Source organism: Apium graveolens, chromosome 9 (assembly GCF_009905375.1).
Source record: "Apium graveolens cultivar Ventura chromosome 9, ASM990537v1, whole genome shotgun sequence".
In the NCBI taxonomy this organism is placed as follows: domain Eukaryota; kingdom Viridiplantae; phylum Streptophyta; class Magnoliopsida; order Apiales; family Apiaceae; genus Apium; species Apium graveolens.
Genome location: NC_133655.1, coordinates 54,222,460 through 54,294,548, shown reverse-complemented (window position 1 = coordinate 54,294,548; position 72,089 = coordinate 54,222,460). Strand labels below are relative to the sequence as shown.

Genomic DNA, 72,089 nt, shown 5'->3' with positions numbered 1-72,089 from the left:
ATCATCGATTCTCGGTAAAGGATACTTGTTCTTAATAGTGAGCTTATTCAACTCCCGATAGTCAATGCACAATCACATGCTGACGTCCTTCTTCTTCATAAATAACACTGGTGCACCCTATGGGGATACACTAGGTCGTATGATGCCTCGGTCTAGAAGATCTTGCAGTTGCGTTGACAATTCCTTCATCTCAACTGGAGCCATTCGATAAGGAGCTTTCGAAATTGGTTCTGTGCCTGGTGCTAGATCAATCGTGAACTCGATTTCTCGATCTGGCGGTAATCCTGGAAGCTCGTCTGGAAAGATGTCTGGAAACCCGCATACCACTAGAATATCTTCTATTCTAGGACTTCCTTTTTCAGTATCTAGCACGTAAGCTATATACGCTTCACAACCTTGGCGTAGCAATCGTTTAGTCTGCATCACGGTGAGAAATTTATTTCACTGTTTTTCGCCCTTGAATATTACCGTTGCATTTTCCGCAGTTCGCAATTTAACTTTCTTATTCGCGCAATCTATCTGAGCCTTATGACATGCTAACCAATCTATTCCCAAAATCACATTGAATTCTCCTAGCTTAAAAGGAATTAAGTCTACAGAGAAATGATGTCCAGCTATTTCTACATCACACGCAGGACATACACGATCTACTGGAACTTGGTCGTCATTCGCTAATTTTATAATTAACGTCTCGCCCAACCATTCGATTTCGCAATGTAACTTATCAAAAAAATTCTTCAGAAATAAAAGAACGGGTAGCTCCAGAATCAATTAATACTTTTGAATCTACGGAGTTCACCAAAAGCGTACCTGCAATCACACTTGGACTATACACTGCTTCTTTCATGGTCATGTTAAAAGTCCTTGCTTTGGGTTGATTCGGCGGCGGTGGCGGAGGTAATGCCAACACTTTCGGAATACTGGCTGTCATTGCTGGTCCTTTACAATTCCTAGCGATATGCATTTTCTTTCCGCATTGGTAGCAAGTGATTTCTGCTATTTTTCCTGTTGGACATTCGTTGGAGTAGTGCCCCTTCTTCTTGCATTTGAAACATGTTACATCTGCTTTAATACATACGCCGGTATGCTTGCGTCCACAAGTTTTGCAATATGGCACTGGAACCTTAATAATTCCCTGTTGTTTGGGGGCTTGGAAATGATTACCTGCTTTTTGTGTACCCTGTCCTATCCTTTTGAAATTCAAATTTGCCCGGGCTTGAAATCCCGGCTTCCTGCTGGAACGGTCTTGGAAACTTCCTTGTCCTCTATCTCATTGAGATCTTTCACTTTCCCCTTCGATGATCAAAGCTTTCTGGACTACAGTGGTATAGGTTGTTAATTCGAAGACTGCAATCTGTCCATGTATCCATGGTCGTAATCCCTCTTGAAATCTCTGAACTCGTTTCTCTTCAGTGTCAACCTGTTCCGGAACAAACCTAGCCAATTCATTAAATTTGGCTTCATATTCTGTTATAGACATACTTCCCTGTTTCAGCTCTAAAAACTTTATCTGCATTTGATTCCTTACGTAGCGAGGAAAATGCTTCTCTAAAAATAACTCTTTAAACCTATCCCAAGCGATAACATCTTCACCCTCTAAAGCCTTTTTAGATTCCCACCAATAATTTCCCTCTCCCTTCAACAAATAACTAGCAAAATCAGTCTTCTGGTCCTCACCTATCTTCACTAGTGCAAACGCTTTTGTTAGGTCACACACACACACTGTAGAGGGGGTGAATACAGTGTATAGTACACTCAAATCGAACTTTAAGAACTTAAGTAACAGAAAACAAACTTTATTGAAACAATAAACTCTGTTACAGTATGGAACTGTTACCTCTCAGTGATGAACAAATATCACGAGAGCTGCTAGGGTTACAATGAATAATCTTCTCTAATGATGATAACACTTATAGTGTAAACCCTATGTCTGTGTTTATATACTACACAGTTACAAGATAATCGCTAATTGATATGGAATATAATTCTGCTTCCTAAAATATATCAATCAAATATCTTTTCTTCCAAGTATTCCATTCTTTACGGAATTCCTTCTTCATGCATATCTCTTCTTATGTTTATCTTGATCTTCTTTCCTTCAATCAGCTACTGTCCTTTCTAGATTGTCCTTCAGCACTTAAGTTCTGATATTTATCTTCTGATGAGTATCTCCTGATAACATACGTACTGATATCCTTAAGTCCTGACTTCCAGTATAAGTACTGATCAACAGTTAAGTACTGATTTATCCTGTTCAAGTAAGATCTGAAAGCTAAACATAAAACATATTAGCCATGACATTATCAAATATATCTAACAATCTCCCCCAACTTGTAAATTAACATAATATACAATTTTAACAGATATTTGATGATGTCAAAAACATTAAGTACAAATGCATGAGAATTAGACTAGATAACTACAACTTACAGTCCTTAAAGCTTTTACCAATTTCAACTTCTGATAACAACTTCAGTCTGTATAAATATCAGTATTTAAGCAGTTGTAGATCTTCGACTTGGCTTCATCATTTTCTGATCTCTCTGATGTCAGGAGTTGTTCTGAGATAGTTCTTCAACATACATTTCTCAGCATATCTTCGTTCATCAATCATTCTCCTTTTGACATCTTTAAGCTCTGCAGTATCTTCACCAGTTTGAAAGATTGCAGCTCTGAGATCATTGATCTTTGCTTTTCTCAACTCCTGATCTAGTCTTATGACATAAGCTTTGTCAGACTCCAGATTGAATTCAAGTCCCTTAATACCAAGATATGTTCTGATCTGTGCAGTATTAGGCTTCATATCAACAATATCACCATTGTGATCTCTGTACTTTGGAACATATATGTTGTCAGACTTAACAGAATAAAGCCTTTTCTGTCTTTGAATCTGTTCTTTTAAGTAGTTTACAGCAGTCTCTGTTATTCTATCATCCACTTGAAGTAAGAAAAGTACATGCTCCAATTCTTTAAAATACTTCAATGGAATGGCATTTTGTCTTATATGATAAACCCTACCATCTGTCATGAAATACAACATGATGTATTCTTTCAAGTAGGTATGGTAAACCATCAGTACAGATTCCAGTTGATTCAATCTCTCAGGAGTTGCTCCAATACCTGGTTCACTCAAGGAAGTTGGATCATTGGTAGTGTTGTGTACTCTTCTTTCATCAGCACTTCCCAATCCAGTTTTATCTCTAGCTTCCTTTCCAGTAACTACTCTTGCTTCAAAACCACTTGCAGTAGTCTTCAAAGATTGAGTCTGTTTTGCTTTAGTGAATCCTGGTAGGAGTGTCTTTGATCTATTTTCTGATATCAAGTTAACTTGAGCTCTGTCAGAGGTTACTTGCTTCTTCTGAATATCAGAACTTACAATTTCTTGACTCTGAACAACTTGAGCCATGTCAGAGGTTGTTTTAAGAACTTTTCTTGAAGTCAGAGCAAGATCATCCTTTTCATCAGTAATTTCTTCATCCTCAGGGGGTATATAAACCTTGATAGGTTCACCAACCTTTTCTTTACCCTTGGATCTTGGATCTGTCTGTGGTTGTGATCTAGCTAACGTTGCTTCAGTATGTGTCCTTTCTTTGATCACAATGCCTTTGAGTTTTGGAAGTGAATTTTTACCAGAAGCTTCAGATTTAGATGTGACTTTCTCTGATTTAAGTCTAGCTTCTTCTTCCTTTAAACTTTCCAAGTCCATTCCTGGACTTTCTTGAAGAAATAACTGTCTTGACATTTCCTCATCAAGATCTAGAAGTTCATCAGAACTTATCCTTTTACCAGCAGCAGAACTTATTCTTTTCCCAGTATCAGAACTTGTCCTGTGACTAGCTTGTCTTGATGTAAACCTTCTACCTTGACTATGACCGCTACCCATTCCAGAGTATCCTTGATTATCATTTTCATCATCCTTTCCTTACAGTGTCTTGTTAGTTTGCAGTGTCTTGTTAGTGTTGCATTTGGACTTAATTACCTTCTCCCCCTTTTTGGCATCAGCAGGTAGTAAAAGAGAGATAAGTAATTCCACTGAGGATTGGATTTCAGTAAGTTGCGATTGCTGAGAAGCTTGATTTGTGAGAATGTCATCAATCTGAGCTTGTTGTTTCTCTTGAGTTTTCTCAATTTAAGCAATCCTGTCAATGGTAGGTTGAAAGAACTTTTTCTTATCAATTTTCCAAACTTGTTCTTGTTTGATAAAGTTCTCCTGAATCTTGTGTAGCTCTGCATGAGTAGTTGAATGAAGACCTTGTAGATGTTTAGTACTCAAAGCAGTGACTCTAAGCTGAGTTTTTAAATCATCAGAATTTAATATTTCATCAGCTTTAGTCAAGTGCTCAGCAAGATGTATTGCAGTTGGAACACATGAAACTGAGTTCCATTCCTTAGTCCACTCCTGACCTGCAGGAGTTTCACTCCAAGGTACTGGTGCATCCCCGGTAACAGGTGTTGTGGAAGGATTATTTGCTGTTGGAGCTTCTAAGAGAAATACTTCAGACACAACCAAGTGTTGAACATCAATATCAGCACTTGTGCCTGGATTAACAAGAGACACAGATGGTGAGTTAGCCTTGTCAGATACAGCTTCCTGAGATGGAGTTGATGGAGAAGAAGTGACTGGAGCAAATTCCTTGTCTTGTGAGATCAGAGATTCCTGATCCCCTTCCTTAGCTGCTTCCTCTTCATCATCTGAAACTGGCCTTTGTGACCTCTGGAGCAAATTCCTTGTCTTGTGAGATCAGAGATTCCTGATCCCCTTCCTTAGCTGCTTCCTCTTCATCATCTGAAACTGGCCTTTGTGACCTCTGTTTCTTGTACTTCCTTGTTGATTTGGATTCCTTGGGAGTTTCAGGAACTGTCATTCGTCTAAGCCTCTTAAAAAGCCTAGAACCCCCAATTTCAGAATCCTTCTGAGAAATCTCTATCTCAGCTTCAGATACAATAGGTTCTCTAGCAGGAACCGGTTCCTCAGAATCAGATTCATCGCTCAATGCAATCCTCCTTCTCTTTTGAGATGTTTGAGGAACATTCTTTGTCCTCTTTGGCTTGGAAGATGAAGATTTCACAGTAGGTGCTGAAGATGAAGGTCGAGCAGTCTGTAAAGTTGAGAGATAGGATTTGAGATATGTTCTGAGGGTAGGTTGAGTAGAATGAGAGGTAGGTACTGAGGTTGATGGATTTTGGGTGTTTGGAGTTTGCTGGACATCAGAGTAAACAGATCTATAAGTATCAGGATCAGCATTTATCAGGACCTGTTTTACAGACTTAGGAATCTGTAATGGTCTAACCACTTTTTTTCTTAGTATCAGCATTTACCAGGTCATTAAAGTATCGTTTTGCAACCTTAAAAGGTGGTGTTTGAGTGCTGACTAAATGAGGTTCATCAGTATAATAAGTGTAAATAAGTTGACAGAATCTAGCAAAATAAACAACATCTCGATCCTCTGTCATCCTATCCCCAATAAAACCAATTATTCCAGTTGCAAAATAAAAATGAGTTTGATGAATAATAGCATACCCTATGTACTGACTCAGAATTGGGATAGCATCAAAATTTGAACATTTGTTCCCAAAAGCTTTGGTGATGCAATCAAAGAAGAAACTCCATTCTCTTCTGATATTAGCCCGTTTCAACTGTCCAAGTTTCGTCAGACTCTTTTCATATCCCAATTCAGCCATTAACTCCCGAAGGGCTGAGTCCTCTGGAATTGAGAAAGTACAATCTTCTGGAAGATGTAAAGCCCTGCATACTGTACCAGGAGTGACTACAAAGGATGAATCACCCACTTGGAAGATAATACTGGGAGTTCCACGTTGACCACCATCATCAAAAAATCCAGTCCTCCAAAACCTCAGAACTTGTTGGCTTGAAAAGAATTCAGGCTGTGTTAATGCATACCCAACCTCACTATGTGCAAGAAGATCTTGCACAAAGTGCAATTCAGATGGAGCTTCAGTGTGATCAAGAACTGCAGCATAGTTGTTGGGGACAAACTTAGCTCCATCAATGATTAAATCCTTTGGTGCCATGTGAAAAAAAATGAGATTCAAGTATGCCTGTTAGGTGTTTGAGATAATGTCTGTATGAAAAACCAACGTGAGAAATAAAGAGAAAGAGAGTAAAAGTAAGGAGAGAGATAAAATATAAAGAAAATAAAAGATTAAAGAAATCTTCTCTCTGTTGTACTTATACTCTGAACAAAAATGTTACCGTTGGACACCTGTCAGACATGCAGTAATAACGGACAGTTACTGGGCTCGAGAATACAGGAATCATTACTTACCCATTTGCCTAGTTTCAAGGAAAAACCATTCCATTTATTAAGAGAAACAGTTTTAATTCAAAATTTAAACCGTTAGCACTGATTGAATTATTTTTCACTGCATCATTAATATTCTGAAAATACATCACATGAAAATGACCAAGATAAATTAGATAAGTAAGTGCTGAAAATGAATCAGAACTTAATATAAAACAAAATTTATATGGTCATCAGAATATCAATCAGGATTTATCAACACAAGATAAAAATAACTCAGAGACAAAATCTTGAAGTAAAAACAACTTTCATTAATATATCAAGACAATACATTTATGAAATGGAAATGACATCAATACTTATACAAGATTTTCCCTAAGCTTCTAAACCTAACATCAACAGCCTTAGTCCTAGCTAAGAAGCCTGACAAAGCTGATGATGAAGAAAAACAGGAAGAAGACGAGATTAAGTCATCTTCTTCTTCCTACTCTCGACAAACAGAATGGCGAGTCTGATGATTCGCTCTTGCTGGCGGAGAGCTTCCAGCCTTTCCTCCTCCAATCGCTCCAGATGGCGATGGTAGTCCATATAGAAGAACAGAAGGTGTGTCAGTACCTCCTGTGGGACAGAGTCCCATATCTCCTCAGGAATGGATGTGACATGCCATTCCTGCTGCCACTCGGCACAGCTTAGCTCCATATTGAAGTTTTGGTAGTTCAAAAACATGTTATATCTGACCATTGTGTTTTTGAAAGAAGAATTATGAAGATAAGTGTGTGAGAAGAATTTGATGGAAAGACTGATGTGAAGTGGCTGCTTATATAGACAAGAGAATGCCAGGAGACGCAAAGAAATTGAATGCTGACAGATAGAATTAATTCTACCTCGTCTCCCTAGACTTTGAAAAAGAATAACATTCATTGGAAAGAGGAATCATGGTTTAAAATGCACAAGAAACAAGAAACAGTGGACTGTTCAAGTACGAATACCATTAATCCTAATCATAGTGACTATTAATCTTCCACTTCAACATATTCTAGTTCGAACTGAGACTGTTATCAAATTTTATTCACAGATAAGCCAAGTAATGGATTAGACTGAGAAATCAGAACTTAGACCTATACCAGAACTTAACAGTCATCAGAACATAATTTCTTAACTCGAAAAAGGAATGCCCATCTTAGTAAATCCTCATACAAGTTCTGAGTTATAGACTTCAGAACTAAATCATCAGAACGTGTAACTAGAACTTGTCCTCAGAATTTGTGCAATAATGACACAATGACTGTTTATCTAAAATAACATAGACCACCACAGAAATTTTCATCATTCAGATGGAGTGATTAGTGTGTACATTAAGCTAAATAACAGACAAAGAGTAAAGTCTGATTCACTTCAGTACATCTTAGAAATAAGGCATAACTAAAATTTTGCTAAAGAGATGAATGAGTTCATGCTTGAGTCCACCTCAACTGTTTTGTGCTAATTTTATGCATCTTTTGAAATTCTATTTTATAGTGGCTTCTCAGTGTAAGTGAGTCACGACTGTTTATCAGAATTTATGCTATTATCAGAGTATTTCTCCAGTAATCATAGAGTGTGAAAAGTCACCAAGAAAATATTTTGCTTTTCTAATGCATATCTACTTAATACCAGCAATGCACTTGGGTCGTCCCTTCCACATTTTTACTCTAGATCTCAAAGGAGTACCTGATTTTATTCTTTGATCTTTTTGCTTTTTCTTTTGATAAGTGAGGTTTATCAGCACTTAGTACATTCAGCAGTTTTACTAATATCAGAACTTAACAGATGAGTAGCATTATTCTAATTTGTGACTTAGTAATAAGATATACAAAGTAAACTTAACTAAGATCAATTATCAGAATTTGCTAGTTTCATAGGGTTTCCACTGAAATAATTACTTCTTACATGGAATCATTTATTTATTGAAGACTACTAGGTCAGTATCTAGCACAGTTATCCTCATAGGATTGAATAGGTACTTGAACAGACATATCACTTATCAGAGTTTAGAAACATATATCAGACAACAGTCAGTACTTAAAGACATTTATCAATTAAGCACAGAATATACAATGAGATTAATTCTGTAAATACTGAGCATAAAGTCTGATAACACAGAACAAGACTAAGCGGATTTAGAGAAAGAACCTGAAACCATTCCAAGTTCATTTACCAATCTTGTAAAAGTAGCTTCACGCAGTGGTTTTGTGAAGATATCTGCTAGTTGTTGATCTGTGGGAACAAAATGCAATTCCACTGTACCTTCATCCACATGTTCCATGATGAAGTGGTACCTGATGCTGATGTGCTTTGTCATTGAGTGTTGAACTGGATTACCTGTTATAGCAATAGCACTTTGATTATCACAGTAAATAGGGATTTTGAAATATGTTAACCCATAATCCAGTAACTGATTCTTCATCCAAAGAATCTGTGCACAACAGCTTCCTGCAGCAATATACTCTGCTTCTGCAGTTGATATGGAAATTGACTTTTGTTTCTTGCTGTACCAAGAAACCAATCTGCCTCCAAGAAATTGGCAGCTTCCACTTGTGCTTTTCCTATCAATTTTGCAACCTGCAAAATCTGCATCTGAGTAACCTATTAGTTTAAAATCTGATTCTCTAGGATACCATAATCCCAGAGCAGCTGTTCCTTTAAGATACTTAAAGATTCTTTTTACAGCTGTTAAGTGAGGTTCTCTTGGATCTGCTTGAAATATTGCACAAAGACAGGTAGCATACATGATATCAGGTCTACTAGCAGTTAGATAGAGTAGAGAGCCAATCATACCTCTGTAGTCAGTAATATCTACTGATTTACCGGTATCCTTATCCAGTTTTGTCGCAGTGGCCATTGGAGTGGATGCACTGGAACAATCTTGCATTCCAAATTTCTTCAGCAAGTTTCTGGTGTACTTGGTTTGACAAATAAAAGTGCCTTCCTCATTCTGCTTGACTTGAAGGCCCAAAAAATAGCTAAGTTCCCCCATCATACTCATCTGATATCTTGACTGCATTAGTTTGGCAAACTTTTTGCAAAGTTTGTCATTTGTAGATCCAAAAATGATATCATCGACATAAATCTGGACCAGAAGTAAGTCATTTCCATGGTTGAGGTAGAACAGTGTTTTGTCTATTGACCCTCTGTTGAATCCACTTTCCAGTAGAAACTGAGCTAAAGTCTCATACCATGCTCTAGGAGCTTACTTAAGTCCATAAAGTGCTTTATCAAGCCTGTAGACATAATCTGGATGTTTGGTATCTACAAAACCTGGAGGTTGTTCAACATATACATCCTCCTCCAATTCTCCATTGAGAAAAGCACTTTTCACATCCATTTGAAAGACAGTAAACTTTTTGTGAGCAGCATAAGCCAAGAATATCCCTATGGCTTCTAACCTAGCAACTGGTGCAAATGTTTCATCATAATCAATTCCCTCCTGTTGAGAATATCCTTTTGCAACCAGCCTTGCCTTATTCCTTGTAATTATGCCATCACTGTCAGTTTTGTTTCTGAATACCCACTTTGTACCAACAACAGATCTATTCTTTGGTCTTGGCACTAGGGTCCAGACTTTATTTCTTTCAAATTCATTCAACTCTTCCTGCATTGCTTGCACCCAATCATCATCTTGAAGAGCTTCTTCCACTTTCTTTGGCTCAGTCTGAGAGAGAAAAAAATTGTAAAGACATTCATTTGAAGTACCTGTTCTAGATCTGCAACTGCATCAGGATTTCCAATTATCAAATCAGGTGTATATGATTTTGTCCACTTCCTTGCAGATGGAAGGTTTTCTCTAGAACTGGATGCTCCCCCATGATCCATGCTATTTTCATTTTCATTTTCTGATGCTCCCCCTGAAACTATGCTCTCTGAGTTGGATTCTTCAGTATTTAGATTTTCAGCACTATCAGAACTTGGCTTATCAGAACTTGACGAATCAGAACTTGAAGAGCCAGATGCTTGTTCTGATGTTTCTTGAGATGTGGTAGGATCTTGAGTATGCTCCCCCTGCATAGGTGCATCTTCCTTTGACGTAGTCTCCACAGTTTCAATAACATCAGAGTTTAATCCATCAGAGTTTACAGTATCAGGACTTAGACTATCAGGATTTTCTGTATCAGAATTTGAGTCTTCATTTTCAAATCTCAGCTGTTGTAATAACCCCAATTTTTGGAAATTTTTGAAACCCTTATGAATAGTGATTTTGCAGATTATGCTGAATGAGAAAACTTTTCATGCCACACTATGTAGGGGTTCTGTTATGGATATTCTGAGATTTTATTAGTACTCTATATGGTATATAAGTGTATGTAAATATCGTCAGAATCCAATTCCGAACACTTTGATTTTTCCCGGAAATCCACTAGATACGGAAAGAATTGAGTATAAGTTAACAGGATAAAAAGGATTTAAATTAAAGGATTATAAGAGAGGATCATAAAAGGATTATAATGTATTGAGAAAGGTTAAGGAAACCCAAGTAATAAGATCCCGAGTATGATCCCTCAAACGATAAATGAAAACGAAAGTTAAGCGAACCGTATAACAGATCAGCGGTCATTAGGCAAACAATTAGGAGGTTAATCAAGGAGGTTAGGGATGATGAGGTCATCCAACCAATGAGAAGAGGGCAAGTAAGAGATGATGACACAATAAGGTGATGCAAGCATGACATAGGGAAGGAGGAGGTGTGGTTGGTTTATAACCACACAAATATAAGGTTATTAAGGTAATTAACCAAAAACAAAACAAAAAACAACCAAGCTAAGCCAAACAAATCAAAAAACACAAAATCATTTCATTCTCATCATCTTGCTCTCGTCTTTTCTTCTTTTTCAAAGGAAGAAAAATCAAAAATCAAGTTCCAAGCATTGTTAAATCACAAGGTAATTATCTAAGGTTCCTTGTACATAGATATGGATATCCTATAAGTTTAAACTTCTAATTCCTTCACAATCTCTTCCAATAAATTAAGGAAGAAGATGGTGAATAGTAACCTTCAAGAAATTACTTTGGTTTTCTTGAGTTTTATGAAAGTTCAAGGTAGCTTAAGCATAGATCAAGGCTTCCATGGGCATTCCAAGGATCTTTCATTGATTAAGAAGCTTCAAGAAGGTATAAACTCCAAACCCTAGCTTTAGTTTTGAGTATTTAGGAATGGTTATGAGTAATATAGTATATGTGAAGCATGAAGCTTGTTTATTTAGAGTTTGGGTTGGAGTGGTAGTGGTATGAATGTTGAATCTTGTTGATTTGTTAAAGGAAATAAGTATAGTTTAAGTTCATGATGAGAATAACATAAATTGGAAGAACTTGAGGTGTTGGGACTGTTGTAGTGTGTTTTGGATGAATGTTGATTGTATGAATGAATTGGGATTGATTGGTGGTTGAATTGGAATGGTATAAAATTGGGAAATCGCGTAAACATAGCCGTCGTAATGTCCGATTTACTTTAGACTGCTTTTGTTCATAACATTAGGACCCGAGAACTCCCTGCTAGGTTTTTACCATTGCCATGTTTAGATAGTTCATGTTACGAGCTTCGTTTTGATATGTGGTTCGTTTGATTCCGATGTACGATTTAGGAGAAACGGCCGTTTTAAGTAACGACATTTCGCGAACAAATCATTACCCCTCGCCTTACTTCGAAATATAGGTTAAAGACCTTAAATGACTAATTGAAGTATGAAACAATTATGTTAAGTGTGTTAGACAGTTGGTAAGACACTCGCGAAAGAATCTCCTTAAAACCCTTAATGGTTAATTTATTAAAAATGGTGGAGCCGAGAGTACTCGAGCGACTTAAGTGAATCGTTAAGCGCGAAAGCGAACGTTAGGACTCTAAATGGTTAAAGTCTAGTTTCTTAAGCGACCGGGGTTTAATTCCGACTTATGTTGTTGTTCATAGGTTATCGGACCCACTCTAAGCTTAAGTCTATCCGGGAGCACTCAGGCAAGTTTTCTATCCGTTATACTGTTGTTGTGATGTATACACTTGTATATGCATTATATTGTGATAGATGCATAATGGTTAAATTAGCAAATTCTTGCGATATATTGTAGCATGTGATATGGTACATATGCATGCCTGTTTCGTATTCTTGCCATATATATCTGTTGGTTCAGTTGATAATACCTATGCTAGAGAATAACGGTAATTTGCATGTACCCTTAGTATAGGGACCCAAAGGTGAAAACATTTTCTAAAACCGGGAGTCGAGGATCCCGAGTAGATCTTATATATATATATATATATATATATTTATATATATATGGTTATAGTTTCAAAACTATTAATCGAATAATATTTATTCGATAACTTTATATTATTTAATGAATATTATTTCGAATATTCATTCGAGGGCTTATGACTCGGCTTATTTATTTATTGAATATTATTTCGAATATTCATTCAAGGGCTTATGACTCGGCTTATTTATTTATTGAATATTATTTCGAATATTCATTCGAGGGCTTATGACTCAGCTTATTTATTTATTGAATTTTATTTCGAATATTCATTCGAGGGCTTATGACTCAACTTATTTTATTTATTGAATATTATTGGAATATTCATTTGAGGATCTATGACTCCGATTATTTGCTGAGATATATTCTTTATTTTATTAAAGAATAAGGTGTCGATAATCAAACTCACTTTTGATTATTCAAATAAAGATAGTACTTTCGTATAGGTATATCTTTGGTTATTTAATATTCATTTCAAGTATAAGTTTTAAAACTTCTACTTCAATTATTTTTATAAAGATTATTCTTTATGGGAATATTATTTAAATAATAATATTCAGATATTTTCTAATATATTGGGACTGATTTATTTTGTTAAATCAGCATCCCTCCAAACATTCTTAAAAATGTTTTGCGAGTCTTCGAAATGATTTTTAAAAGTTAGAGCGGATCCCAAAACTCATTTTTATATTTAAGATCCTCCTTTCGAAGGGGATTTAAATACTCGCTCAAAACTTGAGGGATCCGGCTCTGTGGTGTGTTTTATATTCGCAACAAGGTTGCTGTCTTGATAAAAGAATTTTGATTACTTACCCAACACTCGGGAAGTAAAATTCTTGGAACAAGTTAATCCATTAACAGGCATCGCCTGGGAAATATCGGTGAGTTTTCCTTTCCAACTAGATACGACTTCTTGGTGGAGCCGTATCAACAAGTTTCTACTTGGGGAAAGGGGGGACGAGCTTTACGTTTCAGAGTCATGGATTTCATCTGAACTAGGAGTGGCGTAAGTGGTCGAGTGGCGCCGGCCCAGCCTTATTATATTGGCCCAAAATGGCCTGGAAGTTCCGCTAAGATGGTCCATTCCTTAGGAGTCCAGTGTTCGGTTGACAAGTAAATCCGACAGGTTCTCCACTACATGTAGAAAATGGTGGGGTTGTACTACTACGACTAATCATCGTAAGTGGTCTTCCTGGCACGGCAAACTCCCGTAATGAGTTCATCATCCAATTGGATATTTCTGCAACACTACACAGAGCACTTCGATAGAAAGGCTATGGTTGGGCGATTGTTGAGTGTTGGCAGGGTCAAGTTTTCAAAATGATGTTTGCATCAAATGAAGTATCTCATAACTTCATTTTATTTTGATGATATTTTAAAGATTTAATCTATTCAAATCTTGCCTTGTAGTCTCATCTATGTGATGAACTGTTGAAAGCTCATTATAACTTGAACGGTGGTAGTTCAAGTAGTATTTGGAAAACATATAAGTATATTGGAGTATCTTGTAACTTCATCTTTTAAACTTATATCTAGTAAATGATTATCTGGTGCATGTCAAAGATTTTCAGAAAAACGTTGAGACAAGGTTAGATATATGAGATCACCTTGCAACGATATTTTTATACAGTTATAAACTGGAACTCTATGTATATTATACATGTCAGAGGATTTCAAAGATTGTGAAAAGTATATAGGTATATATACTGAATATTTTGCGACTTCATCGCATTAAGATATCAAACTTGGTTCATTTCTTTTCACCAAGACTTTCATGAGTACTATGAGAAGGCTCGCATATTGTAAATCATTATACATATTATTTTGGTGGGCTTGCTGCTCACCCTTGCTTTCTTCTTTCATCACACAACAACAGATAGAAAAGATGAACAAGACCAAGCTCCCAATTCGCAAGCGGTTAGAAAACGTTCCGCAGTCTTCTGGAAGCGTTGATGCCGCCGTAGCTGAGGTAGGAGCTACCAATAGGCTAGGTTTTCAACTATTGATGAACCAGACTTATGTATAATATGAATTGTAATAATGGCAAGGAATATGTAAATTTATTCAGAAACCCTTTTAAGGTGTATTGGCATATAATTGTGGAATAAAATGACTTGTGATTATTTTTGGATATTCATCTCTGAGACTATAACTTGTGGTGTGTGTGTTTATTGTGGGGTCACATTACAGAGTAGTTGATTGTTTATTAAGATTGGGTGTTATTAAGGGAAATGGAACTCGTGACAACCCGGATCCCCGACCCCGGATTTGGGGGTGTTACAGAAATGGTATCAGAGCTAAGCGTTATAAACCTCAGAGATGATGTGACGTTAATATAATAAGTTCACTAAGATAATAAGAACTCTTGCCAAGTTCATAGTCGGACTACCTAACGTAGTACTGACAGTTAAAACCCTTATGGGAACCCTTATAAATATCGTGATAGTAGCATAGTTCGTTATCGTATATGGTAGCGGGACTCCGAACCCTGAGGTTGAGAAGTGACAACGCGATGATGTTTTATTACTAATTGGAGATCGGATTGTGGATCCGATAGAGCGTCCTAACGCAGGACCGGATGATGTTCATATTGAGGATGTAATGGTTGAGGATGTTGTCCTAGATGGGATTGTTGCTGAGGAGGATCTCGTGGAAGATCCTAACAAGAATGAATAAAGGACCATTGAGGAATTGATGACCATGGTTAGGGAAACTACCAGAGGTAGGATTGGACGATCACTACCGGAGGTTCGTTCAAGTTTGTAAAGATAGTAGCCCCTTTAACGCGGCTTACTCGTAAGACTGAGAAGTTTGAATGGACAGAGAAATACGAGAAAAGCTTTTAACAACTGAAGCAAAGGTTGGTGACGGCCCCTATGTTGGCATTGTCGGATGGAAAAAGGAGATTTTGTGATTTGTATTTACGCTTCGCATAAGGAATTAGGGTGCTTCTTATACAGCACAACAAGGTAATCGCGTACGCGTCAAGACAATTAAGGGAATTTAAAATTCGATATCCCCACCCATGAGCTTGGGCTCATGGCAATAGTTTTGCCCTAAAGATTTGAGGCACTACTTGTATGGAGAGAAATGCGAGATTCATAAACCATAGGAGCTCTAGTACATTTTTACGTAGAAAGGGCTCAACATACGCCAGAGGAGGCGGTTAGAGCTAATCAAGAATTATGATTGGGAGATTCTTTATCATTCGGGGAAAGCCAATGTGGTGGCTGATGCCCTTAGTAAAAAGGAGAGACTCAAGATGATAATGTCATTTGGAGAGTTTATAAGAGATTATGAGAAAATGGAAATAGAAGTGAAGGTAACCGGAGCCGGTACCGAAAAGCTAGTTTGAGGAATAAGATTTAGAGCAAACCCTGAACGTGATAGTCAGGGAGGTCGCCATCAAGATCGAAGGAACCCATAACATGATGAAGTGGAAAATGAGGATTTAAAATATGTAGGAGGACCCCAATTATGGGGAGGAGGAGGGAATATTCAGACTAAGGAAACAGAAGTCGAGTAAGGAAAGGAGACCCGAGACGGTACTCCTATACGAAAATTTATGGACCTTTCTAGACAGAACTAAGACTATTATCCCCAACCACCACCTTGAGGAAACAATGCGGTGATAAATTCTTTCAGGGCCTTTAAGTCGCTAAGCCCTTAGAGTTCCAAGGAACAAGCTGAACCAGTCGAGGCAAGAACCTCGCTAAAGGAAATACAGGAATCATTTGAGATTCTAAATGATTGACGAATCACAAAAGAGTGTTTTTGTCACTTACCCTCCTAAGAGAGAGACCACCCGCTGGTGAAAGTCCAAGGAAGGCACGGAGCCAGTGGTTACAATAAACTGATTAAAATTCAGTCAATTGTTTTCGGGAAAGTAATTCCCAAGGTTATGGAGATAGTGTAAAAGCTTTAGAGTCAGAACAAAGGCGGACGAGTATGATGAAATATGAAGCTAAGTTGTAAAAGTTGTCAAGATTCGTTCTGATGACAAGAATCCCAGAACGATGTGATGCTTGAAGTCAATGATTAGTGGGTTCATGAAATAATGATAAGAGAAAGGAAAATAAAAATAAACTGAAGTGGAAAGGAATATAAAGGCAATAGAGTTTGAGGAATGATAAGGGAGTTGGGTATGAGGAAACCCTAAAGACTCGTAGCAATAGAAATAGAAAAGTATGTAATCGTCAGGATGAGGGTGATTCACCATGAGTTAAAGTTGATGATTGAAGGAATAAGAGATACATATATTTTATCCCTTGTAAGTTGGGAGGATTCGAGGAAACCTTGAAATAGTTCGAAGGATAAATAATGAGACGCGGATAGACTGAGGAGACAAGGAAGTAAGAAATTAGGAAAATTGGATGAAGGAAGTGACCTTCAAGAATGTGAAGTGTAAGACCGATGGTTTGATACCCAGAAAGGGAGACGCCAGGTATGAAAGATATCCCAACATTGAGATGACTGTTGAGATAAACAACAAAAGTAAATAAGGAATTATTAAGAAGAGGTTCACGTTGAACACGACCAATATCTTCCAGAACATCCTTGTTATCGTTACCAAATTAGGCAAGACAAGCGGATAACTGTTGTTATCTTTTGGAGGCCATATTGATTGACCCCATTTTGAATACAGATGTTATTGTGAAATTAGACATATACTATCGAGGTGGGAATGATTGAAAAAGACACCCTTATCAGGGATATATGACTTGTCCCTGGAAGGATGCAGGTACCTTTTAAAGGTGGAATTAAGGATAGAACATCGGTGACTTAAAATGAATCCTAGGGGAATGCATAAAGGTTGGAATTTCACCCTTAATAGGGATAGTATGAGTTTGACAGTATGAATTGGAAAGGATTAAGGTAATAACAACCTTTAAGAATCAGTGGAGAAATTTTTCAGAAGTATATAGACAATGATTCTGGTATTAATAAGTGGTATCTTGATATGCCCTGTATCTAGGGAATATAGGAGGAACGATTCGAGGATAACCTTAGAGGTTTTACAAGGAGAAAGGTAATATTCAAAATTCTCAAGAATAAAAATGTTGATAAAGGAAATATGGCGTAATTATAATGATGCCAAGTGGGGCACGTGTTAAACCACGAGAAAGTATGGATCGAACCAGTAAAGGTTGAATTTGTTCCAGGCAATTAGGACCTAAGATTAAAGATGTTCTAAGTATGATTGAGAGTCAGTCGTGACAGTGATTAATCTCTAAAGACTGAGGCAATAACTTATGGAAAAAAATGGTGATTTTTTTTACTCATCAGATTTTAAGGAAAACATCTTCACATAAGCTGTGATTGAAATGAGGTAGAAAATTTATTTGGAGGTGGTTAAAATGACATTGACTGTAAGGAAATTTTACTATCAGGAAGGGCCAAAGAGGTGGCCGACACTTTAAAGGTAAGAGTATAATTATAGGCACTTGTGCCAAAGGAATACAGTGATGATGGTTAAAGCTGAAGGTTGTATTATGGTTTGGAAGATTGACATTCCTTCTGATGACTGTGCAATACCCAACCGTAATAGTAGTTGGTAAAGGTTTAATTCGTGTAATCACCATGAGCGGGCTATCTATCTTAGAAGGTACTATCTTGAGAATGAGCCTGGACCATGTTTCAAAAGGACTAAACGAACCTTTGAGTTAAGTCTTCTATCGAAGGCATATGATTAAGAATGGTATTAACTTGCTATCGTTGCTTTGATTGAAACTCTTCTGCAATTTTATCTGCTTCATGTCATGTATGTATGGCAGGATCAGGAGTGTTCTTCATGAATCATGAATGGTGATTATGTTACCTCCTTAGAAGGATTTGATACGACATGTATGGACTCCGTATGGTTAGATATTAAGATTTCATGGAAAGTGAATGACGACAGTAGGTCAGTGGTGGACCATAGTAATGCAGCAATGATTCTGCGAGTAATGAGCTGATTACAATCGTGAGAGTTGTATTGGAATGGATGTTGAGATTGAGTACCACTAATCGGGTCGTGGTAATGTATAAGTTATCATTGATAGACTAATTAAGTAGAGTATCTACCTATTGAATATTTAATCCTTCTTATGAAAAGAGAGTCGTATTACTATATGAGGAAGGTTGCGGTGCAAGCATAGAATTCTAGTAACGATGATGTCTAGAATGAGATCCCAGATTCGATTTTCGATATCGAGGGAGTTTCAAAGGTGATTGTGTATAAGCTCGAGGAAGAGCATGGGTCCATAGAATGATGGACGGAATAGCAAAAATATTTAGGCATGTGAAATACGATGCTATAATACTTGATGTTAATATATATACACATATGTTTTGTTCTCCTATGACAAACCTCTATAATTCAGAGGTACGTTCCAAGCCAGATATTTTGTGGCAGTATATTTTTTTTTCATATATACAATTCTCTTCAATTCGTTCTTTTCTCTTCTTTTCATTTCATATAAACTGAGAAGAACAACCCTTCCAGAAGGGGAGGTATTGCCGAATGACTATCTATCTGTGTGATAGAAGCCGATTAGGATACCAGCTATTGTTTAATTGCTTGTCAAGTATTAAAGGCTGGCCACCTTCTGTACTAACTATGCAATGTAACAAGTGTTCATGATCATAGTGATCTCTCAATGAATTCTTTTACTTCTAAATGATGGATCAAGCTTTCAAAAATAGAAACAGCTGAAAAGGGAGTAGTAAAGTTATGGTGGTATTCGGAATGCAAACACATTCGTGATACTAAGGTTGACGTGGTTATTAAAAGGTTATAGAACGCTAACGAGCAGAAGTATAACCAGTATAATATTAGGAACGGAAGGTAGTAGCGATTACGAACTGGAAAAGAATGGGTATTGAGAAGCAAAAGCTCTAATGCTAAAAGCTATAATGAGAGTCTGTGCAATAGACTTGAAAGAAATTGGAATGATCACTTAACACGGATTGAGTTTTCTTACAACAATAGATCATATGTCAGTATTGAGGTATCGCCTTATGAGATCCTTGAGGGAAGATAATGTCGATCTCCCTTATGTTAGGATGAAGTTGTAGAGCGCAAGATGCTCGGACCCGTAGTAGTCCAAAGGACCAAGGATATAATAGGTCTAATCAGAGGACGGCTGGTAGTAGCCCAAGATGGGAACACGAAGTATGTTGATTTGACACGAAAGGACAAGGAATAGGAAGTAGGGGACCTAGTGTTGTTATAGGTATTCCCTTGGAAAGGATGGATGAGGTTCGGAAAGAAAGGAAAGCTAAGCCCATGAATTGTTGGACCCTTTGAGGTATTAAGACATATTGGGAAGTGAGCATATGAGCTAGCCCTACCCCTGAACATGTAGCAAGTCATAACGTGTTCCACGTATCAATATTAAGGAAGTGTAATTTGGATGCCAGATAAATTGGGGCATATGAGCGCATAGACATGCAACCCGACGTAACCTATATGGAGCAACCAGGAAGGGTTACAGAGTGAAAAGGAACAAGTGCTTAGGAGAAGGGTTATCAAACTAGGAAGAGTTTGGTGATAGAACCACAATGTGGGAAAATTTACTCGAGAGTTAGAAAGTGCAATGTTAAGAGAGTATCCCTATTCATTTTCTATCTGATTCCGGGACGGAATCCTTTTAAGGAGGGGAGACTGTAATAACCCCAATTTTTGGAAATTTTTGAAACCCTTATGAATAGTGATTTTGCAGATTATGCTGAATGAGAAAACTTTTCATGCCACACTATGTAGGGGTTCTGTTATGGATATTCTGAGATTTTATTAGTACTCTATATGGTATATAAGTGTATGTAAAGATCGTCAGAATCCAATTCTGAACACTTTGATTTTTCCCGGAAATCCACTAGATACGGAAAGAATTGAGTATAAGTTAACAGGATAAAAAGGATTTAAATTAAAGGATTATAAGAGAGGATCATAAAAGGATTATAATGTATTGAGAAAGGTTAAGGAAACCCAAGTAATAAGATCCCGAGTATGATCCCTCAAACGATAAATGAAAACGAAAGTTAAGCGAACCGTATAACAGATCAGCGGTCATTAGGCAAACAATTAGGAGGTTAATCAAGGAGGTTAGGGATGATGAGGTCATCCAACCAATGAGAAGAGGGCAAGTAAGAGATGATGACACAATAAGGTGATGCAAGCATGACATAGGGAAGGAGGAGGTGTGGTTGGTTTATAACCACACAAATATAAGGTTATTAAGGTAATTAACCAAAAACAAAACAAAAAACAACCAAGCTAAGCCAAACAAATCAAAAAACACAAAATCATTTCATTCTCATCATCTTGCTCTCGTCTTTTCTTCTTTTTCAAAGGAAGAAAAATCAAAAATCAAGTTCCAAGCATTGTTAAATCACAAGGTAATTATCTAAGGTTCCTTGTACATAGATATGGATATCCTATAAGTTTAAACTTCTAATTCCTTCACAATCTCTTCCAATAAATTAAGGAAGAAGATGGTGAATAGTAACCTTCAAGAAATAACTTTGGTTTTCTTGATTTTTATGAAAGTTCAAGGTAGCTTAAGCATAGATCAAGGCTTCCATGGGCATTCCAAGGATCTTTCATTGATTAAGAAGCTTCAAGAAGGTATAAACTCCAAACCCTAGCTTTAGTTTTGAGTATTTAGGAATGGTTATGAGTAATATAGTATATGTGAAGCATGAAGCTTGTTTGTTTAGAGTTTGGGTTGGAGTGGTAGTGGTATGAATGTTGAATCTTGTTGATTTGTTAAAGGAATTAAGTATAGTTTAAGTTCATGATGAGAATAACATAAATTGGAAGAACTTGAGGTGTTGGAACTGTTGTAGTGTGTTTTGGATGAATGTTTATTGTATGAATGAATTGGGATTGATTGGTGGTTGAATTGGAATGGTATAAAATTGGGAAATCGCGTAAACATAGCCGTCGTAATGTCCGATTTACTTTAGATTGCTTTTGTTCATAACATTAGGACCCGAGAACTCCCTGCTAGGTTTTTACCATTGCCATGTTTAGATAGTTCATGTTACGAGCTTCGTTTTGATATGTGGTTCGTTTGTTTCCGATGTACGGTTTAGGAGAAACGGTCGTTTTAAGTAACGACATTTCGCGAACGAATCATTACCCCTCGCCTTACTTCGAAACATAGGTTAAAGACCTTAAATGACTAATTGAAGTATGAAACAATTATGTTAAGTGTGTTAGACAGTTGGTAAGACACTCGCGAAAGAATCTCCTTAAAACCCTTAATGGTTAATTTATTAAAAATGGTGGAGCCGAGAGTACTCGAGCGACTTAAGTGAATCGTTAAGCGCGAAAGCGAACGTTAGGACTCTAAATGGTTAAAGTCTAGTTTCTTAAGCGACCGGGGTTTAATTCCGACTTATGTTGTTGTTCATAGGTTATCGGACCCACTCTAAGCTTAAGTCTATCCGGGAGCACTCAGGCAAGTTTTCTATCCGTTATACTGTTGTTGTGATGTATACACTTGTATATGCATTATATTGTGATAGATGCATAATGGTTAAATTAGCAAATTCTTGCGATATATTGTAGCATGTGATATGGTACATATGCATGCCTGTTTCGTATTCTTGCCATATATATCTGTTGGTTCAGTTGATAATACCTATGCTAGAGAATAACGGTAATTTGCATGTACCCTTAGTATAGGGACCCAAAGGTGAAAACATTTTCTAAAACCGGGAGTCGAGGATCCCGAGTAGATCTTATATATATATATATATATATATATATATATATATATTTATATATATATGGTTATAGTTTCAAAACTATTAATCGAATAATGTTTATTCGATAACTTTATATTATTTAATGAATATTATTTCGAATATTCATTCGAGGGCTTATGACTCGGCTTATTTATTTATTGAATATTATTTCGAATATTCATTCAAGGGCTTATGACTCGGCTTATTTATTTATTGAATATTAATTCGAATATTCATTCGAGGGCTTATGACTCAGCTTATTTATTTATTGAATTTTATTTCAAATATTCATTCGAGGGCTTATGACTCAGCTTATTTTATTTATTGAATATTATTGGAATATTCATTTGAGGATCTATGACTCCGATTATTTGCTGAGATATATTCTTTATTTTATTAAAGAATAAGGTGTCAATAATCAAACTCACTTTTGATTATTCAAATAAAGATAGTACTTTCGTATAGGTATATCTTTGGTTATTTAATATTCATTTTAAGTATAAGTTTTAAAACTTCTACTTCAATTATTTTTATAAAGATTATTCTTTATGGAAATATTATTTAAATAATAATATTCAGATATTTTCTAATATATTGGGACTGATTTATTTTATTAAATCAGCATCCCTCCAAACATTCTTAAAAATGTTTTGCGAGTCTTCAAAATAATTTTTAAAAGTTAGAGCGGATCCCAAAACTCATTTTTATATTTAAGATCCTCCTTTCGAAGGGAATTTAAATACTCGCTCAAAACTTGAGGGATCCGGCTCTGTGGTGTGTTTTATATTGGCAACAAGGTTGCTGTCTTGATAAAAGAATTTTGATTACTTACCCAACACTCGGGAAGTAAAATTCTTGGAACAAGTTAATCCATTAACAGGCATCGCCTGGGAAATATCGGTGAGTTTTCCTTTCCAACTAGATATGACTTCTTGGTGGAGTCGTATCAACAAGTTTCTACTTGGGGAAAGGGGGGACGAGCTTTACGTTTCAGAGTCATGGATTTCATCTGAACTAGGAGTGGCGTAAGTGGTCGAGTGGCGCCGGCCCAGCCTTATTATATTGGCCCAAAATGGCCTGGAAGTTCCGCTAAGACGGTCCATTCCTTAGGAGTCCAGTGTTCGGTTGATAAGTAAATCCGACAGGTTCTCCTCTACATGTAGAAAATGGTAGGGTTGTACTACTACGACTAATCATCGTAAGTGGTCTTCCTGGCGCGGCAAACTCCCGTAATGAATTCATCATCCAATTGGATATTTCTGCAACACTACACAGAGCACTTCGATAGAAAGGCTACGGTTGGGCGATTGTTGAGTGTTGGCAGGGTCAAGTTTTCAAAATGATGTTTGCATCAAATGAAGTATCTCATAACTTCATTTTATTTTGATGATATTTTAAAGATTTAATCTATTCAAATCTTGTCTTGTAGTCTCATCTATGTGATGAACTGTTGAAAGCTCATTATAACTTGAACGGTGGTAGTTCAAGTAGTATTTGGAAAAGATATAAGTATATTGGAGTATCTTGTAACTTCATCTTTTAAACTTATATCTAGTAAATGATTATCTGGTGCATGTCAAAGATTTTCAGAAAAACATTGAGACAAGGTTAGATATATGAGATCACCTTGCAACGATATTTTTATACAGTTATAAACTGGAACTCTATGTATATTATACATGTCAGAGGATTTCAAAGATTGTGAAAAGTATATATGTATATATACTGAATATTTTGCGACTTCATCGCATTAAGATATCAAACTTGGTTCATTTCTTTTCACCAAGACTTTCATGAGTACTATGAGAAGGCTCGCATATTGTAAATCATTATACATATTATTTTGGTGGGCTTGCTGCTCACCCTTGCTTTCTTCTTTCATCACACAACAACAGATAGAAAAGATGAACAGGACCAAGCTCCCAATTCGCAAGCGGTTAGAAAACGTTCCGCAGTCTTCTGGAAGCGTTGATGCCGTCGTAACTGAGGTAGGAGCTACCAATAGGCTAGGTTTTCAACTATTGATGAACCAGACGTATGTATAATATGAATTGTAATAATGGCAAGGAATATGTAAATTTATTCAGAAACCCTTTTAAGGTGTATTGGCATATAATTGTGGAATAAAATGACTTGTGATTATTTTTGGATATTCATCTCTGAGACTATAACTTGTGGTGTGTGTGTTTATTGTGGGGTCACATTACAGAGTAGTTGATTGTTTATTAAGATTGGGTGTTATTAAGGGAAATGGAACTCGTGACAACCCGGATCCCCGACCCCGGATTTGGGGGTGTTACAGCTGATCATGGTCAATGAAATCTTCAAGACCAGTAATCTTTTTGTCATCAAAAGAGACATTGATAGATTCCATGACCACTTTTGTTCTCAAATTATAGACTCTAAAGGCTTTTGTGGAAAGTGGATATCCAACAAAGATTCCTTCATCAGCTTTTAGATCAAACTTTGATAGCTGTTCAGGATGAGTCTTGAGAACAAAACACTTGCATCCAAATACATGAAAATATTTCAGATTTGGCTTCTTTTTCTTCACCATCTTATATGGTGTTTTTCCATGCTTGTTAATGAGTGTTGCATTTTGAGTAAAACAAGCAATCTGCACAGCTGCAGCCCAGAAATAGGTTGGAAGCTTTGCTTCTTCAAGCATTGTACGTGCAGCTTCAATGAGAGTTCTATTCTTCCTTTCAACAACTCCATTTTGCTGTGGATTTCCAGGAGCAGAAAATTCCTGCTTTATTCCATGGTTTTTGCAGAACTCTTCCATTATCAAATTCTTGAACTCAGTGCCATTATCACTCCTTAAAACTTTCACAGAATCTTTGACCATTTTATCCAGATGTTTGATATGATCAATCAAGGTTGATGCAGTTTCACTTTTTGTATGCAAGAAATACACCCATGTGTATCTGGTGAACTCATCCACTATGACCAACGCATACTTCTTCTTTGCAATAGACATGACATTTACTGGACCAAATAGATCAACATGTATTAGATGATAAGGCTCAAGAATTGATGATTCAGTCTTGCTCTTGAATGAAGATTTTCTTTGTTTAGCTTTCTGACATAAATCACAAAGACCATCAGGAGCAAATACTGTGTTTGGCAATCCTCTCACAAGATCTTTCTTGACCAGTTCATTTATATTGTTGAAATTTAAATGAGAGAGTTTTTTATGCCAATTCCAGCTTTCTTCAATTGATGCTCTACTCATCAGACAGATTGCAGAACCATCAGTACTTGTTGAAAGCTTAGCTTCATAAATGTTACCACGCCTGTATCCTTTCAGAACAACTTTGCCTTTAGATTTACTTACAATTTCACAGTGTTCTTCAAAGAAATCAACATGATAACCTCTGTCACAGATTTGACTTATACTCAGTAGGTTGTGTTTAAGTCCTGAGACTAGAGCTACTTGTTTAATTATGACACTTCCAAGATTGATATTGCCATATCCCAATGTTTTTCCAATGTTGCCATCTCCATAAGAAACACTTGAGCCAGCTTTCTCCACAAAGTCTGATAGTAGGGCCTTATTTTCAGTCATATGTCCTGAACATCCACTGTCCAGAACTAGAATATTTTTCCTATTGTCATGCAATCATAAAGACCACTAATTATTAATTTTAAGGACCCAGACTTGCTTGGATCCTTTGGCCTTATTAAGTTTGTTAACATTTGCAGCGGATTTAGCATCAGAGTTTATGTTAACATTTTTCTTATCAGAACTTACACTATCAGACTTTGAATCAGAATTTACACTAGAAGGAACAATGGAAACTTTCTTCAAAGAAGGTTTTATTTGATAATAATCATAGTACAAACTATGATATTCCTTACAAGTATAAATGGAATGCCATAAACTACCACAATGAAAACAAGGATTTTGTGGTTTGTATCTAACAGACTGACTCTTAACTCCTGATTTTGAAGGTAAGGAGTTAATATTCTTATTCTTCATGCAAAAAGAAGCCAGATGGTTAGAACTTCCACAGTTATGACATGTTTTCCTAGGAGCATCAGGAACAGGTTTATAATCATTGCTTTTATTGACACCTTCCTTTCCATTCCTATTTTTTCTAGGTGATTTTACCTTGTTTGCATTCTTGACATCTTTCAGCTTATGCTTAAGCTGCTTCTTTGTCATTAAGCCTATGTTCACTTCAGCTGTCTTTTCCTGTTTTAGTTTATCAGAAGTTAATTTCTTTGTAACTTCTGATTTTTCATTTTCAGACTTTACAGTTACAAACTTAACAGGTTTTAACTTTGGCTTTTGCTTATCAACAGACTTAATTTCTTCAATTCCTTTATCTTTCTTATCTTCTCCATAACCTAAGCCCTCTTTCCAGTTTCCATTACTTAGCAAATTTTGAGTTGTTTTGCCAGAGTTAGTCCAAGTCCTGATAATCTCTCTTTCCTTTTCTAACTCAGTTTTTAGAGATTCATTTAATTTTAGCACTTCATTCCTAACATAAAAAGCATCATCTCTATCCTTCTGAGTTTGATGGAACATGACTAACTCTTTTTCTAAGAAATCATTTCTTTTCTTAAATGCAAGATTTTCATAAGTTAATCTTTCACATGTTAAAGTTTGATCTCTATAACTAACAAACATGGTTTTAAGATATCTTCTCAACTCATTAATATCATCAGTATGAAAGGCATAAGTAGTCTGAGGTACCTTTGTTTCAGCAGCTTCAGAACTGCTCTCAGCACTTTCTTTATCAGCATTTGCCATCAATGCATAGTTTTCCTCACTTTCAGAGTCTGAGGTGTCTGTCCAGCTTTTCTGCTTTATGACAAGAGCCTTGCCTTTTTCACCCTTTACCTTCTTGCAGTCAGGAGATATGTGGCCTTTCTCACCACAGTTATAGCATTTAACATTGGTGTAATCTCCTCTGTCAGACTTTCCTCCTCTGCCTTTAGATCTTCTGAAATTCTTTTTATTAGAACTTATGCCTTTCCTGGAAAACTTCTTTCCCTTCCTAAACTTCCTGTATGCAATCTTTGTGATTCCTTTCACCATAAGAGCACACATCTTCATCATCTCCTCATCAGCATCAGTCTCAGGCAAGCTTTCAGAATCTGAGTCATCATCACTCTCAATACTTGATGACTCAGTATCAGACTTTATGAAAAGAGCTTTACCCTTGTCTTTCTTTGAGGAAGCTGCTTTGGGGAATTCTTCTTCAGCCTTAAGAGCAACTGTCCTTGACTTTCCTCCTTTCCTCTTGCTTCTTTGTTCCATCTCCAGCTCATGAGTCTTGAGCATTCCATAGATTTCGTCAAGAGTTGTTTCATCAAGATTGTAGTTGTCTCTTATTATCATTTCCTTCAAATCCCAGCATTCAGGAAGAGCTAACAGGAACTTAAGGTTTGAATCTTCAAGATAATACTCTTTATCAACCAATGACAAATCATTCAAAAGTTTGACAAATCTATCATATAAATCATTCAATGACTCATTAGTCTTTGAGTCAAAGTGTGCATACTCTTGAGTGAGTATTGTCTTCCTGTTCTTCTTAATTGTGTCAGTTCCCTGACACCTTATTTCCAGAGCATCCCATATCTCCTTAGCAGTCTTGCAGTTGATTACCCTATTTGACATTACATTATCAATGGTGCTATGCAGTAAGTGTCGTACCTTAGCATCCTTAGCAATTGATGTTATGTCTTCAGCAATATAATCACTCTTCTCTTTTGGTACGGTCTTTGCTGCTTCACCTGCAACTGCAACAGCAAGCTTGGTTGGTTTGTGAGGGCCTTCCTTGATTCTATCAAGGTATTCTGGATCTGTTGCTTCCAGGAACATGGTCATCCTTACCTTCCATATGGGATATTCAGATGGTCTCAGTATGGGAACTTTGATGGTCTCATACCGACTCTGAATTTGTGTCTTTGGTGATTTCTCCGTTTTGGTAGGCTTAGTTGGAGTTTCTGTGTCCGACATGATTGTGTTTGGATCTTTAACTTTATGTATGTTAACAGATAGGCTCTGATACCAATTGTTAGGTCACACACACACTGTAGAGGGGGTGAATACAGTGTATAGTACACTCAAATCGAACTTTAAGAACTTAAGTAACAGAAAACAAACTTTATTGAAACAATAAACTCTGTTACAGTATGGAACTGTTACCTCTCAGTGATGAACAAATATCACGAGAGCTGCTAGGGTTACAATGAATAATCTTCTCTAATGATGATAACACTTATAGTGTAAACCCTATGTCTGTGTTTATATACTACACAGTTACAAGACAATCGCTAATTGATATGGAATATAATTTTGCTTCCTAAAATATATCAATCAGATATCTTTTCTTCCAAGTATTCCATTCTTTACGGAATTCCTTCTTCATGCATATCTCTTCTTATGTTTATCTTGATCTTCTTTCCTTTAATCAGCTACTGTCCTTATCTGATTGTCCTTCAGCACTTAAGTTCTGATATCTATCTTCTGATGATTATCTCCTGATAACATACGTACTGATATCCTTAAGTCCTGACTTCCAGTATAAGTACTGATCAACAGTTAAGTACTGATTTATCCTGTTCAAGTAAGATCTGAAAGCTAAACATAAAACATATTAGCCATGACATTATCAAATATATCTAACAGCTTTCTCTATTTCTTTTAACCAAGTGGTAGCTTTAATAGGATCAGTAGACCCATCAAATTCTGGAGGTTTAACGGACTGAAACTGCTTAAAAGTAACAACAGGTAATGCTGGTGGTAATTGAGGCTCAGGACGAGTGGGATGTTGTAACATTTGTTGTTGTATCTGTTGTTGTTGACGCTGCATCTGTTGCTGCATCATTACCATCTGTTGTTGCATCAGATGGAACATTTGGTCCATGGTCTCATTAGTCTGGTCTTCAGAATTGCTGTTAGAGGTCTCAGCCCTAGTCTTTCTTTTTGGTGCCATCTTCTTCTGATAATAAAACAAGTGATATTTATTTAACAGTTTAATAAACAATTGACAATATGTAAGAAAAACAATTTATCATGTATTAATAACATGGTTTATTTAAAGAAAACAGTTACTGAATGTAAAAACTGGAAATGTAAACAGTTAAATAAAATGTTTGTTCTCTTTTTTTTTCAACAGGAATTATAATATGGAAAGCTGTAAAACAATAAAGTAAAAGTAAATGTTGTAAAACTGTAAAGACTGAAATTTAAATAAAAGAAAATTGAAAAGTTCAGTTTATATATATGACACCAGCCTCAGGTGTAAATGCTTGATACAAAAAGTCTCGCTCTGCTGGTAATCACCGCGGCTACAAGTCATACTACCACTACAGGTCAAAATCCTACTACAGGTTAAACTACTAGTACACACATACACATTACTCACTAGGTTATACAATGTTGCCTCTATATACATATGTACTCTGAAGTCACTGTCTCAACTGTCCCTATCTCAGAACCCAGGCGGAATACGCCTAAGCTCCTCTCTAAGTGCCTGGACCAAAGTCTGTGCCAAGCGGAATATCCGATAGAACTCTGCAAAAGAAGAAGGTCCATCATGGGTCAAATCATCAAGCTCCCAAGTAGCGCTCATCAACACTGACTGTAATTGCTGCCTCATATGATAATCTGGCTGTAGGGCCGCTAACGGCCCTCTGTCCCTCTGATCAAACAGATGCATAATCTCTCGATACTGTGCTCGCCAATACTCCATATCATCCCTCATAACTCTATACACATGGTATGATACCATATGCGGCTGAGCAACCTGACCTACTGACTCCTGGGAAGGAACCCTCGGAATACCTGCACCCTGCTGTGGTAATCCTAGCTGTAGATCCACATCATGCTCTCCCATCCCCTCGACTGGAATCATCTGAACTATGTCTGGCTCTGGGGCATGCACTGGTATAGGAGGTAACTATGGTGGTGGTGGTAACTCCTGCTCAATACCCGGTATAAACTGATGCTCAATAGGTAAAGGAACTATCGGCTCGAAGAACTCAAAACGATCAAACATCTCTATGGGGTCATGAACTATCCCCGGAACTGGTGGTACCGGCTCCTGTGGCAATAGTGGTGGAGGTGGTAGAGGAGGAAACATATACTCAAATACTAGAGGTATGACTGGTGCTGCTGGTCCAGTGACTGTCCTCTCGGAAGATGCAGAATAACCAGAAGATGCCATCTGATAATATACCAAAGAAAAGAAAAGGTCACTAACAATCCTAAGATTCATATTTCCCTATTCTAATTTGACCTAAATCTTAATACTATTCTTCCTAATTTGACTATCTTTATCTTATATGATCTCCCTATCCTATCTTAATCCTAATGTGCTTGTTTTCAGGGACCAAACCTACAGCTCTGATGCCAAACTGTAACGCCCTCCAGACCCGGGGTATAAGTCTGGGGGTTACGAGCTAATCACCAAACCTGTACAAGCTTATTAATAAATAATAAAGAAATGAAACTAAACCCCTTTAACACTAACCAGGACCTTTTTAGGTTGAAGTATGAAAATAAGAACCACTAACTACTTTTATTACAAACCAACATTTAAAATCTTACAAACTCTCTTTATTACAAACCATTATCTAATTTATTTTTAAACTAAGTTCAACTTTTATTCAAACACGCATACTATCTATCAACACTCTACCTGCTCGGGCAACTCAAAACTTTCTTCCTGAATTGGGATCAACACCTTGGGTATGAGAGGATCCCGAGGCTTGACCCGCTTCTTTACCACTCGTGTCCTGATGGGTTTCATATTCCTTCTTAACTGAAAACAATAAGGTGAATAACAACAAAAAAGGGTGAGCCAAAAATTGCTCAACAAGTCCATAAAATATAAACAGTGTTAAAGCATTATAATTGGATCCGTAACCCAGGTATATCTGCAAAGATATAACCTCATAAGAACAGAAAGAAGGCCATTACTGGCGAATGCAAACGAACTAAACTGGACTCAAGTTCGCAGCTATACCCTGCTGATGAGCCAGGATACAGTGCAGATCTATATCTCACTATAAAGATCCTGTCGGGCACCCAGGCACTACGGCCCATCTCAAGGATCCGGTTATGTCCCGGTCCTTAGGATTAAGTAGACTTAATCCCAAAAGTAGTATTATCCAGTCCCTGGAATAGCAACCGGAACCAATCGGTATGCTTTGATATATTCTAATCACCAGAATATATCAATAATTATGAGTAACAATTGGAATATGAATAATAAATTCAAATGAAAAGAATAATTCAAGAATTAAACTGAGATATGAATAAAGGAATTAAAATAGTGCAAAAAGAATCTGAAGAGAATATCACTATTCTGGAAAATAGAATAGGGGAGAAACTTGCCTTTTGCGTGACTTACTGCAATTAACTCACTTTCGTCTATCACCTACTCGACCTGCCTTGCTGGCTTAGCTTCTGTTGGCAAAATAGACTGGTTAAGTCATTTTGTACTTCAATTGCATCTTGAATCGACTTCATTTCGTTCCTATTATCTACCCATACACTTATGACCGACTCGTATATTACATATAAGCAAGTAAGACTCGATTAACCACATAATACACATAAGCACATACTCATTTGTATAGCTACAATAATTTTTAGAATCAAAATCGACTCGCTGATTGCTACATTGATCACCTTTTGCTTCATTTCCCATTTTTCCGGAATTTTTCGGATTCGTCTCGGTACGTATTTCGACTGATAATCAAGCAAATACTAGAATCAGCTAATTTCTAGAAGAAATTAGATCTTTATATTATTTTTAATGAAAAGAATTCATTTTTCTGAGTAAAATGACTTTCGTTTCGCTCAAATCGGACTAACGGTTGAATTATTATCAATTAAACACTGCTAATTCAATTTATTATTTAATATAAATAATTATTGCTAATTTTTAAATCCAAAATAATTTTTTAAAATAATTATTTAAGAAAATCAAAGTCAAAAATAATTTTTTTATAATTTTTGGAGTTAAAATGAAGAAGTTACGATTTATTGAAAATTATGTGATCAATTATCGAAATAATTAATCACTTTAAAATATTTAATAAATAAATAACCAATAAATAACTAATAAGTAATTATTTAATAATTTAAAATAATTAATCCCTAATTATTAGGATTAATCACAATTTATTACAAATATTTACAACTTATCATTATTTATTCGATTAGATCGATTATAAATAAATAATCGATACAACTAGTTGTTACATTATTTATCGGATAATCAGTTATTATTTGAATCATAATCCAACTCAACAATCAATTACTCGTATAAATACGAGTTATTCACCTTTCTCGTAGAATTATTGAATTATTACGATTATTATTACAACTTATACGATTTAATCGATTATCGGTATTTAATTATTCGTTACGAATAATATTTATTATAATATTCTTCGAATAATTAACTATCGTTCGAATAATAATAATAATAATATAACTCATCGTTCAATTACTCGTATAGATATGAGTTACACGTAATATTCACTAATTATCGGATTATTAATCGTATTATTTAATCCTTATTTATTAATTAATTACCTAATTATTAATTAATTACATAATTATTAATTAATTAGATAACTAATAAATAATTAGATAAATAATTAACTAATTAAATAAATAATTAAATTCGAATTTCTAAATTAATAAAATAATTCATAAATTATTTACAAAAATATTTTAGATTTTTAAATCTAATTTTTATTTGATTTTTAGAATTATTAAAACCTGATTTTAATATACTAAAATATAATTAATTAATAAAATTTGCAGAAACAGAATTCTGGAAATCAGGTTGGGGATTTTAGGATCAAACCCGGGTCGAAACCGGGTTGCAAACCGGGTCGTACCCGGGTCGCGAAGAACACAGACCCAGCTGCCCAGAATCCGGCAACAATGGCCGGTTCCGGCGAGCCTCGTTTCCCCCTCCAAACAGCACGATTTCGATCAGGAATTTCAGGGTTTCTCTCCCCCGTGACTGCAGAAACATGACCCTGCCCCCAGTTGCCTTCCACCGTCCCTGCTTCGCCTTCTCCGGCCAACACCGCTTCCATCGCCGGCGAGCTCATCGGAAAAACGTTTCTTACTAAATCGTAAACCAAAATTCACAAAACTGGTGCCAAAACAAAGCTACAGAGTTCTAGAATCGAACCCAACAATTAATAGCAATCAAAAACATCTACAATTCATCCAAAAACGAAATCAAATTTACTAAAAACCATGAACTCGGGAAGCACCTTCCAGGGGTTATTCGAACCAATTAATCATGCCAAATCATTCCCAACATCAATATAAAGCTATACCACTCCTCAAAACAAGCAAACGATTCTTAAATCAAATATTCCTAAAATAAACATAAACCCTAGAAAATCGAATTAAAAATCAACGCAATAAAACACAAAATTGATGACAGAATTAGAAAGTAGAGATCAAGAGCTTTGCAACGACTACTTACATGATTGATTTGGAGATCAGAAACACGATGAAATTACTGCTTGAAGTCAAGAACTCAAGAACCCTAATTTCTGAATTTGGGAATAATTTGCAGAATTAATGAATTAATTAATAATAATTAGGGTATTTATAGTGTGAAAAATAATACTCCTAAATAAAATTAAGGGGTTAATTATACATTTAATAAAAATATTTGGCCCTAATTTTTATTATTTTTGGGTATTAAAATTTAATTTATAAATATTTTATATATACAATATATATGCCAAAAATTCCCAAAAATTATGAATAATGTAAAAATACAAAGAAATGGTATAAATAAAAGTCCTATAATTTTATAAAAATAAAAATGTGATTTTTGTGGGGTTTTTAACACCCAATAGGGCCCGGAAATGTCATTTTTCGTAAAACGAGAAAATTTATAAAATATCTAGATGTTCAGAATAATGCGATTGCAAAAGCCGTTTGATAAAAAATAGGGCCCATTATTTTATTTGAAATACTGGCTTTAAAATCATTGTTTGGGTCGTAAAACGTTTGAAATGAAACCTATGAATACGAAATAAAACATCTGAAAAATACAGTAAAAATACAGAAATGACACGGAATACACGTAACACATAACAAACAGGGTTTAACAGATAATCACACATAAATGACATATTAATACACATATTTTATTATAAATATGATATAATACAACGTAAATTTCCCGGTCGTTACAAGAAGCAGCAGTACCTTGGAGTGAAACTCCTAGAGGATAGGAGTGGACTAAGGAATGGAACTCAGTTACCTTTGTTCCATCCGAAAAGATTCTTGCTGAGCATTTGGCAAAAGCTGATGAGATGTTAATTAATGATGATTTCAAGACACAGCTTTGAGTCACTGCATTGAGTACTAGACATCTGCAACTCATACAGAGTTACATAAAATTCAGAAAGAATTGCTCAAGCAAGAAACGGTTAAGAAAATTGACAAGAAAACTTTCTTCCAACCTACCTTTGACAGAGTTGCTTACATTGAGAAGACCCAAGAGAAGCAGCAATCTCAGATTGATGATATTTTGAAAAATCAAGCTTCTCGGCAATCTCAACTCAATGAAATCCAATCCTCAGTGGAATTGCTTGTCTCTCTTCTCTTACCTGCTGATGCCAAAAAAGGGGGAGAAAGTAATTAAGTCCAAATGCAAAACTGATCAGACACTGAAGGGGAAGGATGATGAAAAAGATGACTAGGGAAACTCTGGAATGGGTGGAGGTCATGGTCAAGGTAGAAGTTTCTCATCAAGAAGAGCTGAAATTACAAGTCACAGGACAAGTTCTGATGCTGGAAAAAAAATTACTTCTGCTACTGGTAAAAGGATAAGTTCTGATGAACTTTTGGATCTTGATGAAGAAATATCAAGATAGTTATTTCTTAAAGAAAATCCAGGAATGGACTTTGAGAGTCTGATGGAAGAAGAAGCTAGACTTAAGTCAGAAAAAGTCAAATCTAAATCTGAAGCTTCTGTTGGTAAAGAGAAACTTCCAAAGGCCAAAGGCATTGTGATAAAAGAAAGAATAAATCCTGAAGCAACCAAGGCTAAATCACAATTGCAGATAGATCCAAGGTCCAAGGGCAAAGAGAAAGTTGGTGAACCTATCAAGGTTTATGTGCCTCCTGTGGATGAAGAAATTACTGTTGAAGATGCTAATCTTGCTCTGACTTCAAGAAAAATTTCTAAGACAACCTCTAACATGGCTCAAGTTGTTCAGAGTAAAGATATAGTTAGTTCTGATATCTCAAAGAAGCAAGTAACCTCTGACATAGCTCAAGTTAACTTGATATCAGAAGATAAATCAAAGGAAACCTCTGACATTGCTCATGTTAAACCTTCAAAGATACTCCTACCAGGATTCACCAAAGCCAAATAGACTCAACCTTTGAAGACTGCTGTAAGTGGTTTTGAAGCAAGAGTGGTTACTGGAAAGGAAGCAAGAGATAAATATGGATTGGGTAGTGCTGATGAAAGAAGAATACAGAACACAACCAATGATCCAACTTCCTTAAGTGAACCAGGTATTGGAGCAACTCCTGAAAGATTAAATCAACTAGAATCTGTACAGATGGTTTACCATACCTACTTGAGAGAACACATCTTGTTGTACTTCATGACAGATGGTAGGATTTATCATATAAGGGAAAATGCCATTCCACTGAAGTATTTTGAAGAATTGGAACATGTATTATTCTTACTTCAAGTGAATGACAAAATAACAGAAAGTACTGCAAACTATTTGAAGAGTCAAATTCAAAAACAGAAAAGGCTTTATTCTGTTAAGTCTGACAGCATATATCTTGCAAAGTACAGAGATCACAAGGGTGATATTGTTGAGATGAAGCCTAACTCTGCTAAGATTATAACTACCTTTCTGGGTTACAAGGATGTGGAATTCAATCTTGAGTCTGACAAGGCATATTTGATCAGACTGGATCAGGACATAAGGAAAGCTAAAATTAATGATCTCAGGGCTGCAATCTTTCAAACTGGTGAAGATTCTGCAGAACTTAAAGATGCTAAAAGGAGGATGATTGATGAACTCAGATATGCTGAGAGATGTTTGTTAAAGAATTATCTCAGAACAACTCCTGACATCAGAGAGATCAGAAAGTGAAGCCAAGTCAAGATCTATAACTGCTCAAATTCTGATATGTATACAGTCTGAAGTTGTTATCAGAAGTTAAAGTTGGTAAAGCTTTAAGGACTGTAAGTTGTAGTTATCTAGTCAAATTCTCATGCATTTGTACTTAATGTTTTTGACATCATCAAATATCTGTTAAACTTGTATATTATGCTAATTTACAAGTTGGGGGAGATTATTAGATATATTTGATAATGTCATGTCTAATATGATTTATGTTTAGTTTTCAGATCTTACTTAAACAGGACAAATCAGTACTTAACTGAAATCAGCACTTATACTGAAGTCAGAACTTAAGTCATCAGTACTTAAGGTTCAGGAGATATTTATCAGAAGATAATATCAGGACTTAAAGGAAATATTCAGATAAGCAAGGCAGTTGATTAAAGGAAGAGAAGATCTAGACAAACATAAGAAGAGATATGTATGAAGAAGGAATTTCGTGAAGAATGGAATGCTTAAAAGAAAAGATATCTGATTGATATATTTTAGGAAGCAGAATTATATTCCATATCAATTAGCGATTATCTTGTAACTGTGTAGTATATAAACACAGACATAGGGTTTACACTATAAGTATTATCATTATCGAGAAGATTATTCATTGTAACCCCATCAGCTCTCGTGATATTTGTTCATCACTGAGAGAGGACAGTTCCATACTGTAACAGAGTTTATTGTTTTGAATAAAGTTTGTTTTCTGTTACTTGAGTTATTAGAGTTCGATTTGACTGTGCTATACACTGTATTCACCCCTCTCTACAGTGTGTGTGACCTAACATACCAATATGATCGAAATCAAATTCTCTACAACATGCAAGTATCAAATCACACAAACAACATCAAAATTAAAAATTCATTAAACAAAAATTAATTCAAAATTAATTAAAAATATAGAAAAATACCTATTGATTCTGCAGTGAAATAGGTTGTAGAATCTGATAGTACTCTTCACAAGCTTCAATTCGGTTACTCAAACGCTTGATTTCGAGTTCGATAACGCCTTTGTTTTTAGGTTTGATCTTGAAAAACACTTTTAATATCAGGGTTTTTTCTCTGAAAAATATAATTTTACTATTTTTTATGATTATCTGTATAAAATAAAATACAGTAAGGGCTATTTATATTTTCGGAATATTGGTGCCCCGTTGGATCATATCGGATATAAAATAGAATACTTAATCATTAAGTATTAATAAAACTGATCCAATTCGGTACCGTTTTTGGGATAATTATTAAAACCATGCATTTTGTAAATAGGGTATTGGTCTCAGCGCTTTGCTTACACGAATTAAAAGAAGATAATATAATAGCTTAATCAAAATATCCCATTTCTCAAAATATGAGTTTTACCGATTTATCGAAATGAATATTGTATCGTAAAATTTGCGCTGGGAACCGCACAGGTAAAACCGTACACCGGATTGAAAAAGTTAAAACATGGAAAATGCTCGGAATAATCAAATTAGGTTAGAAAGGAGTTTTCCCAAGACTTTCGGGTTGTAAAAATGTAAAAACGGTTAAAGTTGGACGATTCCCGATTATACAAAATAATTTATAATTACTCAGAAAAATAATTTATTAAATCTATAAATCCTTTAAAAAATCATATAACAACATATAAATTGATAGAAAAATATCAAAATTATCTACACTTTATTTTGGACATATAAAAGTTAAAATACTCAAAATTTACCACATATAAGCATCCAAACACAGATACCAATTAACAGATAATTCACCAAAATTCATATAATAATCACATAATAATTATTTATTGATAAAAAATAATTACACATCATCTCCCGGATATTACACTGTAGACAACACGGTTTATATCAGAAAGTGGTCCAAGCAGCAGTATCCACAAAAGATGTATAGTATACAAGAATCATCTTCTCAATGTGAAGATGCAACTGTTAATACCCCTGCTACATAAGAACCACCTGCTCAACGTGTGGGTGCAAGCACTGTAATTCAACAAACTATTCCTGACATTGCTCAAGTGAGTCATATTTTTGTGGAAGTTGATATTCAGAAGAAAGTACAAGAAGGGAAAGCTCATCAGGAGCACATTGTTACACTGAATGTTGTTATCAATGATCTCATCTTTGAGGGAAGCACACAAGAACCTTCTGTTCAAAGGATTGAAGAAGCTTCTACACATCAAGTCCCACAAGAACCAACAGTTCAAAGTATTGTTGCAGACTTAGTATCAAATCATGATATGGGGTCACTTTCTAACAAGCAGGAAATCTCTGATACAAGGTCAATTCCTGATAAAGATGTTCATGACTCTACACATCCCAATGTACCGATCACTTCTCAAGACGACACTGAAGCTATATTGGTACAACCACTCAAAGCAATATCAATGGCTTCTAGCACTCAAGGTACAATTTGGTCCACATTTACTTCATCTGATAGAATGATTATAAATAGACCTATTAACAGGGATACTTCTATTTATATGACTACATACCACTCCTCTTTGCCACCTCTTATTTCTTCCTTTCCTAGTGAGTTGAGTCTTTCTAGTGAGATTGTGAGAAAAGATCAAGAGAAAAACAGAATTATTAAGAGGTAGTCTCCTGTACTGGAAAAAGAAGAGGTAGATTTGAGTGACAAAAGTGAGCAAAATATTACTAACAAAAGTAATATATGTGTGAGAAGTGATGAGATCACTTAAAAGAACAGAGAGATTTAGGTTTCGGTTCTCTTATTCCAGGTTCATCATAGGTAACTAAGCCTTCTAAGTCAAATCTTGATTTAAAGCTCAAAGGAAAAGTTCCTAATCATATTCCTGATTTAAAGTTTCATAGAAACTGTGGTTATCATAAATAAGTAGCTTGACCTTGGAGGGTAATAATGTATCACAAGCTACTAACTCAATTTCTGACTCTTCTTGAACCACATGTGACAAAATGACAAAAAATTCAAACCATAAAATAGAACCAGTGACTTGAGTGAAACAGGAGTGAAACAGGTGAACATCTCTACTAATTTAGCCAATTGTCAAACCTTGAGTAAAAACACTTCTTGTATCCCAAAAGACAACGGGGAGGGAGAGAGAGAGAGAGAGAGAGAGAGAGAGAGAGAGAGAGAGAGAAAGCACATCACTTGAAACTTCTACTTTCTTGAGAAGTTGACAAAACCCAAAGTCTGAAAGAACTCTTCTGACAAGATTATAAAATTTCTTTGTGATCAAGAAGTTCAACTTGTTCAACTCCTTCTATTAAAATTGGCTATAAATCTCTCTATTGCTAAGCCAATTGATTCATGTAACATAATGCTTACATTATGCTTACCAGCTCGGAACCCTTATTCAGTTTTGGTTAGAAACTACATGATAAGGTAGACCTTGATGATGCTAATTTAAACTCTTGGGATTCATCATTGTTTAGGTGAAGACCAAAGAGATTAATAGCACATATAAGGTGCAAGTAGACCTGCAATGGCTATATGGTTTGAGGATGATACTTCTGAGGGGAAGCCACCCAAATCCACTCCAATTAAACTGGCTAGACTGAATAACATTCCCTCATAACTATTGTCTAAGATGCACTTTCTTGTAAAAGTGTTGAGAAAATAAGGTAAACTGACTTGATTCATCAATGACAGGAAATCCACATATGTGGAGGTCCCTTCTCCAAAGGAATTAGGGTTTGAGAATGTTACCTATGTGGAAAGTACATTCAAATTCCATCTAGTTCACTAGAGCTTCATGAAAGTTAAGAACATATCCACATAACCACAAGAGTGCTTAATCTTTTACAGATCATCCTTCTTGTGAGTTAAACTATTTTTTTAGAATAGGGGGCATCACCCTAAGTTGAAATTATTTTCTCTTACAAGAGAATTGCCAAAATTTCACTTTATGCTTAAACAGTCATACACAACTTCCAATAAACAGTAAGTGATCTTCAACTCCTCTTTCTGTTGATGAGCCAAAAAAAATCAAGTGACTTGGTTCTTGATATCTTGTTCACCACTCAGACATCACACCTTGATGGTTAAGAAATGCATGTTGAGACATTATCTAATGATATCATCACAAAGATAGAGGTTTCACCAGTCTTTACTAGAGACTCTGTGATCGAGGAGATCTTAATCATCCTATTAATCAAGGGTGAAGAATTAAAATGCTTGTTGACCAAGGCAATTAAAATAAACGACACTTGTTCATTTTTGACATTAGCAGATTTCACAAGTCAATTAAGCTCTGAAATCAATCCCTCTACTTATTCATCTTGAAGATATAATCAACATTTGCAATCAAGTCTAAGTACCTCAAAAGCACAAATAACGAGTGAAACCAAGTGGATCAAAGACTTCTGAAATACCTTAATTTAATGAATATTTTGACTTCTCAAATCCTTGAGATGAATATTAGTACTTGTGCAAAGCTTGTCTAAATCTCAAGGAGATATAGGAGTGGTACAACCAACTTTTATAAGTGTCCCACGTCAAAGTGAATACATTGAACTTGAAATTCATACAATTCTCACTTGCATAATCTTTTATGTATGATAGGCTTGTTTGTAGACTTGAAATTGTGCCTAAGCGTCTTACTCATAATTTGGGGAGATTGTTAGGCACGTAACATGTTTATACCATCATAGCAAGTCTACTGAAGTTAAAATGTTACTTGGCATGACCAAATGAGGTCAATCATTTGGATTAGCTATCACTGTACTTGTCTTGTTTGCCTTATAAACGGCTCATAATGCTATAAGAGCCTAGGGATTTCTATCCAATAATTCTGTATATAATAGATATATAATAAATCAATTTGGAAGAAGTTCAATGAAGATTATTCAAACAGCAAATTGAAGGAAGAAGACTTTTGAAGTCAATAAGTTACGGAAATTTCTTTAAGTCAAATATCGTGAGGTCTAGAAGAGTCATGTAGTGAAGTCCATCATAGTTTAGTAGTAAAGTCTGATTCACAGTTATATCGTGAAGTTCAAATTTGGTTTGTGTCGAGAAGTCCAAATTTGTTGCAGATCAAGAAGTCTAACTCTATGTTATACCGTTAAGTCAAGAAACATGATATATCAAGAAATCCAAAGTTATTCAAGATCATGTATTCGAAAGTGAACCATATCGTGAAGTCAAGCAAAACAGAGTTCACAATATCTTAATTCGATCCCTTCAAAAAAAGATAAATGAAGGTACAAATGATCAGAATCAAAGATTCAAAATCACAAAGTATATTGTGCATGGAGGTGATTCATGGACATGTTTTAAGCCTATAGCCAAACTTGGAGAGAAAGAAAAGAAAGCACGCGATAAAAGATCAGGATCGAATAACGGAATAAAGTGGACCTCAGAAAGCTGCTACGTGTCCCGTAGCAGGATAGGATTGCTTACCGTAAATGGGTGTGCACATTATATAGTACATTATTCTATTAATATTGCGTACATCTCAGCTTTAGCTGTGCAAAACAAAGAGTTCTTCCTGTAATATTTTCTCCTTTTGTAAGCCAAACTCAAGAACTTGTTTTTGAGAATAAGCCATTATTTTTCTTGGAAGCTATAGCAACAATGTCTTTATACCTTATATAAAGTAAATTGGCCTAAAAATATCACAGTGTTTTTAAATCCTTTTTAGAGTTGCAGCTTATTTCATTTCATAGCTTTTCAATTTCAAAAATAGTTTGGAATTTTTTTTTTTAACTAGTGATTCACCCCTACCTAGTTTTCGGATCCTTATTTCCTAACAATATACACTCTAACCTTATTTATATTCATCAATTTAAAGGTACTGCATTCTTGAAATTCCAGAAAATAGATTATAGAAAACTTCACAAAGAGAGAGTATTACAAGAATAATTTAAGTAAAATTTTCTTTCACTCTCTCCTATTGGTTAGTTCCCTGTAATGAAAAATAGTCCTTGATTTGTAACTCAACAATGTGTTATGTTACAGAGTTTCCTAAAATGGCCGTCACAGATATGCATATCGGATTGTCCATCGCCGCCACCTTTCGACTCTACAACATGGACCAAAAGGATCTTTAGGAGCTTTTGTCTAGTCATCTTAGCCCTTAATCTTTGAGTATGTTCAAAATTTGTCATTGTAGGCTGGCATGTTATTCAGAAAAAACATCTCTCTGAATATTGTGGAGGTTTGATTTGGCTGTCTCCATAAACTCTGATGAAACTCGGTACTGATTTTGCCGAGTCCTTATTGTCATTGTCCCATTTGTGATAGTCATATTGAGAACTCCTTCTAAGGAAAGTTTATCGTGATCTTCCTTCTCGAATCGTCACAACGAAGAAATCACAACAATTGATAATCTTTTCACTCAAGACTTAGACATTTCGACCATCAAGTTCAGTATGACATCTCGATAATATATTCAACATACGATCAGTAAGATTTTGCCATTGATTTTTTAACTGTGACAATTGTACTGAGTAAGAGATCTCGATAGAGTTTGTGTCATCTCGATAAGCAGGAGAGTGCACAACATGATTGGACCATTTTGGCAATTAGGGATATATAGACAGTGCTTTGGCATCTTAACTTGTATCTGCACTTATCCTACAGTATCAACATTTGTATTTCGAGATGACCTTTTTATCGGTTTTGTTGCAATGAATCTATGACGTCTTGACTCAACACTTGGAATGTGTTTCAGTACACATCCTTTTTAATAGCTGCAAGCTTAATTCTTAATCCTGAGGCATAATCATCTTATGATCTTTCAAATTGTTTTATTACAGCTTGCACGGCTTTGTAAAGGGAAAAATACTCTAGTATAGTTTTTATTCTGTTTTGACAGATATCACTTCAAAATGCAGCAACTAATAAAATTAGAGACAACACTACAATTAGAATGTCAAAGTGTGATGTAGGCTTGTTATCATATTAAGACGTTTTTTTATCAACAATTTTTCATGGCTTTTGTGCCTATGCGAAGAGCGAAGTGGTATCTTTTGATGGCATTTTTCAACATATATATACAATGGGATTCTGATCATAAATGCTTATTTTTTTATCATTGATGACGATATAGTGTGATTTGTGATGACTACTTTTCCGAATAAATGGTTTCATCATAAGTTAGTTGTAAGTCTAACCTTTCTGGTTAAAGACTCTCCCATTAAAATTGTTGTAAACATAATTTTGATTCTTGTTATTAGATTTTGCTATTTCAGGTATATTATCGATCAGGTGGACGGAAATATTGTTTTCAAGGTGAGATGTAGACAAATTTTGAAAAAATTGATGTTTACGTGACCATGCATATTTTGAGTTATGTGAACATTAGATTGGACAAAATTTCAGAGTGATATTCATGCAGTTGTGTTTATCTTGTTTTCAAGATTCCGATTTAGTTTTGCAACTTCTCTTTTCGGACATTAATATTCTATTACTTAATTGTCCGAGTATAAATGAGTATCTTTCTGTTAAATAATTTTTTTTTTTAAAACATATAACCCCTTTAAAATTTAACTTCTTTACAATTCATTTTGAATTATAAAAATGGAACTAAATTTAACACTACATTCAACCTGCTCCTAGCACCTAGTACATACTTGGGGTGGGTGTTTTCGAGTAAAGATGTACGAAAAGCCCATCGGCCGGGTTTTATCCGGACTTTAAAAATTTCGATTTTTTGAAAACGGATCAGGCCGGACTAAGAAATATAAGACCCATTTTAAGCTCGTTTTACGCCCACGGGCTGGGCCGAACCGGGTTTTATCCGAACTTTTATTTATATATTAAAAAAATATATATATTTTATAACTCAAATTATGAGTAATTTAAATACCGGAGAAAATAATATCTTAATATATAATATAGAGTAGTTTAGACACTGAAATAAATAATTATTTTTTAATATAATATATAAATAATCATATATACCTTAATAACTTTAAATATTATAATATAATAATTTAAAAATCATAAAAAGTATTATTTTATCCGGGCCAAAGCGGCCTTTTATCCGGGGTTTTTTAGATCTAAGTTTTTATCCGAGTTTTTTTAATGTGGGATTTTCGGGTTTCGGGCCGGGCCAAATTTTTGAGAGATTTTTGAGGAAAAAATAGGGCCCATTTAAGGCCCTTGGGCCGGGCCGGGCCAGGCTTTTTTCCCGAATCTGGCTTTTCGGATTTTTTTCCCGATCAGATTTCGGACTTCAGATTATTTCAACATCTCTATTTTCGAGAAAGCTATTTCAAAAGTTTTTAGTTGGCACATCTTAGTAAAACGTTCATTTTTTTGTAAGGTAGTTTATTTTTAAAACATCTATAACATCTGCACAAATTCAATTTGAAAATTTTAAGATTTTAACCAAAAAAACAGTCTATGAGATTTTGTTTAAGGCTTTACGAGAAGGTAAGATTACAAATAAAGTTTTCGGAAATTTCAATAAAAGATGAGACTTAATTTAAAATACAACAAAAATAAACCCCACGACAGAGAAGACTAGGCCATAGTGCACCACATTCCACATGTCTAATATTCAAAGTTTCCCAAACTTTTTATATAAAAGTTTAACGCACTAACATTTCTTCACTTCGCTCCTTGTATGACTTGCAAACTACCTACAATGGTTAAATAATCAGGGTAAGTGTAAGCTGGCACTCAGAATTTCAAATATAATATTGATTTCAATCTTTTTAACCGTATATCATAGTCTCGTTATTTTTTTCTTGATTTTCTTGGACTAATTTCTTAATCATTTCATTTTATTCCACATCCATAGGTGTCCATACTCCAATTAAACCATAAATAGATTTTTTATTTTTATTATTAAACTATATCACCAATATCATTAATTAGATTGATAACCTTGTCAAAAGTTGAACATTTATTTTAAGACGATCACATCTAGAACTATTGCAGTTTAAGCTAGTTATACACATACAAAATTGCAAATTTGTTACAATTTTATATTAAAAAGGAAAGAAAATTTCACACTATTTATGAAAATAAATAAATTGATATTAAATTAAAATAATCTTGGTTTTCACCTATCACATTTCTCTTTTCAAACTACATTTAATAAATTTGAACAAATGATACTCGTTATTTCCATTCATATGCAAATATGGGAGTATTTCCCCTTCGCGTTGTATGAAAGAATGGTACTCACATGGGCATGGTCTCGATGGGTGTTAATGTAAAATATGGTTAAACCTCGATTGAATAATAATCAATTCAAATAATAATCTCGTTGAAATAACATTTGTCTCCGATCCCAACATAATGGACACATTACACTCCCGCTACAATAATAAACTTGCTAAAGTAATATATATTTTCTTGGTCTCAATCCTATTTTTTTTAAAAGGTTTAACCGTAAGATGGACGATATCAGATATACAAAATAAAATTTAAGGTTGTTTTCAAAACACTTGACTAACAAAATTTTCTTGGCAAAAAAAAAACTAACAAAATTTAAATACAAGCTACTATTTTGCCCAGAAAATAAGAATAAATTTTGTTGTAGAATTCATTGAACTTATTGAAAACAAACCTAATAAGTATGTATATATTTTTTCAAATTTTGGCATTATCTTGCCAACTTCTTAACATGTCAATACATGTCAATGGGCTTTATAGGTCATATACTTGTTTTGAAAACGATTAAGTTAAATTTTATTTTGATCATAAAAATGTCTTTCTTTTTACAAATATTTATTTTATGGAAATATTGATACATGCAATTTTGATATCATTATTAATCCGTTTTCTAAAAGATAATTTAATTTTTCAAAGATAGTAACCAAATAAAGTAAAGACCACTTTTTTTTCTTTGAACATAATATTGGAGACAACTTCATCAAATTAAATATTTGAAATTTTAGCTTAACTGCATTTTCATATTGAAAAAATTAAAAAAATATTAACAATTGTCTAGAAATAGATATTTGCCAAGGGCAACTAACAGTGAGCAGACAAAATAAATGTATATAAAAACTATTTCTAAATTTAAAATAACATGATATTCATATATATAATAAAATATTTCAAAAGGAAATCTATCAACATAAACATAAAAATATAAGATATAAGATATATTTAAAAATATAATTTCTACTAATTCTGCTCAACAAATTAAAAAATAAAAAATGTAACAATATCCTTAGTCTTTTAAATCCGATATTAATACCATTGTGCATCTAATAAGGAGATACATAAAAAACTAAATTGTAATCTTGACCTAGTAATTTAATTTTGCATTCTTCATATATCACTATAAACTTTAAATTTTACTCAAAGTTACAAATTACACAATATTAAAATATAATACATATACAAATTTATAGAAATTCTACACTAAAAATAATTAATAATTTTTTTCTTTGCTTAGATTTTAACTTGTTAAAATAATTAAAAACAATACAGGAATATCTATTTAAATTAACTTGTTCCTCATTCATATGTATGCTTTAGTTTTCCTTTCTAGCTAAATAACAATTCTGCTATTAACATGCAACTTTCCCACAACCAAGATCCCTTGATCACAACTTTTCATACAGGAAAAAACTATTCAATTATAAAAAGTAATCAAAAACTTCTCAAGGTAAAAAATTTATAACTTGGGAATATGAGAATTCTTATAATGCAAGAACCCCAAAATATAAAAAAAAAATTAAAAAATTCCTCATTTAATTAAATTATGTGTAATTATTTACATACAACTCCGCCATTTTCTTACAAAAAACTTCAATCCATTTTTGTTCAAAAATATAGTTATTTTCTTCCAACAATATTAGTCCCGGCCAATTATTTACATTTGATTTAATCACGGAAGTTAAAAAATATGTATAAAGTAGTGAAAATGATAAAGAAAAGTGAGCGAAATAGTGGGACCCATTAATTTTTAATGAATAAAAAGGAGACAATGGAGAAAAAGTAATGTGAAAAGAGGAAAAAAGTAGAAAAGTGGTGGAACCCATTTAGTACTTTTGGTAAATTTTGAAATGTAAAGAATTGGATTGGATATCACAAAAAGGAAAGTGTAAAGAAATGGTTGGGATAGGAGTATGTATAATATAATGTCAAATCCAAATTATTGTAGGATTAGCTAACATGTGATATTTTTAAACTGTAGCCTCATAAATCTTAAAATCTCTCATCTCATTATATAGTCATATCAGTGTTCCTTGGCCAATTATGCCTTATATTTGTAAACAATTTAGTTTTATTAACGTATCAATAAAGGTGAAGTTTGTAGGATAATTATTCACTAAAACATTTATGTTGCCAAATTAAAAGTGCACTTGATTTGAAGTTTGTAGCATATTCTCACTTTAAATAATAATGTTTTTACCGAATTAAATGTATATTAATGTGTATGGTGGTACTATTTATTAGGGTGTTTAAACAAAATTGTCATTATAAAAAAGGTAGAACATAACATTACAACTCAAGTTTACAGAGTCACCATTGTTTCGCTTTTACTAGCGGCTCATGTAGGCATAGGTGACGTAGCATAAAGCGCAAGTCTATCAAAGTTGGACTCCTTGATGTAGGCACAAGAAATATTAGCATGGAAAAGGCAGTTTATAAACAGTACTGTAAAGTTGCACTTGAGACCATAATTGACAAATTTAGATGACTTACATATCTATAAAGATACGAAAGCATGCAAGAAAATAATAAAATATATATCATGTGAGGCAGAAGAAAGCTCCAAACTTGTGAATGATATATTAACCAGCAGTCTATAATGGCAAAGACATTGAAAAAATATATTACTTTAAGCAATATAATGAAAAGGAGCGGTTAACTTGTAACGACGGGTCTTTTTCTTACTGAAACTCCCACCAACAATCCAGGTCTTAATTTCCCATACTTTAATATTCTAATCCTGGATACAAGTTCGTATGAAGATTGTAATATATGGGTTGCCTGATTCTGCAGTTCTGTGTCACAAAGGGGGACATTTTTTGGCAGCACCTAAAAGACTTTGTTTTTTCTTCTATCATCAGTTAGCAGAAAATTCCTAACCACCATAGATATTCAGGGTAGGATAAAAGCTTAAGAGTTTAGGGGGATGACATGCCACATGGGTTGGGTAAGGCCAAAAAGTATTCGTATGGTATATCGACATGTAAACAACCCACTGAAGGAAGTACACAAGCGAGATTGTCCTACTTTAAATCCAATAATCTAAAAGCTTATTTGCATGTTGGAAAAATTAAAAAAAAAACTGAATTAAAAAAAAAGCACAGTAGACTGATAATTTGCAACAATGTAAATGACTGACATCAACAAACCAAACACTTAAGTAGATTTTATTAAAAAGATGGCACAATAGAGCAGCACAAGTACACAATTCAACTTAGACAGACAAGACATAATCAAAGCTTCATATTGGGTACCATAGTTTATCCGTAAACAGATGCTCCACAGCGTTTAACTTAAAACAGCAACTTAAACCATTTCCCCTGAAAACTAAATACTAAGCATATTATGATTAAAAAATTAACATTTCTGTATGTGTGTAACCTCATATAAGGTACCTTAGTTTTCCTAGAACAGATGCTCCACCCAGTCCCACTAATCTGAGAAGGAAAATTGATATGCTCGCATACTAATTGCTTTACATGCAACAAATGCTGTTGAAACCACTCAACATTATTGCAGAAAATAGTACATCCTCTTATGTTCCTAAACTGACACTTATATTCAACTTATGCATACGCAAATTTAAATGTCTAACTTTAGTTACCGGATGGGCAATTAACTAGCACTCCCGCAAAAAAGTTTCTCTTCTCAGTAACAAACTCAACCTTTCACAACTATTAAGTATGTGCAGGCATGTTATCCCTTGCCTGATATTTTGAAACTACAGATACCGCGTGTGCAAGCCTTCTACAACTCATAAAATAAAATTACAATTTCCCAAACCACATTTTCTAGCCGTATTATAACCTAAACAAAGTGTAAAACTGTAAATCCCAACTCATCTCTGTGACTTAAATAACTAATAATATCAAACTTATTTTATGTTAGATTTTATTAAGTGAAACTGAAGAAAGGGAAGTTGAAGTTTCTTCTATTGTTTTCTACCCATCCCCATACCTACTTTTCAAGTGCTTGATTGGGAGAGACAGACAGTCAACATGCTACAAGTACAAATATAAATGAACTCGGCCACTCCAATAAAAAACTGAACTAACACAGCAATGCATAACTATAATGACTGATAGTAATAACTGTTAAACAAACAAGGTGCTGGGAAAGATTACCTAGGGAAACGAGATCCCATTAGTTATTGCCAGGGCCTTGCCCTGATTCAGAGCCAGGATTCTGCTGTATCTGGAGGAGGAGATTAGCTGCAAATTGCAGAGTTGACCGGTACCGCTCATTCTTATCTGTCTCCTCATTTAACGGTCCTTGTACTGCTCCAGGATAAGATTGAAGGTGTTGGGTTTGTTTCTGGGAGTCCAATCCAAAATTTGCTCCATCCATGGGATTACCAATGTGACGCTTTGAAACTGTGGAATTACTTACCTGGTGTGACGTCAAAGAATTTGTATCTGGTAGAAGAGGTGATGCAGAATAAGACACTGAAGCATCAATTCCCTGTGCATATCCGTGCCTCGTTTCTTGTGAGGTTTCAACTTGATACTGATGGTTGGTTTGTGGTTGAACTAAATACTTTCCACCATGAGAATGGATTACAAAATTTGTTGAAACATCACCATGTCTCATATTGAAAGTTGCATCTTCAATTTGGTTTTTTGCTACAACTCCTTGAGCTGCATAGCTAGGTGCATTCTGGCCAAGTAAATAATGATGGTCCAAGGGGAACTGCCCTTGGGGACTGTAGTGATATCCAGCTTGGTTTATTAGATGACCACTTTGCTCGAAAAATTTTTTTTGCTCATAATCCCATCCATGCTGGTGTCTGCAATCTGTTGCAATGGGAGTTTGTATAGGTCGTGGGTTGGAAGATTCTGACAGTGATTGAGAAGCTAATGTATTCGCTTTAGCAGGCAACAAAGAAGCCAGAGTCGCAATTAGTTCAGGTGTTAAAGTTACTCCAGCATGGGATAGTGAAGTACTGGTTGCAGGAACAGCCTCTCCTGGATTAGAATTTGTTGAAGAGGCTACTAATTTTGATAAAGAATTAGGGTTCTCGTGCATAGATCTGTTATAATCAGTTTGTGTAAATCTCTCCTCCTGGAGCATTACTCTGTTCTCAATTTGAAAAGGCATCATTGGTCGATCAATGTAATTCTGCTGCAAGGTTGTATGCTCAGCTGTGCTTCCAAGGACATGGCTTTGGAACTTTAGAACCACTCCGTACAAACGCTCAGGACCGGCAATATTTAGAGTGTTTTTAAGAAAATCGGATGGAGGCACCAAGAACAAGGTGGTCCCATCATCGAATTTAGCAACCCCAGCACGATTTTTGGCACCTAAGTATCGCAGAAATTCTGTGTACGGAGCAAAATCCTCTACGCTATCAGGCAAGAAGAAAATAATATTAAAACCAACAGCGTCACCATAGTGCTTGGCCAACATATCTAATCCAGTTCGGGCGGAGCAATTTACGACTTCAGGACTGCACATTAAAAAAAATTAAAGAAAAGGATTGCCAAGACTAAATACATATACAAGATCATAACCAAAATGTTACGTCATATAGATTAGCCATAACTTCTGAAGCAAGAACTTTCTACATCAACATTCAACACAAGTATATGCAGACACATAAGCGAATGCATCGATCAAGGAGCAAAAGTAAATGTTACAACCTCTTTTAATCAATCTATACAGAACCAAATTTGCTCGCTAAAGATCAGAGCATACAACAGAAATACCAACTAATATAGAGAGTGTAAAAATTAGCTGTTTATGAAATTTTTAACTTGCACTACAAACGTATGGTTAATATAAACACAAATTTATATAAGCTTTAGTGCAATTCTTTATAAGGGTTTTAATTTTTTGGAGAACTCGGACAACACTTTGTGCTGTAAAAAGAACACTATTAAATTTAATGACTTCCAAAAAAACTGAGGAAGAACTTTTCTTAAAACAAAGATTGATTACAATACCGAACATACAGTTTTCCGGGTAACAAGTTCTCATATGAGCCTTGCATATGATTATAGTAATTCCACATTGTATAGAATTTATATTGAACAGGAGAATGCATGTTATGGGTTAGGAAGATGATATTTTTCACTATCAGCATGCCAAAACATAAGAGGACTTTCAAATTTAGATCAATGAAGTAAAAAAGATAATTGTCAAGTGAATTTGAAGTCCATAAATAAATCAAAATATACAACTTACGTGAAAAAGCATACTTACATCTCAAACTCAAGCTTCTTTTCAAGTGGAACACAACGAGCACGACATACATGTTGACCACCTTTGGCAATAACTCCACGCCAAATGCAGTCATGCTCAGAATGACTTTGGAAAGTTACTCCGGTCGATACTCTTGATCCTGATGGACTTGAGCGATTCATGCTAGTTACCGCAGCACCTCGGATAACTCCAACTTGTTGTCCGTGCCCATGAAACTCATTCAAACCTAAATAGTGGGCATCTATAGTCTCCAAAGAAGGGTCTGACAAAGCTGAAAGTCCACCAACCCTAGACCTCTTCGACTCTCTCTGTGATCGGCTTGCATCATACACATCCCATGTACTAGAAACTGGTCTTATGGATGGTTGAACAGATTGTGAAGGAGAAGAAAGAACCCCAGGCGAAGGAGACAACCTCTTCCGGTTTGAAACACCTACCAAGAGGTTGGTATTAGAATCCTGTAATTTATGATGCTTGGTCAAAGAAAAGTCTGGCCTTTGATGTAAAGGTTCAAAACTTCCTAGAGGCAAGAAAGGCCTCCTAGATATATCAGGTCCATTAACACCATGAGGGGTTGCATTTCCAGCAATGTTAAATGGGACAATTTGGGAGTATCCCTGAACATCATTTGATAACACATCAGTCCTAGGACCTTCTACTTCAGAATAAAAGGAAGATTGACCATTGCTAGGTACAGCCTCACTGTTAGAGTACAAAATTAAGATCCTTGGATCACTGAAGAGGCGACCTTCCAGTCCCTCTTTGGCAAGTTTTGCCTCTTCAACACTTCGGAATTCAACGAGCGAGTAACTTCCCGAAGGAAAGAGCGTTATTCCTTCAATCTCACCAAATAAAATCATAGCATTATGCAACATTTGCTTATCCATAGGGAATGAAGGGGGATAAGATACCCACAGAATTTTACTTGGTTGCCCATCCCCTTTTGGACCAACCGGAGACTGAATATTCTGTCCAAAACGAATAGAAGTTAAAATACAATCAAGATCACTTAAACTAAAGTACTAAAGCTTAAGTGATAGAAACAAAAAAGGTAATATGGTTTACGACAGAGCACCAGTCCTGTATATGAAATCCCGGCCTTAAGACCAAGCTATCTTGGCCCAAATGACCGACAGACTTCCAAAGATATAATAGATTGGCTTTAATAGGGGTATAACACATAGTATAAACATCTGTTCTACTTTTAATGTTAGGTGAAATCTGAGATTTACTTGTGGCCTTGTAGACCCATAAGCTTCAGAGATGTTTCTAAGAGCATGTTGAGGTATCCATGATGGATTAGAGGCCCCTGTGCTTTTGTTATAGAACTGTGCATCCCTTGCATCATGGGAGTCGGGCTGTTCCTGCTCGATAAGAATAGAAACAGCCTCAATCTTTGTATTAAAAAAAAAGTTAATATGCCTGGTTAAACATTAGACAAATAATAACCTCAGAAATAAGATATTCAAAACAGAAACTTAAAATGTTAAGAGGGATGACATATCTTCGCAATTAAATTTAGAAAGGTTGTCCATATGTTTTAACTCTTATCTGTTTTCACATGCATGGTACCTTGTTCAACAAAATAATTGAAGACTAAGCTACCCACCTACTAATCCTAGAAGCTGTTATCTTAGTAGGACCACCTATTACAACCAAACTTTCATTAGAAGACAACTTGAAGATTGAATTATATGTCTAAAAGGCATTCTAGTGCAACACAACCTACCATTACCCACCCATATATCTAACTATACAGCTGTATAATCACCTTGCTTCTGTGTTAAATCACCGAGACACTAATAATTACTCCAACACATCATTAGTGCCAAGAAAAGACCCCTAATCGATAAGATCAAAGATCTTGTGCATAAGAGTCTTCAATTTTGAGCTTCTTTAGAATTAATTAAGCAAACTGCTTGTATTTTAATGCATAAAAAGATATTTCTAATTGCTACTTACTTTTCTAGAAGCCTGAGAACGAAGGTAGTCAACACGTATCAGGTTACCACCAACTTCTAGCCCGTTCAAGGTTTTCAATGCTTCAGTAGCATCTTCTATCGCAAAATAGTCAACATATGCTGTGTTACGTTCCCTGAGGAACTTAAATTCTTGAATTTTTCCAAATCTACAAAACTGTTCCTCCAGCTCTTCTTTTGTGACAGATGGACTGATACCACCAACCCATAAACTCTTACATGGCTTAGCCTGCAGTCAAGTTTAGGTGCCAAGTTATATAGATAGACGAAGATACTGAATTAGCTAAATTTCACCTCATTTGTGTTACAACACGATGATAAAAACCAGCACAACTTTTTAATCATCACTAAAACTATATATGAATATTAAAGTTAGCGGTCAACTATTGTATAGACATTATTTAACCTTTTTAGAATTTCTTCAAATCATTTAGTTTTTCATATGACGCACAACGCTTCTGCTGCTGTATGCAACTAACGTATAGAGGTCAGAGTTGCAAGGAACAGTTTAAAAAATAGTATCATCACAGGTTGTTAAGAGAGGAAGATGTTAAGTAACCAGTCGCACTAAAACCTTAAGGTGGTAGAGGAAGGCCCGAACAGAGGATCTTATACTCTTTAACACTCCCCCTCAATCGTACGATGCGTTTCGCTACGATTGACAACAACAAATACAACCAATTCCAATACTCGTACCAATAACAAATGCTTAAATTAAATAAATGGCTTATACTCTTTGACAGAAGAAAAATCACAGCCAAACATAAAACTATAGGGAAGTGTTAGCATGTTAAAATTTAATATTTAATAAAAATAAACAGGATAGAACTGTAATTCAATATCAGAATTTTATTTTAATAGAAATATCTAGAGTTTTAAAATTCTATCTGCGTGCTAATTGGGGTGTTTAATTTGACTGCAGATCATTTGTTATAAAAAATGCAGAAATTGTAAATAACGTGATTTGATGCCAAGTTTTAATCTTAATTTCAGTTAACATCAAGTTGAGCTTCGTTTATAAATTCAATTTTTGACATATTTGTTAGCACGAAGATAATGAATCTGGGGATGATACATATGATTATCAAAAATCAGTCATAAAAATCATCATATAATTAAATATATATATATATATATATAATAAAAAGAGGAAGAAAGGAGGAGGAAACACAAACCGGTTTGGCAAAATCAATCTTAAGCGGAGAGCCACGAAGAAGGGTGGCATTGAGAGAATCCTTGGCGGATTTGGCATGTTGGGGAAGCTTGAAGTGAACAAAAGCAAAGAACTTGGAAGAATACAAAGTTATCTTAACAATCGCTCCGTATTTTCCGAATAAATTCGTCAAATCTGCTTCCGTCGCATCTCCCGATAAGTTTCCAACCCATAGACTACTACTACTACTGCTGTTCATCGATCGAGATTATTTTCTGATTTACTTTTTTTTATTATTCCCTCCCTTCCTTCCTCTAGGCTAGGGTTTCTCTCTCTCTCTCTCTCAACTTCCAACTGGTTTAATGAATTACAAGGACCCGGCCCCCCACCCCTTATCATTCACTCCCTCCCTCTCTCTGCGTATATATCTCCATAAATCTTAAAATAATTAATTAATAATTTAAAATTAATATATATTTATTATTTATATAAATATTTGAATAATTTTATTTATATCCCATTATTTTTGTCACTTAAATAAATTAAAATAAATAATTTCCAAATATAGTTATCTTAGCTCTTGAATTTTAAATTAGATTAATATTTAAATATACATTTTAAAATTTAAGTTAATAATAAATTGAAACATTAAAATAAGTTGAAAAAAATTATATGTTTAACTAATCAACTTATATCATGTAAATTCGACTTATAAATTGTATGTACAAACACTTCATAGTCGATAAGATATTGCGGACTTATAGTACATAAAATCACTTATAGTTGTATACATTATATACAAACATATAACCACGCCTTTTTATCTTTGACCATGCGCAAGTCTTATTGATATTTTTATGCATATTTACTAAATTAAATTTATCAATAACTAAAATATAATTTTAAACCTAGAGCGATAGTACACGGATTATTTTTAATCTTGTTTTATACATTTCTACCAATTAAATAGTTTGATTTTATATTTCTCTAATTTTGCTTTTCTCACTTAGCAAAAAACGATTTTCTACAAATATATACATAATTTAGTACGAACAAGTACAATTGCGTGTTTAGTTTGTTATTTACATTAGTCCTTATTTAAAATACTAGTAATGTTGATTGTACTTCGCACACGAAATATATTTAATATTTTATATTAATTTTAATATTTTTCATTTTAAATACTATTTTGTAACATTATATACTTATAAATACAACATTTACAAACATGTAACTTGTAATTTAAACTTGTACATGTTACTTTTGGTCTATTAATATACGAAACTATTCTAAGTTAAAATCGTTAACAGATAATCATTTTAATTGTGATTGATTTTATACCAAATTACATTTAAAAGCATTTGTTTTTATATTTATTAGAGGTATTATATGCAATCGAATTATGGCACACGTAAATATTTATTTTCATGATTATTGAAGGATATGTGAAAAACAATATTAACTACTGTTCCCATTATTTTGTTTAAATTAATTGTTTGAATGATAAAATTCATCATAAGTCATCAATAAAATGAAATTCTACCGTATCAAACGAGGATTTCATTAAAAAAAATTAAGAGAACTATTACTACACAATTTTTTAGTTTAAACGATTTCATAAATTTTATTTAAAACTAAAAGATTATAACTATATTTATTGTGGGTGTAAATGTAACACCTTAATTGAATTATATTTTTATATATTCACTTCCAACTCGACCTTATTAGTGATATAATGTACTTCTTAAGTGAAAAGAAAATATATTTCACTTTCGACCCGGCTTATTAATGATATAATGTATAATTTACCTGAAATTAAAATATGTGTTCGGCTCATCAACCAAACCTTACAAAGGTATAATAAACATGAAAACGGGGAGATCCGAAAATTTTGAAAACTGCTTGATACACAAATCGGAGAGTGTGCATGTTTATCTTTAAAACTTACACTTCTATATACGATGTACACTAAAAACATTGTTTATATATTTTTGCATATATTTTAATATTATAATCTTTAAAAAAAATAATATTGAAGGTTCTGAATTTATCATAAAAATAAATAAATAAATTATTTATCAAAATTGGTTGTAAAAAATAACATAAATTTAAAAATACTAATTTCTATTTAGATTATAAAAAAAATAAAATAATTAGTGATACACAGTTGTACTATTTTGTCATCACTAAAACTAGTTTTTTTACAAAAGGAAAAAATAGGGAAGGAACCCAAATCCCTATTTGCATTTCAATAGATTAGGATTCTCGTACATATCTAATATACATCGACTGAATTTAAGTTCAACAAAACTTTCAACTATACCTAATAACTAATTTAAATGGATAATAACTTTATACAACAAGACTCGCTCTATTTTCGAATATTCGGAATCAAATCATCTTCACAAAGAATTATTTTTTTTCTCTAATTGAACTACGCAGCTAAACCTCGGCAATCTACCTCTAGCTGGAAGGTTGTTGTGCAAGACACGCATGTAGTTTAACAAGATTAAGTCAAATTGACAACCCTAAGTAAGTTGTATTATAATCTCAGTTTGCATTTGTACTTATAACATTTAAAGTCTGTAAAAATGTAAAAGAACAGACTGAAGTCTTTTTGTTTAAACAGTATCAAGCCTAAGGATTCTATCTGGAAAAAGATCAAGAAGATCATGCCTCAGAAGAATTTTGAAGAAACTTGGAGTTGAAAAAATTTGTTTAGATAAAAATACTCACTACTAGAAATAGTGCCTACGACGTCACCCCTTTAACATCGGTTAGAAATGTCACCGATGTTAAAAGCAATTTTAACATCGGTTGCTTTAAAACCGATGTTAAAGGTGTTGTAAGACATCAGTATCTAAATCAACCGATGTCTATAATCGTTTTTTAAAAAAAAATAAAAAATGCCCGATTCTTTCTTTCCCCCGTAAATACACCAAAAAATCCCCCCTAACCAATTTTTTTTATTTTCAGTTTCCCCCCATTAAACAAAATAGTTTCCCCCCTTCTCTCTCTCTCAGCTCTCTCATTCTCTCTTCTCTCTCTCTCTCATTCTCTCTTCTCTCTTCTCTTTCACTGTCTTGTCTCTCTTCTCTCTTCTCTTTATACTCTCATCTCTCACTGTCTCTTTAACCTAAAACTTACTTTTCACTCTCTTTAACCTAAAACCCCTAAATTTATATGAATTAAACTCGATTAGTTCATAAATCGAGGTCGATTGGTGCTGAAGAGCCTTGAAGAAAGTGTGGACTACTCGATTAGTGGTGAAAAGTAAGTTTTTTTCGAATTTAATTTCAAATTTTATGTTTTGATTTTAATCGAGTTTGTTTGTACAGGTCGGTCTTTGGAGCTGGGTTTGGTTAAACTTGAAGGGGGTTTGCTCGATTAGGTAAGATTTCACATGCATGTGTATTTTTTGTTACTTTAATAGATGCATGTGTTTAATGCCTATCCTTTTTTATGTGTTTAATGCTTGTTCTTGTTTCATGTGTTAATTTTATGTTTTGTTAATTTAATGCATGTTCTTGTTTAATTTTAATAGATGCATGTGTATGGATCCTGTTTAGTTTATGTTGTGTATGTTCTTGTTCTTGTTTATGTTCTTGTTTAGTTTAGGTGTGGAATTGTATATGTGTAAATATATGTAGTTGTAATAATTAATTTATATGTTTAATTATGCGTGTTACAAGCATTCGTATTACAAACATTCGTATTACAAGCATTCGTATGTTTAATTTATATGCATAATTAATTTATATGTTTATTTATGTTTAATCCTAAATAAGTAAACAACTAAGCGTTACTTCTTAATGTTTGAAATGACAAACAGGTAGGTTGCTAGGTTGTTGTTTGTCTTGAAAATAAATGGACAAGTCGTGGATTTTCAAAGACAGGGATTCTTTAGAATATGAGATAGGTGTTGAAAGTTTCTTAATATTTGCAGAAGAAAACTCAAAGGATCCTAAGAACATCCCTTATCCTTGTGGGCGTTGCGTTAATTTTAGAAAATATAACGTAAAAGTAATACGGGGTCATTTATATGAAAAAGGTTTTAGTTTGGGGTATACTGATTGAATTTGGCATGGAGAAACTAGTTCTAAGAGTGTTGGGTCATCTGCCGGTAGTACATTTCTACCTAAGGAATAAAATGCTCAATCCGAAATTGTTGACGTTTGTGAAGCTGCTTATAATTCGGACGATCATGATTCGTATGACTTCAATAGGTTTGTATATGATGCAGAACAACCTTTGTATAAGGGTAGTGAATGTACGAAGTTAGCGTCAATGTTAAAGCTACATAATTGGAAATCTAGGTTTGGTATTAGCGATAACGCCTTCACTGATCTTCTCACTTCTGTTGGTTTTTTTCTTCCTCAAGATCTTGTGTTACCGGTTAATGCGTATGAGACAAAGAAAACCTTATCTGACTTGGGCCTCGAGTACATTAAATTTCATGCATGTCCAAACAATTGTATACTCTATAGGTGTATAAATCTTAATGCATCTGAGTGTCCTAAATGTCGTTTATCTCGCTGGAAGGTTGCGAAAGATGGTAAACTTAGGGTAAATAGTCCAGCCAAGGTTATGTGATATTTTCCTATCATTCCTAGGTTTAAAAGAATGTTTAAATCTCCTGATACCGCTGAACAGTTGATTTGGCATTCAAAATAACGGTCAAATGATGGTCAGATGCGGCATCCGGCCGACTCTCCTTTATGGAGGAATATTGATTATCGGTGGCCTTCGTTTGCTAGTGATCCAAGAAACCTTCGATTAGCTTTAGGAGCAGATGGTATAAACCCATTTAATAATGGCCTAAGCAATAGGTATAGCTGTTGGCCGGTAGTATTGGTAGTTATAATCTTCCTCCATGGTTATGCATGAAGAGGAAGTTTATAATGTTATCAATATTAATTTCTGGTCCGCACGAGCCGGGAAATGATATTGACGTATACTTAGAGCCGTTGATCGATGATTTGAAGAAGCTTTGGGTAGAAGGTGAACCAAATGTCTGTGATGCTTATAGTAAATCTTATTTTACTTTAAAAGTGGTTTTGATGTGGACCATAAATGACTTTCCTGGATATGCAAATCTGTCCGGTTGTGTTAATAAGGGTTACAAGAGCTGTCCCATATGTGGTGACGACACCGTTGCCAAATATTTAAGTTATAGTAAAAAATGTGTTATCAAGGTCATCGTCGTTATTTGGCTGACCATCACCCCTATAGGAGACAAAAGTTGGCTTTTAACGGCGAACAAGAGCTTCGGCGACCACGTCCACCCCTTTCTGTTGAAGAAGTGTTAGCACAACAGGAACGGATTAAATTTTCTTAAGGCAAGGAAGTAAAGAAATCCAAAAAGGTTGATTGTCCGTGAAGAAAAAGTCTATTTTTTCGAGATAGAATATTGGAAGTTTCACCACGTTCGTCACTGTCTCGATGTTATGCACATCGAGAAGAATGTGTGTGATAATCTGATGGGGTCACTGTTAAATATACGGCACAAGTCAAAAGATAGCGAGGCATCTCGTCGTGATAAGCTTGACATAGGTGTTAGGGCTGATTTAGCTCCACAAGTAGGAGAAAAGAAAACCTACTTGCCTCCTTCTGCTTTTACTTTATCAAAGGCTGAAAAAAGAACAATGTTGTCGTCATTCTTGAATATGAAACTTCCGTATGGACATGCATCGAACATTAAAAATTGCGTGTCCATGGCTGATTTAAAGATTTATGGGCTGAAGTCCCATGACTACCACATCCTCCTCCAACAGTTGCTCCCGGTTGCAATTCGATCCGTTCTTCCGAAACATGTTAGGGTCACAATAATACGATTGTGTTTCTTTTTCAACTCCTTGTGCAACAAAGTAGTTAATGTTTCGAAACTAGATAAACTGCAGTCAGATGTGATATTGACCTTGTGTGAGTTTGAAAAAAAAATTCATGCCTCATTTTTTGATGTTATGATACATCTCATAGTCCATTTGGTTTGGGATTGCGTTTGTATGGATCAGTGTGCTATAGGTGGATGTATGCGTTTGAACGGTTTAATAAAGTGATGAAGAGTTATGTTAGAAACTGTTATCATCCGGAAGGTTGTATCGCCGAAAGTTATCTTGGTGAGGAATCGGTAGAATTTTGCATCGAGTTTCTTAAAGAGAGTTTCAAAACAGATGGTGTTCCCAAAGACCAAGTCAGGCTTTCTGGTCCCTTAACCATTGTAAAGATGAAGGAAGTCGAAGAGAAAGAGCGAGATGAGGCACATTTAACTGTCCTGTTAAACAATTCTGAAGTATTTCCTTATATAATGTAAGTTCAGTTTTCGTTCTTGTAAAACCATATCTTTTCGATAAGTATTCTTGTGAGTGAATATAATAGATGTTTTTTTATCAGAAAGCATAAGGAGTATCTTGAAGAAATTCATCGAGGAAAGAAAACGAGTGTTCATTGGCTCATGGGAGAACATAATCGACTGTTTGCTGATTGGTTCGAAAGAAAAGTTGGTTTCTCTTATTCTGACTTTTATTGTGAGTTTTATTTAATATAATTAATAAGTGGCTTATATGTAGTTAATGACAATGTGTGTAGGTTAGGAGTGAACTTAAGGAAAACCGCGCCACTGTTTCAGAAACGATAAGATGGTTGGCTGCCAAACCATCTTATTCTGTTTTGACTTACGAAGGATATCTAGTTGACGGAGTTCGGTACTTCACAAAAGATCGTGATAAATCAAGGGTTGTTCAGAATAGCGGTGTTTGTTTAGTTGCTAAGACGGTTCAAGTTTGTAGTGCTAGGGATTTAAATCCGATCGAGAGTAATATGACGTTCTATTGCATCATTCTAGAAATATGGGAGTTAGACTACCACGATTTCAAAGCCCCTTTATTCTTATGTAAATGGGCATCGAATGACAGAGGTATCAAAGTGGATGATCTTGGCTTCACGCTTATGCACTTTAGTCAACAAGGCCAGAAGAAGGATAAATATGTTTCACGACACATATTGAAGCTCTAAAGGCTCAATTTTCTCCAAATTTATCTGAGAAAGCAGCATCATGTCATGAAATCCTTGATGAAGGTGTAAAACCTGTTAGTGTATACTGAAAATATTTATTTGAAGTATGTACATTTATTTCTGGCCAGTTTATTTGAGAATCATTTGAAAGTTTACATGTTGTCTAATATTATATATTATGAACAATCTAGTATCAAATGGGATACAGAATATTAGATTGTTAAATACGGTTATATAATATAATAAGGTTCACAGCACAGGTGGTGTTGGACAATCCACTGGTATGGCTGTAGTATTATTTAGATTAGTTTATATTGACTAATAAATAATGCTAGTATACTTTGTGTACATTGAACAGGATCAAATTTAGAATTGTTCCTTTAATACTGATTAAGAATGAGAACTAAGATTCTATGTTATTATTAATGCTTAGGTTCTTAATCCGGAAATAGTAATTGACACGTGTATATTATTTACATGTTTTGATTTATATATGAAATAATTCTTTTGAATTATATCATTATATTTTGGGTGATGGAATTATATACATGGTGGATATTATTTATTGAAGGAATCCATGTCCTAATAATATTTGGGTTAATGATGTCCCCTTGAAAGCTCAAAAAGATTTAATTATGTGAAACCCTGCAGGTGGAATTTATTCTGGCATAATTAAATAAAGGTTGAGTGGATGATCAAGGATAAAAGATATTAATTAAATAAATTATCAGTAATTTATTTAATTAATGGACATATGATATTTTAAACATATGGAATTTAATAAGCAAATAATATTGGAACCGAATTAATTAAATTACGGTATTAGGAAAGGTAGTGCAAATATTAATTCTTTAGTGGATTGAATTAATATTTAATTACATTGGGCTAGGCTCAAGTTGTAATTAGAAGGCCCAACCTAATTATCCATGGTCCCTATTGTAGCCTATATATATTCTTATTCTCTTCTTGCTTGGAATTGTGTGAAAACATATTGTAGCCACCAAGGAGCAAGAAGAGAGGATAACTTGAGAAGACGGAGGCCACACTTCGCTCAAGGGAATTTGGGAATACAATAGAAGAGCATGGAATCAACCATTAACAAGGTAATCCTCTTTTCGTAATCTTTATCGTAAAACGTAGTAACACCCTAAGTCCGTGGTTCCCAACAATTGGTATCAAGAGCCTGGTAATGGGTTCTACGTTTTATGATATAATGTCCATGTCGTAATTATATATGCGTGTATATAGTGTTTTGCTTGTATTGGTTTTGATGCAGGTTGTTAATCCACTATTATGGCCATGTATATTTTAGTTATGTGTTTGGATCCCACGTGGTTTAATCGTGGTTAATTTTTGTTTTGGTTTCCACGTGGTTTAATCGTGGTTGTAATTTACACGAGGGTTGATCGTGTTAGAATAGATTTTACAAAATTAGTTTTGTATTAGATCTATTTTTTTTGTAATTGTTCCGGGTATTTTGTAATAGTTATGTGCAATCGGAAATCAATTCCGGTAGTTTTTTGTTCCGCTGTGCGATTACAAGGGGCTGCCGTTGATGTTTGGATCGAACAAAATCAAAACAAAACTCACAGAAAAGCAACAGGCGCGCGCGCTGCGGCCGCTGCGGCAGTTGGGGCTGCTGCGGCAGCTGGGACTGCTGGGGCTGCTGGGGCTGCTGGGGGCGTCGGGGCGCGCTTGGGGCAGATTTTTTTTGAGAGCTGGATTCTTTTTTTCAAGGGCCATAATAGTGGAAAATTTATTTTAATTTTTTCCATTAAATTTTAATCATTGCTTTAATTTATTGATTATGTATGTCGTTAATTATGTGTGTAATTCTTTTAAAATTGCATGTTTAACTTAATTAGGACGACATGGACATAAATTTTATTTATTGCTTTAATTAAATATTATATGTTGCTAAAATTATGTGTGTATTTTGAATGCATGATTAGACATAATTATAACAACATAGGGCCCCATTTAATTTTAAAATTCCTCAATTTTAATAAAAAAAAAATTCTAAGTGGGAGAGGGAATTAATATGAAATTAAATCTCATGGTCTCCATTATTGGTTGTAGGTAATTTAACATAAAGACGAATATAAATTATATATACGTCACCCATCGTGGCATGTAATTTATGGTGTCTAGAATGTTATAGAAATTACTAGAACAAACTTCTTAAATTAATAAATTTTGAAAGGAATAAATATGGATTTTCTTTATTTCTGATTTGGGGCGATTTTGTCAAAAACGGGTTCATCGAACGTGTAAGGCTGTGGGTTTTAAGCGAGACCGATGTGACTCCTCCACTACCTGGAAATCAAACCATTGATGAATATTGAATTGAAGTATTCTATTCAAGGCAAAATTACAAATATTGGAAGGTATACACGCCACCCATCGTGGCGTACCAAGTTCCATAAATTTCGAATAATTTAAGATTCGATGATGGTATACACTTAGCTATGAAAAATAATATAGTCCACCCCAACGTGGCATATTGTTTAGTAATAGGACCGAAGTAACATTTAAACAAAATTAGGTGGTATACATGTCACACATCGTGTCGTACCAGAAGCTTATGGTGTTTAGATGTTAGTGCATTAAATTTTAATAATTTAGATCTTAATAATTAATGCACCCTTATTTATGTGATGTTTTTATGCATGATTCTCAGGATAAAATGGGCTTTAATCCACTATTCACCATACTTAAGGATAACAAACTTACCGGACCTAACTATATTGAATGGAAACGAAATTTGGACATTGTGTTGACTGCTGAGGAGTACAAGTTTTGCTCTTATGAACCCAAGCCTGAACAGCCTGCTGCTGATGCTCCTGAAGATGAGAAAGAGTATTATAAACGGTGTATTAAGGCTGATGAGATGTCGCGATGTTACATTCTGGGAGCAATGTTGGGTGTTTTGCAGCATCAACATCAGTCTATGGCCACTGCTTCGGATATGCTCTTTAATCTCAAGGAACTTTTTGGAGATCAGAATAGGGCTGCTAGCCATAAAGGCTTTAATGAACACTCAGATGGCTGAAGGCACACCTGTAAGGGATCATGTTCTCAAGATGATGTCGCATCTGAATGAGATAGAGATCCTTGGTGCTGAACTTGACGGGGAAACCCAGATTGATATTATCCTTATGAGCTTGTCCAAGAGTTTTGAGCAGTTCCGCTTGAATTACAACATGAACAAGAGGCAGTATAGTCTCGCGGAACTGTTGACAGAACTTCAGGCAGCTGAAGGATTATTTCGGCAGAGTGTTCAAGTGAATGTGGCTGAGAAAGGTTCTTCCTCTAAGCTGAAAGGTATTAAGAAGAAGAAAAAGGCTCAGACACAGAAAGCTGTGAAGGCAGTGGGAGTTCAGGGTGGTGTGAAAAAGCCTAAGGGAAAGTGCTTCAGATGCAAACAGTCAGGTCACTGGAAACAGGATTGTCCTCTTCCTAAGAAGACAAACAATACTGGTATGTCTCTTTCTCTAGTTACAGAAACATTTATAGCGGCTATATCTACGAGCACTTGGTGTGTAGATACAGGAGCCACTAATCATGTTTGTAATTCTATGCAGGGGTTTCAACTATCCAGAATGCTTAGAGATGGTGAAATATACGTGTTCATGGGAGATGCTACGAAAGTAGCAGTAGTTGCAGTAGGAGTTATTCATTTATCTTTTGGTTCTGATAGGATTTTGGTTTTGAACAATTGTCTTTATGTACCTTCTTTTAGAAGGAATTTAATTTCGGTTTCTAAACTTGCTTTGGATGGTTATAATGTTTGTTTGGATCATAATGTTTCTATTATGATGAATAAACGATTATATGTTCTGGTACATTGCAAGACAATTTGTATATAATTAATCCTAGTCAATCTGCACTGCAACTGCAATTTAGGGAATTGAACAACACATCTTCTAACTCTACTAAAAGAAAGGAACCTTCTAGTTTGAACCAAACATATCTTTGGCACTTGAGATTAGGTCATATTAACTTGAGGAGGATTCAAAGACTGGTAGTAGATGGGCTGTTGGATTTTAATCGTAGCGGGGGCAAGGCAAAATACTTTTACATATATAAAATCTGAATAAAAGCATATAAATCATGAATAAAAATTCGAGGGATCGAATCTAACCTTTTAAAATAATTCGGAGACAACGATCAGAGATCCTTAGCAGTTGCTCCTCAAGTGTGAAGCACTCCACCGGTATCCACCAAGAAAACGATGTTAAGGAGGAGGAAGGAGGTGGAGAGAATTGGGTTTTCCAAACTTTTTGGGTTTTCGGGTTTGATGTGGGTTAGAATAAAATAGGGTCTATAATAGTGTATTTATAGGCAAAATTTTCAGCTGAAATTTTCCCATAAATAATATTATTATTATCCCATTTATTATTCTCATTAAAAATTAAAACACCTTTTAATTATTAATCCTTTTTCTAAACACTTTAGAAATAATTCTCTCTCTTGATTTAATTTCCAAAAATTAAATCCTTAATTAATAATATTAAGAACTTTTCTTAATTAATTTATAATCAATTAGATCTCATTTAATCAATTATTAAATTTGCCAATTAATTATTTATTTCATAAATAAATAATTATTAGCCATTATTAATTAATTCCTCCACCATTAAATCATTCTCTTTTTATGGTGTGACCCTGTAGGTTCAATATTAAGCCGATAGTAGAAATAAATAATAATAAAACTATTTTATCATTATTTATATAAATTCTCTAATTTATTAAATATAATTAATTAATTAATCACATTTATTCTACATCGTGAGGGATACTTCTCAGCATATCGCGACTATCCGGATAATATGAATTCACTGCTTAGAATACCAAGAACCTATTCAGTGAATAGTTACCGTACAATAAACTCCTTCTACCCTACAATGTCCCGATTAAATACAAGGCATGGATCTCGTGTCAAGCCTATCTAATTTAATCACTTGCTTACCATTTACTATGCGTAGTTCGATGCAAATTAGAAACTCCTTTCTAATTTCATTCACTCTGGCCAGAAATTCCTGAACTAGCATAAGTGGATCAGCCTTGAACATTCGCTTCCTTCACTGGAAGGGGTAGATCCTTTATTGATCATACACTATCTTCGTGTACAAATTCCTATACCCAGAAGAGCCCTAATAATTGTCCCTGGAGACTAAGAACTAAACCAAAGCATAGTTCAGTGTACACAAGATGACTATGATGACCTCAAGTCTAAGGATACTTGAACAACTATCACTATATGAAGAAATGCTGACACGTGAGTGAACTCCATCAGTTGTTCAGCTGTGCGAGTCATGTTCAGTGAACTTATTCCATAATAAGCACCTACATACTAGCTATAGTGTCACCACACAAATGTCTATGAGAACAGACATCCTTCATAATGAAGCAAGCATAGTATGTACCGATCTTTGTGGATTATTAATTACCAGTTAGTAATCTTATGACCAGGAACTATTTAAGTTTAGAGTTATCATCTTTTTAGGTCTCACTATTATGATCTCATCATAATCCATAAAAAGCTTTACTCTAAACTATGGTATATCTTATTTAAACACTTAAATAGATAAAACCCGTAATAAAAACAAAACAAGTCTTTATTAATATCAATGAAATCAAAACAGATTACATAAAAGTTATTCCTAAATCCTAATACATGATTGGACTTAGGACATATTCCTTTCAATCTCCCACTTGTACTAAAGCTAATCACTCTGGTATCTAATACCCATCTTGTCTTTATGACGATCAAAGTGACTTTCATAAAGTAGCTTTGTGAGTGGGTCTGCTATGTTGTTATGTGTGTCAACTCTATTTCAATACAATACAAGAAATGTTACCGCGCTCCCACTAACCCTTTTGTAGACGCATGGTTCATCTACGTTTTTGATAAAATCAAACTCTTTGATTGTCTCATCAAAACGAATGTTCCATCTACGAGAAGCTTGCTTTAAACCACATATGGTTCGCAGTAGCTTACACACTAGGCTTTCATTTCCCTTGGAAAGAAAACCATCTGGCTATATGCCATATCTCATAGTCGTAGTGTAATATCCCGTAATTTTTAGAATTCGATCAATAATAGAATAATAGAAAAAAATATATTAAAATTAGATAAGGACTAGGATTTAAAATTGAATTAGACTAAAGGGCCTAAAATTTGGATCCAATTCTAATATGGATAACTTGTAGGTTAAGATATGGGGTTTTGTATCGTTATAAATACACCATATTCGTCTTTCTCGTTTTTTATATAAGAATTCGTAGGGCTCTTCTCAGCAAAAATCAGCAGTCTTGTAAAATTCGTAGAAAATTCATCGTAAGTCGGAATTCAGTGATTTTGGACTTTTCGGAGAGGTCTTTTCGTTATCTTCAACTTTCGTGTTTCGTATTTTCTAATATAACGTCGTTTAGTGGGTCAAAAAGGCTATATTCAGATCTGGTCAGATTTTAAGGTAAGTTTTCGATCGATCTTACTAGTGTTTTCAAAATTGTGTATTATGCGTGTATATTTGATTATAAAAAAAAATGGGCTAAGTGATGATATTTTTGAAAGTATTATGTGTTACAAGTATACGTATTGTTGTATCTCTGTGGTGTCTAGATGATAATTCTGAATATTTGATTTGTGCCATGGTTTGTGAAAATATCAAATAAGAACTTAGGACCGCAGTCACCGGATTGTAGTGACAGTTTTCAGAAAATTTAGGACCGTTATCACCGGGTTGTAGTGGTCTTGGCATGCGTTATTGATTTTGGAATTATTGTTGTCTATGTGCTATGTGTATTGTGTGTATCGAATAAGAATAAGAACAAGAAAGTGTATCAAAAGTGTTTGTTTCGTATATCGTATCGTATAGATTATCGTATTTTGTTATATGTGTTCATGTTACTTGGCCTACTAGTTGGATCGATTGATTTCTTGCTGGGCTGTATAGCTCATTACTTACAATTTCAGGTTTCGCCTAAGAGTTCGAGTTGGATAGCATTGAAGTTAGAGGACTTAGAATTGGAGTTGTTTGACTTTTAGACTTCTGTTAGCTGCGCTTTTGTAATAGTCTCCTTTGTAATTGAATTTTCGATTAGTAAATTGTATTTTATATTAGTTTTGGTTTAGATTTAATGGTCCGAAAGTGCGGGTCGTTACAGTAGTCTAATTTGTTTTGTATTAGTTTTGGTTTAGAATTAATAGTCCGGATGTGCGGGCTGTTACAGTACCCGCACTTTCGGACCATTAAATCTAAACCAAAACTAATATAAAATACAATTTACTAATCGAAAATTCAATTACAAAGGAGACTATTACAAAAGCGCAGCTAACAGAAGTCTAAAAGTCAAACAACTCCAATTCTAAGTCCTCTAACTTCAATGCTATCCAACTCGAACTCTTAGGCGAAACCTGAAATTGTAAGTAATGAGCTATACAGCCCAGCAAGAAATCAATCGATCCAACTAGTAGGCCAAGTAACATGAACACATATAACAAAATACGATAATCTATACGATACGATATACGAAACAAACACTTTTGATACACTTTCTTGTTCTTATTCTTATTCGATACACACAATACACATAGCACATAGACAACAATAATTCCAAAATCAATAACGCATGCCAAGACCACTACAACCCGGTGATAACGGTCCTAAATTTTCTGAAAACTGTCACTACAATCCGGTGACTGCGGTCCTAAGTTCTTATTTGATATTTTCACAAACCATGGCACAAATCAAATATTCAGAATTATCATCTAGACACCACAGAGATACAACAATACGTATACTTGTAACACATAATACTTTCAAAAATATCATCACTTAGCCCATTTTTTTTTATAATCAAATATACACGCATAATACACAATTTTGAAAACACTAGTAAGATCGATCGAAAACTTACCTTAAAATCTGACCAGATCTGAATATAGCCTTTTTGACCCACTAAACGACGTTATATTAGAAAATACGAAACACGAAAGTTGAAGATAACGAAAAGACCTCTCCGAAAAGTCCAAAATCACTGAATTCCGACTTACGATGAATTTTCTACGAATTTTACAAGACTGCTGATTTTTGCTGAGAAGAGCCCTACGAATTCTTATATAAAAAACGAGAAAGACGAATATGGTGTATTTATAACGATACAAAACCCCATATCTTAACCTACAAGTTATCCATATTAGAATTGGATCCAAATTTTAGGCCCTTTAGTCTAATTCAATTTTAAATCCTAGTCCTTATCTAATTTTAATATATTTTTTTCTATTATTCTATTATTGATCGAATTCTAAAAATTACGGGATATTACATATAATATCCCGTAATTTTTAGAATTCGATCAATAATAGAATAATAGAAAAAAATATATTAAAATTAGATAAGGACTAGGATTTAAAATTGAATTAGACTAAAGGGCCTAAAATTTGGATCCAATTCTAATATGGATAACTTGTAGGTTAAGATATGGGGTTTTGTATCGTTATAAATACACCATATTCGTCTTTCTCGTTTTTTATATAAGAATTCGTAGGGCTCTTCTCAGCAAAAATCAGCAGTCTTGTAAAATTCGTAGAAAATTCATCGTAAGTCGGAATTCAGTGATTTTGGACTTTTCGGAGAGGTCTTTTCGTTATCTTCAACTTTCGTGTTTCGTATTTTCTAATATAACGTCGTTTAGTGGGTCAAAAAGGCTATATTCAGATCTGGTCAGATTTTAAGGTAAGTTTTCGATCGATCTTACTAGTGTTTTCAAAATTGTGTATTATGCGTGTATATTTGATTATAAAAAAAAATGGGCTAAGTGATGATATTTTTGAAAGTATTATGTGTTACAAGTATACGTATTGTTGTATCTCTGTGGTGTCTAGATGATAATTCTGAATATTTGATTTGTGCCATGGTTTGTGAAAATATCAAATAAGAACTTAGGACCGCAGTCACCGGATTGTAGTGACAGTTTTCAGAAAATTTAGGACCGTTATCACCGGGTTGTAGTGGTCTTGGCATGCGTTATTGATTTTGGAATTATTGTTGTCTATGTGCTATGTGTATTGTGTGTATCGAATAAGAATAAGAACAAGAAAGTGTATCAAAAGTGTTTGTTTCGTATATCGTATCGTATAGATTATCGTATTTTGTTATATGTGTTCATGTTACTTGGCCTACTAGTTGGATCGATTGATTTCTTGCTGGGCTGTATAGCTCATTACTTACAATTTCAGGTTTCGCCTAAGAGTTCGAGTTGGATAGCATTGAAGTTAGAGGACTTAGAATTGGAGTTGTTTGACTTTTAGACTTCTGTTAGCTGCGCTTTTGTAATAGTCTCCTTTGTAATTGAATTTTCGATTAGTAAATTGTATTTTATATTAGTTTTGGTTTAGATTTAATGGTCCGAAAGTGCGGGTCGTTACACGTAGTAAGCAGCAATCGTAAGCAAAATCTGAACTGATTTTAACAGGGCTACAGGTAAAAGGTTTCATCAAAGTCAATCCATTGCCTTTATTTGAATTCTTTTGCCACAAGCCTAGCCTTAAAGGTCTCCACCTGGCCATCTGCTCTAATCATTCTTTTGTATCCCGTATACATAGATTTCTTTCCGGATTTCATGGCACTCTGCCATTTCTCTGAGTCAACACTACTCATAGCCTCATTATAGGTCACAGGGTCGTCATCATCAATGATCGACAACTCATTGTCATTCTCAATGACAAGGCCATAATACCTCTCAGGTTGGCGAGACACTCTCCCTGATCTATGAATGGGCTGTTCCATAAAAGGTTGTTTAGTCAGAACAGGTGTTTCCACTTGATCCGTAGTAGTTTGTGCTTCTTGAACTTCATCAAGTTCAATTTTGCTCCCACTGTTTCCTTCAAGGATAAACTCCTTTTCCAAGAAGGTAGCATGTCTGGATACAAACACCCGATGATTGGTGTAAAAGTAATACCCTAAAGTCTCTTTAGGATATCCCACAAAACTACATTTTACGGATCGATATTCTAGCTTATTTGGGTCAACTTACTTGACATAAGCTGGACATCCCCAAATCTTAACGTGTTTAAGACTCGGTTTCCTTTCTTTCCATATCTCATACGGAGTTTGAGGAACAGATTTGGAAGGCACCTTATTCAGTAAATATGCTGAGGTTTCCAATGCATAACCCCATAGGAATACTGGAAGATTTGCA

The 72,089-nt window shown here is 34.6% G+C and overlaps 1 protein-coding gene across 1 annotated transcript; it reads right to left on the bottom strand.

The window, feature by feature from the left end:
* Positions 1-44,762: 44,762 nt before the first annotated feature.
* On the bottom strand, positions 44,763-55,249 carry LOC141684046 (flowering time control protein FPA). Its single transcript, XM_074488873.1, has 6 exons — positions 54,889-55,249; positions 53,697-53,942; positions 52,967-53,098; positions 51,735-52,702; positions 49,658-50,979; positions 44,763-44,998 (listed from the first exon to the last, which is right to left on the bottom strand). The coding sequence occupies exons 1-5, from the start codon at positions 55,123-55,125 to the stop codon at positions 49,677-49,679; spliced, it is 2,886 nt and encodes a 961-aa protein (XP_074344974.1). The 5' UTR covers positions 55,126-55,249; the 3' UTR covers positions 44,763-44,998; positions 49,658-49,676.
* Between the last annotated feature and the right edge of the window lie 16,840 nt (positions 55,250-72,089).

Bases quoted from the DNA above. Each gene is read 5' to 3' on its own strand.
- LOC141684046 (XM_074488873.1), bottom strand. From the start codon at position 55,125: ATGAACAGCAGTAGTAGTAGTAGTCTATGGGTTGGAAACTTATCGGGA. The intron at 53,943-54,888 runs GTTTGTGTTTCC...ACTTGACTGCAG, and splicing joins AGATTGATTTTGCCAAACCG to GCTAAGCCATGTAAGAGTTT. The intron at 53,099-53,696 runs GTAAGTAGCAAT...CTTATCGAGCAG, and splicing joins GTTCTCAGGCTTCTAGAAAA to GAACAGCCCGACTCCCATGA.